The following is a 64112-nucleotide window of genomic DNA, read 5'->3' on the forward strand; positions in this document are numbered from 1 at the left end:
CCCGACGCGGCCTTTCCAGCAGGCCCCGCGATCGACGACGTCGCGCCCGCGGTCGATCCGTTCGCGGCCGTCATGGGCTCGGCCCTGCAGTCGCTCATCCTGGAGGGCGCCCGCGTCTGAAAGAATAGCGCCGGCACTGGTCATCAATGGAGTTCGGCAACCGGCCCGGGCGCATGCGCGACGCGCTCTGCCGCGAAATGGTGTTCGGGCCTCCCGCAGCCGCGAATGCGGCCGAGCGCGCGCTGACTGCGTTCCCACCGAAACGCGCGTCCGTTTCCGACGTCAGGCTGCTGCCGGCGTACCTCGCTGCTCGTGCCGCCGGCCTTGACCCGCCCGACGATCGGCGCGTCAGATGCCGGTTCGACCGTATGTCGGAAGCGGCGGCGTGGACCAAGGGGCCGCTGGCGCCCCTGCACGCGCTGCTTAAGGCGCGCTACCGCTTCGTGCCGTACGCCGAGTTCCTGGACAAGGTGCACGCGACGGCCGACGCGTTGGGCCGGGCGCTGGCAAAGGCGCGTCCTGGCCGCGTCGGGCTTTACGTCGTGGACCGGAGCGACGGGACGCCGGGCCACACGAAGAGCAACGTGTGGGTGCTGTTCCTCATGATGCGGAGACTGGAGCAGTCCGACGCGCGCGCGTTCGATCGCCTGAAGACCGCCGTCGCGTGCTCGCCGGGCAGGACCGCTGGCCTGTCCGCCCTGCTGTTCGTCGACGACGCGCTGTACTCGGGCGAGCAGATGGTCGAGAGCGCGATGGCCGACGACCCGTGCGCGAAGAAAGGGCACGCGACCCTGATCGCCGTGCCGTTCGCGACCACGTACGCGCTGGCGTCGCTGAGGCGCCTGGCGTCCAAGGCGGGCTACGGGATCGTGGGGTCGCCGGAGCCCATCCCGTCGGCGTTCGACGGCCCCAACATGACGGTCGCCGGGTACCTGAAGCGCGTGCCGGCGCGCTTCAAGGGCGTGTACGACTTCAGCTGCACGACGGTCTTCGAGCACAAGGTCGCGGATTCGCTGTCGCTGCCGCCGGCGTTCGACAAGGGCGTCGAGGCCGGCGCTGTACAGTGGCGGCGGCCAGAGTCGTCGGCCGTCGGCCGCAGGAGGTTCGTGCCCGGGGCCGACCTGCCCACGAAGCCGGTCGGCGCCGAAACGCGCCTCAAGGCGCTGCCGCCGCTGTTCAGGTTCGGCGGCTGCCGCGAGGGGCACTACCGCGAGCTGCTGAGGGAGGCGTGGCGGATTACGTGAATGCCCCGGATACAGACGCCGTCACCCCCTCCCGCGAATTTCCCTGGTGCCGTGGTCAAGCTTCGGTAAGCTTGATGGAGGACTACGTCGACGTCCTGATCGCCGACCTCAAGGTCGTCGCGTCCGTGCCCAACGGCGGCCGCCTGTCTGTCCGCCGCGGCCGTCTCTCAACAGATGTTACCGTGCACGGCCAGTGCATCGCGCGCTTCTGGTACGGCGACTCCAGGGACAGCACGCTCCAGCACGTCAAGAACACGGTCGCGGGCGCCGTACGCACGGCGGACGGGATCATGGCGTCCCCCGGCGAGCCCGATTGGAAGGCCGTCTGGACGCTGGAGCGGCTGGCCTGCGAGATGGAGCGCGCCGAAGCCGGGCTGCGCAACCTGCGGAGCACGTACGCCACGGACTCGGGCATGACGGCGGCGCTGCAGGTCGTGTCGGAGCGCCTCCAGGCGCACTTCGGCGTGATCCAGCGTTTCATACGGGGCGACGCCGCGAATGACGGCGGCGCGACGAATGTCGGCGACACCGTGTAAACGACCGTCATGGGAGCATCGCTGTCGACAACCAACTCGCCCAGCCCCTTCAAGAGCTCCGCCGCCAACTTCACCGGCGCACAGAACACGGTCGCCATGAACCAGCAGTACAAGGCCGCCATGCTCCGCGGCGGCGCAAAGAAGACCGCCAAGAAGGCCAAGGGCAAGAAGCCCGCCAAGAAGGCGCCCAAGAAAAACTAGCGTCGATCGTGTAAGGAACCGGTCCTCCCGGTATGAGCGCGACGGTCATTCTGGCGATGACGATGATTTCGGCGGCGGCGACGATCGCGATCGGCGGTTTCGACGTCCTGAACATCGACCCGGTGCCGGCCGCACAAGCGCCCGGTGCACCTGTCGACAAGAGGAGCGTGATCGAGGTCCTGCAGGACACCGAGGCCACGGTGCGGGAGGCAGTCCAAGCGATGGATTTGGGACCCCGAGTGCCGCTGGAGTCGATCATTTCGCCCGTCCACGGGCCCACGGTGGCGACGAACAAACCTCCGGAGGCCAACGAAATATTCCTCAGGTGGATCAAGGATGTCATCGCGCGCCCTCTTCCCAAGCTCGAGGCGACCAAAACGGGCGACGGGGTAAAAGCGGCTCCGTGGTGCACGTCTCTGGTTAACTTCGTCACGCACAGATGGACGATGGAATCTACCGAAGGAAACGTGCAAGAGAAGTTGCTGGCGTCCCTGGTTCTCATGGCGCGCAAAGGCGTCGACATCATGGTGACGGGCATCGAAATGGCGAAGGGCGGCCAGGCTGGCGCCAGCCCGACGACGACGTCCAGGAGCTCGTGGAACTATCTGTTGTGGGGCAACAGACCGGTGGTCCTGCTTCTGCGCATAGACGGGACGAACGCGGAGGCATGCGTCCTGCACACGCGCGAGAGGGTGGCGTACTGGGTCAGTACCGACTTAAACTCGTCGGCGGTCGCCGCCAGGGCTACACGTGAAAGTCTTTTGAAGCAATTCATGACCGACAAGGAAGTCCTGAAAAAGGCGGACCGCTTGAAAGTAGTCGAAACTGCACTTGACAATTATCTGAATTGTTTCCCCGTAGGAGATAAGGAGGCGGCCAAAGAATCTGTGCCTACGATATTCAAGGTCGACGGCTTGACCGGAGGGGGGTGGCGACGGTTTTACGGAGGTGCTGGGTCAGGGCCTGGCGGACCAGGAGGCAGAGGTCGAGGCAGAGTACCCGGCACCATTACTACAACTCATCTGACCCCGGATCAGATGGCGCGAGCCCAAGCACAGTTGCAAAGAGATCAGGAAAAACTGGATAAAGAAAAGTACCCTCCACTCGAACCTAAAATCCCCCGCCGTGAAGAAGTTGACACCCCCGAAAAGGAAAAATAATTCCGCAAACAGGACTACATAAGGCTGGTCACGAAGTACGCCGAGTACGTCAACACGCTTCAAACCGACCACCGCAGGATTCTCAACTACAAGGACACGAACTACGGCCCGTTGTTGGTGGAAGACGCCGCGGCCAAGGGCGACAAGCAACAGAAGCTCTCACTGCCGCAGTACCTGGACACCTGCATCATGACGGAGCTTAGTCCTGTTGCGGACATCAAGTCGCTGTTCGCGATCGTGGCCGCGCTCGTGTCCGATAGGGACGTCGTCAAGGACCATCTCGATCGTCTGGCCGTTTTCCCTTCAGACGGTAAGGACGCTTGGGACAGCGCGATGGCGGGACTGATCGAGCACGGAAACAACGTGGGCATGTACGACAAAGCGGTTCGCCCCGGGATCAACGACCTTCCTTCGGCGTTAAAGACCGGTTGCCCCAACCGCAACGACAAAAAATTCAAGAAAAACGGTAAGGTGGACGAACAAAAGTATAAAGACGCCGTCGGCCTGTACAACTCCATCAATCCCGATGCCAATTGCAGTTAGTAGTTCGCTAACACAACAGCGACTCTCTGCTCGCTTTCCGCGGGGCGGCCCTAATGGCCTTTTTTAAGTAGTCTTTTCCTTGACTCCTTTTACGGCGTCGATGGACAGCTGGCCGCGACGCACTGCCTGGCGGCCGCCGTTCGGCACGGCCGCGACGACCTTCAGGCTGGCGATCAGCGCGTCCACGTAGTCCTCCATGAAGCTTGCCGAAGCTTGCCGAAGCTTGACCACGGTCCCGGGGATTTCTCGGGCTCATCAGTCGTTCATCCTGAACATGAAGTCAATCGTCCCCCAAGTCGAGGTCGGGAACTTCACGACGTCGTCGCTGTCGATGGAATCGTCGCTGCAGCAATCGTCGCATGCGTATGCGACCCGAATCTGGCCATCGTGCATGACCAACTGCATGGCGTTGTATCGATTCGCACAGGTAGCCTTGGTGGTGCACCACTGGAGGCAGAAGACGCATTCGTGATCTGTGCAACAACCGCAGTCAAGCGACTTGCCGCTTGTGGGCTCGATCGCGGCAACGTGTTCCTTCCCCATGCCTGACGGAGAGTGCGATAAGAAATGATCGGATGTTCACGCGTCTCCCGGGTCGCACGTCTGGATGGGCTCCAGCCTCAGCAGCTCGGAGTCGTACCGGTCGCGCACGTCCTTCAGCCAGGCCGGTTTGACGTCGATGAGCTTGAACGCCTTGCGGTCGCTCTTGGCGTGCTGGCGGCACACGTCCAGCCGAAAGGCCTGCCCCATGACCTTGCGGAACGCGATGTAGTCCGACGCGTCCGACTTGAGGTCGAAGAGCTTGAACATCTGCGCTAGCTCGTAGCCCTGCATGGCCGCCTTGAGCTCGCGGTACGTGCGGTCCATGACCTCGGCGTGCACGGTGACCGTGTCGAGGGCGCGCAGGTCGTCGCGCTGGGCGTCCGTCAGACACAGCTGCAGCCACTGAGCCCCGACGATGAGCGCGCCGTATTCCGCCTTACACGCATCAAGGACGTGGTCCGCATGCCGAAATTGTGCGATCGTCTTCAAATGAGCTGCCATGTCTGCGCGGATCTCCACGATGCTCGATGTCATCATGGTGGCAAAGCGTCGCGTCTTGTAAAAATCATCGCTCCCGCCTGCGACGAACGCCTTGTAGAACGCGTCGTCAATCTTCTTGGGGTCGCACATCATCCGCTGGACGACCATCTCGTACATCTTCGCAGCAACGACGTCGTGATCTGACACGCGCTCTCCCGCTCGCATGCAGTCCCGGAGCAGCTCGTACTCTTGTGCGCCATCGTCTTCGAGCGCCAGGTTTCTGACGTCCTCATATGGAACCTTCAGTGCCAACTTGGAAGCCGCGTCGTACAAAGCGTCCCTGTCGATATCTATGACGGGGGTCTGGGTATCCATGTCACATGCGACCTCGTAATCTCCCTCGAGAGCCCCGCACAGCAGTTCCATGAAGCTCTTGAGGGACTTGTGACGCATGACGAGTATCCCCTTGATCAGCAGGTAGCTGAGGCGAGTTTTGTCGAATCGGACCTCGTCGTCCTCGATGACTTGGTGCGCCATGAGCGACAGCTGCTTGCTGAGGTAGTACTTATTGACAAGATACATCGATCCAGTGAGCATGGCATCCACGTCGGCGTCCGTCGTGGGCAGAGTAGCAGTGTTCATGACGGCGTCGTGGACGTACAGGTGCATGTCGCCGTCCCGGAGCCACCTGACCCTGTACAGCTGTTGCAGCGCGATGTCGACGCTCGGCGTGAAGTGCGAGTTGACCAGGTATCCGACCAGGCTGTCGAAGTGCTCCTCCTCGAACGACACGCCTGCCGACACAGACGGACTGTAGACCAGGAGGTCCCGCTTCCATGCGAGGTTGACGTTGTGAAGGTCGTTGACGCGATCGCCGTTGCACACAACCATGCTTGTCGCCGGCTTCTTCTCTCTGACGTACTCCTCCAGCGTCGTCGTGAAGCGCTTGGTGGAGCTGCAAACCACGACGCGCTTGCCGGCGTCGAGGAGCTGGACGACCTTGGCGATTGCCTCCGCCATGAGCGACGTCTCCGAGATGGCAGCGACCTTTCCTCCACGCTGCACCTTGATGCCGCACGTTCGGCCGCTACGATTGACGTGGCGGTTCCTGATCCAGTAAACTGGTGCGCACATGACGCGAGAAAAGTAATGCACCACCTGCGTCGTGATCGTCTGATCGATGCACGCGTCCACGAAGAACGAGCAGCGCGACTGGCGCACCAGGAGCTCCAGGTAGGAGCAGTTCTGGGAGCTGCGCTCCATCAGCGGCGAGTTGAAGTGCAGGAAGACGCTGAGCGCCTCGTCGATGATGACGTAGTCGAAGTTCCGAGTCTCGATGCGATACACTGAGTCCAGGCAGACCACGACACGGCGCGTCCTGATCTCGCCCTTCACGTTCGCGTAGTCCGTCCACGTGCCGTCGTCGAAGTCCGCGAAGAGCTTGGCGGCGAGCGTGCGGCTGAAGGTTACCACCAGGACCTTGGTATCCTTCTCCATATTGCGGTAGACAAACTCCCTGAGCGCCTTCGTCTTCCCGACGCCCATGTTGGCGCGCACGCAGACCAGGCGCCGCTCCGGGTACGCTCGCATCGACGGCTCGTCGTAGTCTTCGTCCCACTGGACGAGCTCCTCCTGAGGGTGCATGGTATCCTTCAATGCACTGTCCTGATTCGCCACTTCTACAGAGGACGTGTCATCTTTCCTGGGGGACGATACTGCGGGGAGACTGCGGCGAGATGTCATGCGCGTCTTGCGCTGAGCGAAGCATGGGGACGCGTCGAGGGTGGTATATGCGGCGGGGGCACCTTGAGAGAACGCCCTCGCTGCTTTCCGGATGTGCCTCAGGTCGAAGCGGACTTCCGAGCTCTTCTCCCCTAGCCTCCGCACCTCGATGCTGAACATCTGCGAGAAAATGCTCTGTAGGACGGCAATCTCTTTGTGCTGCTTCCCGAGGCCGAACAGGTCCAGATACAGCGACAGCTGTGACTCCGTCATCGTGCCCTCCATGTCCCGTACTGCCGAGATGGCGACCTCGTAGTCGACGACAACGTCTTCATCAGCCGAATTCGCTGACAGCACTTTATCGCGGAGCATCTCCGCAACCAAACGCCGGGCCGCGCCGCGCTCCCTCGGCAGCCAAGATCTCATGCGGTGCTCCTCGGTCGTCTTGTCGTTGTGACAATCCTTGCACAGAGCTTGCATGTTTTCCTCGACGTCATCGCCTCCATCCGCCAGTGGAACGATGTGATCTATCTCCCAGTTCTCGGTGAACAGTGACTTGCACGAGTTGCACAAGTAATGTTGCCGTGCCGATACGGCGAACTTGATCGAGCTCGTGAGGGCGCGTCTAGCAGACATGGTGGATCGAGGTATGTCTGAACGTACGCGCACGTTCTTTATGCCCGAGCGAAACTGACATGCAACGAGACTCCGTGATCAAGCTTTTCAAGGTCAAGATCAGCCCGCGGCGAGGCCTGCTCTCCAGGTCTCTTTACCAACGGTCGGTCGCTCGAGAGGTGTTCTCTCCAGGGCTGTCGCGGGATCAATCTCGCTACCTTCTATGATCAGACGGCAGATTGATCCCACGATCCCCACCGGGGGGGCACGGCAGCCGTCCACTGGAGGCGCCAAAAAACGTCCCAACCACAGTAAACGCTGCCGGTCTGGAGGCTGGTTCATTGGGACGACTTCACGCGCGCGTTACTGGAAAATCGGGGCGCCTTCAGCGGAATATGCTCTGCTGGATCGCATTCTTCCTCAGCGTCCAGCATCGAAGGCGAATACAACGCCCTGAGATCGCGGAGCCAGTCTTGCTTGATATCGAGGAAGTGCCACGCCTTTGTCAACTTACCCGTGTTGTGGCGTTCCAATCCGAATCCGAACGCCATCGCCAACACTTTTCGGAAGAAGACGAACGTCGTAGCCTTGTCCTTGAGGTCCAAAACCTTGTACAGTTGCTTCAACTCCGAGGCATCCATGCCCTCCTTCAGCTTTATAACCTGTTCGCACATTGTGGCATCGGTGATAGTGACGTTCTGGAGCGCGCTAAACTTGGCCGCATCCGCACTCTGTGGCAAGCAGCCACGAATGAGCTCCTGCGCTTTGATGAGAAGTGTGTAGTGATTCTTGAGCTTGGTGCGGTAAACCTTGATGTTGGGGTCGGAAGTCGCCATCACGCCATCCATGACCCTGGACATGATCAGGCGAATCTCTTCCGGCGTCTTGTTTGTGGCAAGAGCGAAGCGCTTTGCTCTGTAAAAGTTGCTGGACGCATCAGGCGAGCGGACGTAGCTGTTGTAGAAGGGCTCGTCGATTTTTTCGGGATCGATCTGGTACTTCCGCGCCGCATAGTCGTGCAGGACCTTGCCCGCCTTGTCCGTGTCGCTCGCACGTTCCATGTTGGCCGCGACCGCCGCGTACATGGCCTCGCCCCGTTCCATTGTGGCGAACACTGGAACGTCCTCGAAGGGGGTATCTCTCCAAGCGTATTTTCGCGGTACCACAGGCTGCCGATCATGCCTCACAGACACCGTGACGTCAGGCTCTCGGTGTTCGGAGCTCAAAGCGGTCCAGGTGATCGATGGACTTCTGAAGCCGTACTCCATCGCGAGAGACTCGCTGATCGCCTTCCATGATCCAGTGAGCTTCTTGGACGAGCCTTGCATCGCTGCCTGGTACTCCAGACCGTAGTGACCCAGGTATTTCCCAGGAAACACGAGCTTGGCGGTCTCCACCATATGGACGAACAGCTTGCGGCCCACCGCCACGTAGTTCTCGTATGAACTGGCCACGTACCTGTGCCCCAGCCTGGCCGCGACACCGGCGACGTCCAAGTACTCAAACGAATTCCGAACGGCAACTTCCTCGAACTGGGATCGGACGACTCTCTCAACGGCGCTTGCCTCGGCGCGTGTACGACAGGTGAAGCTGAATGCCATGTAGCCGTTGTCTCGGTTATGATGAACGTAACTGCAGTCTCTGTGGTCGACTTCGTATGCGATGCCAAACTTGAGAATTTTCGTAGTCAACTGCGTTGTACTGTCCGTCTCGTACACGATATCATTTGGGCCGCGTAAGCGGACGTAGAAGCTCGCCGGACGAGAGATGGGACGACTACGATCTATGGTGTGGGTAGATGTTCCTTCGCAAGCGTCCATGGAGTCAGAGGCCGTCTTGTAGCAGGATAAGACATTTTTCTTTATGCATCGGTCGCGGCGCCGCGACATCGAATTCACCTGGCGGGACGCAACTCGCCGGGATTTATTTTCTCATCTTAGGTCAGAGCCATGAGGACCTCCCGGTCAGTAACGTCCCGGCGGAGCAACGCATTTCACGTCGCGCCCTATGGATCCGAGGATGTGGCGTTCAGCACATGGTCGTACTCATTGGCGGCACTCCCGAACGTGACCCCTTATCAGCTCGCGCACGACACCCAGGCCGGCGGCAACAAGGTTTACATCGAGTTCGAGACGTTCGAGGAGTACGCCGGGGTCCTTCGCGCGAACCCCGGCCACAACCTTTACGAGATCATCCGTGGGCACCACGACACCATGACGTTCATAGACGTCGACCGAAAGGACAACACGTACGATCCGGCGACCGTACTCGACGCGCTCGTTCGCGCGTTCCAGGACTTCTGTGAGGAGTACCACGGCCGCCAGTTCGTGGTCGTCCTCGGTGATAACGCGAACGCCGCGGACTCCACGATCAAACAAAACCAAACAAGACGTCTCGTCGCGCACATCGGCATGCGCGGTCACTTGGCGCACAAGCACTTCACACTGTCGTTCTATAGATGGATCGAGCGGCGGGCGGACGCGTTTCCCGAGCTCATGATGGGTCCGGTGTGCGTGGTCGACGACAGCCTTCACGGCACCTTGCGATGCCTCCGGGCTCTGTACCAGGAGAAGTTCGAGAAGAACAACCCGCTCCTCCCCATCGCTGGGTCGACCACGGACCCTGTGGCCATGCTGGCGAGAGTGCACGTCCAACAGCCGGTGTTCTGGTCGAACCCACCCTGCGTCTCCGCGCCGTCCGCCGTTCCGCCGCAGCAAAAAGTGAAGGAGCGTGTGCATAAGCCGTCCGTAGCGTCCGTCATGCAGGTTACGCCCTCCGAAGTCCTGACCAGATACACGAACCTTTTCAACTCCAAAGCGTGCCTGGTCGAGCTGATGAAGGGACCCGTCAAGGTCAGCGCCGTCATGGACCTGTACGACGACACCACCATCTACCGACTCAAGGATGCGCGCTGCCCGTACGCCGGACGCCAGCATAAAAGCAACCACGTGTACCTGACCAGCAGAGGCGCGAACCCCGACCTGACGGTGCGCTGCAACGACGATGACTGTCGCAAAAAGTACGAGGGGACCTCCGGGTACATGATCAAGCACTACGACGACGTCGACATCGCGGTACGCGACAGCATGCACCTTGACAGCATGCATCCGCAACAAGACAGCATCATTTGGGCTCAAGATTATGACGAACCGACGATGCGGCCGCTTCCCGTCGCCCCCGTCGTCTGCGTCCGCGGAGGCATGGGCGTCGGTAAGACGAAGGCCATGATCGAGCTGGTGCACCGCGAGTTCGAGAAGAACACCAAGGCGTTGGTCGTCACCTTCAGCAAGTCGCTCGCGCGCAAGCTCCACGGCGACTTTGCGTCCCACGGTTTCGTCGACTACCAGGCGGAGTCGGGCCCCATCAGCGCGGCGCGGGTTGTGGTGTGCCTCGATTCCTTGTGGCGAGTGAGCACTAGGAACTTCGACTACGTCTTTGTGGACGAGGCGGTGTCGGTTCTCCTGCACTTCAACTCCCCCCTAATGGCCAAGAGCTCGGAGAATGCAACGCTTTTCGAGCTGCTGCTCCAGCAAACGCGGCACGCATACTTTGTTGACGCGTGCATCGACATGACGTTCTCCAAGCAGATTGTCGACTACATCGCGCGGTTCAAAGCGGTCGCGCCGCTTTGGGTGAGGAACCGTTACGTTCGCCCGTCCAACCGATCCGCGACCGTCAGGGTGTCCAGGGGGGCCTGCGGCGGTGTCATCGACGAGCACTCTCTCGCGACGAGCGCACTGGCGAAAGTCATGGAGAAACTCGCGGAGGGGAAGCGCGTGGTCGTCTGCTCGTCGACAAAGGCGTTTGTCACCATGCTCGATGCGTATGTCAGTGCTGTCAGGCCTCAAACCAGGATCCTGGCATACTACAGCGGCGTGTCGGAGTCTCTGAGCAACGTCAACGAGCTGTGGAAGTCGTGCGATCTCCTGGTGTACAGCCCGTCTGTGTCGGCGGGTGTGTCGTTCGAGGCGGTCCATTTCGACTGCTTGGTGGCGTTCCTGGTCAACTCGACGGCAACGCCCAGCGTCGACATCAGCCTCCAACAGCTGTTCCGCGTCCGCAACCTGACGGACGGCGACATGAACCTGTTTGTCCAGGACACCTCCTACGACCGCACGCTCCCATGTAGCGATCAGGAGATCGATCGGATGCTGCGCCAGGACGTGTCGGTTCTGAACAAGTACTACCTCGCGTCATCACAGCTGTCGTTCTCCGCGCCGCACGTCATCGTGGACGGGTGCATCAAGTACGATCCCGACCGCCTGAGCTACATCGTGGTGAAGGGCATCGTCATGATGCGTCACAGGAGCCTCCTGTACTATTCGGCGACGCTGGAAAACACCCTTCGCGATGACTATGGCATCCAATGCCTCACGGGATCCGAGGAGGTCGACGAGTCTCAGTACGACGTGGACACGGGTGTCTTGATGGCTTCCATCAAGACGACCGATAAAGTCGACTTCGATCAGGTTCCCATGCTGGCCGCTCTCCCCGACGGCGCGCACCGATACAGGATTATCTGCGACGCGATGGATCGATCGTCCGACATCGAGAAGGCCGCTAAGCGCATGTACGACTACGCGGAACGCCTCTGGATGGTGCCCGTAGAGAGGGTGGACACGAATTTCTTCAAAGAGTACGTCATGCACGACAACGCTCAGGAGCGATACATGCAGGCCAAGCGGTACATGATGATGAAGACGTCGACGATCCAGCAGAATCGCGACTCCATGTCGAGGAAGATGGACCGCATATCGTTCACATCGGGCGACGGTACGCTCGATCTGTACAAGTCGAAGCTGCGCGCGCACTACTCGATGCTCATCACCGGGCAGACGCTTCTCAGCTCCAGCGTGACGGCCGATCAGGCGGCCGCGATGTACAGGTATGAGGATGTCACCGTGAACACGGAAATGATTGAGAAGGCGTGCACCGCTTTCAGGAACGGCATGGCGCCCAAGGAGCTTGCCGCGTTCAACAAGCTCTTTGAGGTCAAGACGAGCACGACATCGTTCCTTCTGTACCGAAAGGTTCTGTTGCTGGCGTTCGGTCTGAGCGCCGAGCGCAAGTCCAAGAAGGCCGATCGCAGTGGATTCCACTTGGTGCTAATCTCTTCGACTTCAAGAGCAGCCCTCAACGATGCCTACTCTCCAGGTCTCTTCACCGATCGGTCGCTCGTGAGGTGTTCGCATTCATTGTTCTCTCCAGGGGTGTCGCGGGATCAATCTCGCTACCTTCTATGATCAGACGGCAGATTGATCCCACGATCCCCACCGGGGGGGCACGGCAGCCGTCAACTGGAGGCGCCAAAAAACGTCCCAACCACAGTAAAAAAAACCTTAAGGCCGATGTCTCCCACCTTGTGCATGGTTGTCAGTCTGGTCTCAAAGCGCCGTCCATCCCACGGGGAACCCCATCAGCCATTCCAGGAACGCGAGGTTGATGGTCATGCCGACCTTGACCCGTCGCATCTTTCATCCTTTTGCGTCAAGGAGAGCAGAGGATAGCGTTAAGCCAGGAGACGCCGCAGCCGTGGTCGTGACTACAGGGGGCATCGGGCAGGTTTTTCTTTTTTGGGATCGTGCGACGACGCTCTGCTCGGCGTCTTCTTTCAAGGACGTGGGTGCCGTGGTCAAGCTTCGGCAAGTTCGGGCGACGATCTCTTGCCTGCCGGCCTCCAGCTTCTGGGCGCGCTTGCGCTCGCGGTACGCAGCGTCCCTGATGCGCTTGCGCGCTCGGCGCGCCTCCTCCTTTTCGGCGTCAAGATGGGCGCGATCAATGCGCTCGCGTCCAGCGCGAGTCCCGCAAGAGGCGCCTGTGAGAAATGCGCCAGCTTTCGAAAACCCGGTGCACGGGAACCCAGCCGTCAACAGGTCAACCTTCCTATTTGCAACAGACTTGACGATAGCGGCGGTATCTTTTACATCGTTGACCACGTCTGCACGCGGCAGAACTCCCTTCCTCATCATCGAGTCCAGGACTAGCAACACATCCGGATCCTTGTCGCAATACAGAAGAGGTTTGTAAACTCCCTTGAAAGCTAGAGCGAATCCTCCTATTCCAGTGAACAGATCCACGCTGTTCAGCATGGGCCACGCACTACATGTACATGTGGGGGAAAATGCCCGGGTTCGTCCTGAGCTGATCCAGAGTCATCACCCTCGAAGCGTCTCCCTTCACAGCGTTGAAGAACAGGACCATCAAGCGGTCCCTCGGAACCATGCCTGCAAAACAAGGCGCCGAGTAAGTCATGCTCGTAACAGTTTGGACGCATCGAGGGATTTCATCGATCGAGCCGGTGAGGCGCGACGTGGCGGCAGCCAAAGAGACGGCAAGGATGAGATCATGCAACACAGGCCATACGAGGGCGTAAGATATTTACCTGCGCAGGGTGTCGTCGCCGACGCCCGGACCACGTCGAGGGCGGAGGGCATCGATGCAGCGGCGCACACGCCTGCTGGAAGCCTGTTGGTCGCGAAGAAGGCTCAAGGCTTCCTCCGCCGCGGTGAGTGCGGCGTCGCGTTCCTGGTTGGCGACGAGAACAGCCCGATTTGCCGCGAAGACGGCCTCCTCCAACTGCTGAATTCTCTCTTCATGATCGGCGGCGACAACAGCCCAATCTGCCGCTAAGACGGCCTCCTCTAAGCGCTGGCGCCTCTCTTCAGGATCGGCGACGGCTTCCTCCGCCACGGCGAGGACGGCGTCGCGTTCCTGGTTGGCGGACTGAATGGCGACGAGAATGGCCTGATTTTCCGCTAAAGCGGCCTCTAACAACTGGCGGATCTTCTCATGATGGGCGACGTCGAACGTCGGCTGCCGACGCCCGCTCCCTTGACGACCTGAATTGAACATGACTACGTTGCCAGGTCAAAGGCCCTGCTATCAACTTGTGCGATGCAGAACGGTGTCTGGCCCAGTCCTTTAGGTCGCAGCTTGTACTCGTTGAGCACAATTGGGTGGCCGACATTGTATGCCGTCGCAAACTGCCGAATTACGCAACCCTCCTTGCCACGACGAAGACGACCTGGCCGCCCGTTAGCGTGCGCAAACTCACGCCGTCACCATCCATGGGAAGGATGTCGTCCCAGCAATAGCTTTTAATGCGCCAGCGTACCGTGCTTCGAGCGCCCGCACGGCTTTTGTAGCACGAGACGTGTAGGACATGGTGCTGCACAGCGTGGACTTGTTCACTGGAATAGGGGGATTTGCCCTGGCGCTCCACGGGATGTTCCGACCGATCGCTTACTGCGACAAGAGCGCCGATGTACGGACGACACTCGAGCACATGATGGCGGACGGAAGGTTGCCCAAAGCACGGGTCATCGATGATGTCAAGAATGTCTCTGGGATCAAAGCTGCGGTCGGCAACAGGCCAGTTCACCTGGTGACGGCGGGGTTCCCATGCACTGGGTTCAGTTTGGCGGGGGGCATGGAAGGTCTGTCCAACACAGCGAGCTCGCTCTTTCACGACACAATGAAGGTCGTGCGCGCGCTCAGGCCAACTGCCGTTATCCTAGAAAACGTGGTGGGTGTCTTGACGGTCAACGGGGGCGCAGATTTCGAAACAATTGTGAACAGCTTGGAGGCAGAAGGGTTTTCGGTACGTTGGACAATATCGCCAGCAAAGGACGTCGGGGCCCCACAACAACGGTCCAGATGGTTCTGTTTGGCGATGCGAGCGACATCACCCTTGATGACTTTGACGCTGCTCGGCACAGAAATCCTTGGAACACTCGACCTCCCAAACTCATGACGCCAAGGGCCGAAGATTATCGGCGGAGGATGACGATGTTAGGGAACTCCCTCGTTCCGACGGCGGCCAGAATGGCATTCGTGAGGATGTTCACCGGATTCGTGATGCGCGACGCAACAATGCTGGCGGATCAGTCCGGACCAATCCATTACGAAAAAACGGTGATTGGCAAGCCAACAAACGGTGCATGCAAACACGGCCAACGGACACAAGGACAAAGGGTTTGCGTCAAAGGGGATTACACTGTTGAGTTCAGGCATCCGCAATTGACAGTAGATCCCGAGCACTACCGCACAAACACGCATGCGGCAAGAAACACGCTAGCAATTCTGACAGCAAAGCACTCCACCCAGTTGTGGCCAACACCTCGCGTGACAGCATTGAGCCACAGTCACGTGCTAACTAAAAGAACGCTACAAGATCTGTCCACCTTCGCCATGTTCGTGGCTAAGATTGGAAACAGGCAGCAAGCACAAACCGACGACAGTCTGACCATCAACCCGTCATTCGTGGAGTGGCTCATAGGGTTCCCTCCTGGACACACCAAATAGAGTCACATCGCCAGGACGAACGCCCTGCCGGCAGGGGTGAGCTGGTACATCGGAGAGTCTTGGTCATGGATCAGAAGCCCCATACGCGCAGCGCGCTGCAGGACACACTGGTTCTGGCCGTACTCTCCTCGGCTTCGGACGAGCTCCTCCAGGACGGGGCTGTGGGCACGCATGTCCGCCAAAGTGAAGGACACCGATGTGTCTCCGCCGACCATATCATATGTCTGCTGCAGCAGAGTCTGGCGAGCGTCCGGCCTCACGGGCCCTGCGCCAAACACGCCAAGTTCAGTCAACATGCAATACAATGTGTGACTAGTGAAGGGCGACACAACATATCATCGAGGCATTCACCACTTAAGGCCATCGTCAGACCACGCGATGTGCATGGCAAATGAAACGCGTGAGACGCACCACGGACAGGTCGAACGGGCTCCTCGACGACGGGCTGAGCGACGTCCTCCACCTCGTCATCGATCTGGTCGGCGACCTCCACCACGGCCACCTCCCGCATGGGATCCGCCGCCGCTTGCAGAACCGCTCGGTACTCCGCCGAGCGCGCCGCCTCCTGCTCGCTGCCGGGGATAACCCGCGACGACCGCGGGTCCAGGCGGATGATAGGGTCGCCGTGCGCCTTCTGACCGGCGCCCCAGTGCCCGCGCTTGGACCCCTTCATCGAAGCGCAGAACGCCGGCAGCTCCTTGCCGGGCTCGCCGCCCTCGAACACGTGCTCCATGGACACGTAGTCGTCCAGCGCGTACTGCAGGATCTCGCGCATGTAGGCGGCGTAGCACTTGGTGACTTTGAAGTCCGCCGACGTCGAGAAGACCTGGCAGCTCGTCAGCCCGTTCTCCAGCAGCTGTGTCGGGACGCCTGAGCCGCAGGCGCGCTTGCCCAGCTGCGTCGCGCAGTCGGTGCTCTTCGCCTTCTTGAGGTGCGAGAATAGGTGCGTCAGGCAGCGGCCGTAGAATCGCGGGCTGAACGAGCGGATGAAGGACTCGTACCCGAAGAGGTGGAGCGGGCGCTCGATGGCGTCCTCGAAGGTCTCGTGGATCCAGTCGACGGCGAGGTCCAGCGGCGACTTGACTCCCAGCTTGCCGAACCCCTTGAAACCCTGCCAGCCGCCCGGCGCGCGCGTACCTGCGAGCTCGCGGCACGTCACGTAGGCTTTGCTTCCCACCACGACGACGGCGAACGCGTCGGGGTCCCATGCCTCGCACTCAGGAACGGCGTGCCGCCCGAAGGTCTTCTCATCGTCGTTGCCATGAACCAGCACCCTCGCCATGTCGTAGTTGGAGAATGACCCAGAGGGGTTGTGCGCGTGGTTGATTGCCCACATGGCGAGCAGGCCGCGCGCCGAGCCGCGGAGGTCGCGCATCTCCTGGACGCCAGCGAGGTGATGCGGCAGGAAGAAGCCCGACAGGGCGTCGTAGTCCTTGTCTGTGACGTCCGAGCAGTGCCGACTGTGGAAGAAATTCTCGCCGATCTCGTAGCCCCGGCGCTTGAGCTTGTCGAGGTCGGAAACGAAGGCTCGGAACTTGAGCCCGTTGAGCTGACCCCATCGCAGGAAGGCGCCAGGCGTCGCGGTGACGCAGGTGACGCCGCGCGCGCAGCCGTACATCTTCTGCAGGAAGCGATCCATGCAACTGAGAGTGTCGGGCCTGGCGCTAAGGAGGAACGCGGTCTTGCTGAGCTTGTCGCCCTCGTCGACAAAGATCTGCGGGCGGATATCGGTCTCCTCCAGGAAGTCGGCGGTCTTCTGGACGGCAGCGAGGTAAGTGCCCGGGACGACGAGCGTCCGGTCGAAGTCCTCGGGATCCAGTGCCTCCCAGTTCTTGGCTTTGCCGTCCATGAACAGCGTCTCGGACAGCGCGGCAACGTCATGACCGGCGGCGCACGCGGCGGCGCGGATGGCGTCGCGCAGACCGTTCATCTTACCTTCGACGCCGCGCGCGTTGTCCAGGGTCTCGCACACGACGATGATACTCGGGACCCCGAGCATGCTGCAGGCGGTGGTCATGAGGTACATGAAGATGGATTTGTCGGACTGCTCGACGGAGAACGCCAGTGTCCAGCCGACGGAGCCGTCCACGGGCGGATGCATGAGCTGGAGGACGCAACGGGGGTGGCCGATGGTCGTCTCGAAACAGCACCAGTCGCGCAGTGGACGCGTGTCCTGCCTGAAGGTGACCTGCAGGTCCATGAGCTCCTCCCAAGCATCGGCAAAGCCGTCGGGGATTTCATCCATCGAGCCGGTGTAGCGCGACGTGGACCCCGACGAGGCGGCGGCCATGACCCTGCGAACGACACGGCAAGGATGAGATCATGCAACACAAACAACACAAGGTGCGTCGTTCAAGCAAGGGCGCATGATAATTACCTGCGCAGGGTGTCGTCGCCGACGCCCGGTCCACGTCGAGCGCGTAGGTCATCGATGCAGTGGCGCATACGAGGCTCTTCGTCGCGTTGAAGGGCAACGGCTTCCTCCGCCACGGCGAGGACGGCGTCGCGTTCCTGGTTGGCGGCGTCGCGCTCCTGAATTGCGACGAGAAGAGCCTCTGCCAACTGGCGGACCCTGTCTTCATGATGGTCCAGCGTCGGCTGCCGACGCCTGCTCCCTTGACGACCTGAACTGTACATGACTACGAGGACGATGGTTGTCAGGTCAAAGGCCTCCGCGAAAAGATGCTATCCAGGTGTGCGATGCGTCAAGAGAACAGGTGTCTGGCCCAGTCCTTTAGGTCGCAGCTTGTACTCGTTGAGCACAATTGGGTGGCCGACATGGTATGCCTTCGTGATTGCCTGCGCCCTTCAGTCCCATCGCATTTTTTCATTCCTTTGCGTCAAAGACAGCGTAAAGCCAGGATCCAACGCAGCCGTGGTTGTGACTACAGGGGGCATCGGGGCAGTTTTTTTTTTTGGGATCGTTCGCCTCGGAATCGTCGTCGTCTCCTTGGACGCCGTCAGAACACGGCGTCTCCTTTCATGGACGTGGTCGTCTCCTTGGGTGCCGTCAAATCACGATCTGCTCGGCGTCTCCTTTCATGGACGTGGTCGTCTCCTGGGATGCCGTCAAATACACGATCTGCTCGCCGTCTCCCTTTCATGGACGTCGTCGTCTCCTTGGATGCCGTCATAACACGATCTGCTCGCCGTCTCCTATCGTGGACGTGGGTGCCGTGCTCGAGCTTCGGCGAGCTCAGGCGACGATCTCTTGCCTGCCGGCCTCCAGCTTCTGGGCGCGCTTGCGCTCGCGGTACGCCGCGTCCCTGATGCGCTTGCGTGCTCGGCGCGCCTCCTCCTTTTCGGCGTCGAGACGGGCGCGGTCCGGCTCGCACCCCCCGCGGGACTCTCTCTCAGCGACGAGGTCGCGGAGGTTCATCTCGGCGACGGCGGACAGCTGGCCGACGGCAGCGATGGCGGTCGCGAGGTCGGCGTCGGTCATGGAGCTCGCGCCGCGGACGCGCTCGTACGCTAGCTTGACGTTGGCCGCGAGGACGGCGTTCGGGAGGCTGGCCATCAGTCCAGGTCGAGGGCGTCGGTGCAGGGGTCGTCGAAGTCCAGCAGCGCTCCGCAGTCAGCGCACTCGCAGTACCAGTCGCCGTGAAAGGTGCACTTCTCCTCGACGACAAGGTCTTCACCGCACTGGGGGCACTTCTTCTGCTGCTGACACGCGGGCATGCTGGACATCGGGGATGCAGGACCTCCTGCCATCGAGGCTTGGTATGCGGTGGCAGCCAATTGGGTGGCCCCCTCGAGACAGCGTCGCCTCGGCGTAAAAGACAGTACGATCTGCACGTCCCTGAATGACGTCCAGAAACGATCTGTTGTGCGTCTAAAAGTCTTGGTCGTCGTCCGACTCGCTGGACGTCGGGGCGCCTGGGCGCGACAGCTCGCTCTTGTGCAGGTTTGCGCGGCTGTACTCGGCGACGCGGCTCTCGAAGAAGTTGACCTTGGAGTCCAGGCCGGCGAGCGTCATGAAGGGGTACGGGTTGGCGGCGCCGAAGACGGCCTTGAAGCCCATCTGCTGCATGAGGCGGTCGCCCACGAACTGCAGGTACTGCACCATGCTGCTGGCGCTCATGCCGAGCAGCGTGCACGGCAGCGCCTCCGTCACGAACTCCTGCTCGAGGAGCAGAGCCTCGCGCAGCATGGCGCCGGCGGTCGCTTCTGCGATCTGGTTGTCGGGCTGCAGGACGCCGTGCAGCGTGGTCGCGAACTCGGTGTGCAGCGCCTCGTCGCGCGAGATGAGCGCGTTGGAGTGGTGCAGGCCCGGCATGACGATGCCCTTGGACTTCAAGTAGAAGATGGCGGCGAACGAGCCCTGGAAGAAGACGCCCTCGAAGATGGCGAACGCGAACAGGCGCTGGCAGAAGGGCGCGTCGCCGTGCGCCCAGCGGCGCGCCCACTCGGCCTTCTTGCCGATGACGGGCACGGTGTGGATGGCGTCGAAAAGCGCCTCGCGCTTGGCCTGGTCCTTGATCAGGGTCTCGATCAGCAGCGAGTAGACCTCGGAGTGCACCGACTCCATGGCGAGCTGGAACGCGTAGAACGCCTTGGCCTCCTGGGGCGCGACCTCGTTCATGAAGTTGGCGCAGATGTTCTCGTTCACCAGCGCGTCGGAGCACGCGAAGAAGGCGAGCGTCGACGACAGCAGCTGGCGTTCGCCGTCGGTCAGCTTGTCCCAGGCGGCGACGTCGCCGGAGAGGTCGATCTCCTCGGCCGTCCAGTACGAGTCGGACGCCAGCTTGTACAGTCGCCAGAGGGGCTCGTACTTGATGGGAAAGAGCGAGTAGCTGGGGTGGGGGTCGTGCAGGACGGGGTCCCCGCCATGGGCTCTGGCGGCGCCCTGGATGTCGGCGTCGGTCTGCGTCATGGCGTCCATCCTTCCGTGTCTGTCAGAACGCCCCGATTTCTTTATGCCGGTGCCCGCGGGTGACCCTTCAGAGCGGCACTCGCGGCGGCCGGCAGGCGCGCATCTCGCGCGCCAGGACGTTCAGCTTGCGCTTGGTGACGTGCGGCATCGCGACGACGTGCGACAGGCCGCCCTGGGACGCCAGCTGCCAGCGCTTGACGATCGCGTCGGGCGCTCGCTTCATGACGACGATGGGCGACCGTTGATTGTGCCAAGCGCCCCATTCAGGGTCCCACGATGGCGACCAGGTGCTGCGCGGCGTCGACGCACGCGATCGCGTCCTCGCGGAAGCCGGCGACGCCCTTGCACGCGATGATGTGGTCCAGGAAGAGCGCGCCGTGGCCGCTGCGGCTGCCCGAGACCGTGCTGTCCAGGGAGCCGGTGACTTCCGTCCTGCCGCCGCCGGGTCGGCCGCGCGACAGGTACGCGCCGCACGGGAACGGCACGCCGAAAAATTTGTGACCCGACACGCTCGCCGAGTCGACTGCTCGGAAGAAGGGGCGGTCGTCCAGGAACGGCAGCATGCCGCCCATGAGCGCGGCGTCGGCGTGGATCCGGAACGGCGCGCCAGACGCCCGCAGGACAGACCGTATCGCGTCGGCGTCGTCGATGGCGCCCTTCATGGTGCTCCCGACGTTGACGACCACCAGCGCGGGCCGCGACGCGTTCAGGACCGCCTCCAGGTCCTCCATGTCCATGTGTCCCCGCGCGTCTGTCGCGACGACGACCAGGCGCACGCGCAGCATCCGCGCGATCTTGGCGATCGAGTAATGCGCCTCCTGCGACGCGTACAGCACGGGGTCGCCCAGCGCGTCGCGAGCGTCGAGGACGCCCTGCAGGTTGCCCTCCGTGCCCGAGTGCGTGACGTAGCCCCACGACTCCGGCGGGCAGCGCCACAGGTCGCGGAAAAAGTCGAGGACGCGCAGCTCCTCGGCCTTGGAGTGCATGGCGGACGTGCCGGGCACGGCGGGGTCGCCGACGTTGTTCAGGTGCCACGCCAGCGTGTGCGCGACGCCGGAGAAGTCGTAGGCCAGGTTGCCGGGGTAGCCCACCGACCTGGAAGCCAGGTCCCTGTATGTGGCGTCGTCCATCGCTCTGGGCGGCGTCTCTGCCGCGGGCCCTTTTATGCCTGGAGGATTCATCCTCCTAAGTGCGCCAGCCTAAAGGCCCTGCGCCCCCCTAACCCAATTTGGATAACACATGTTTGCCAGGAAAATTTGACGCCCGTGTTACTGTGGTCAAGCTTCGGCAAGCTTCGCCATGGAAGACGTGATAGAAGTCGTCAAGGGTCCGCTGACGGCCGCCTTTCCCGACGCCTTGTGGGCGTGCTCCAAGCGGCTGTATCGGATGCGTCCTCTGGCCGTCTTACCATCTGGGCCCAAGGGACTCCTGGACCTGACAGACGTCACGCAAAGCAAGCTCAAGGCGGTCGTGGTCCCTTCGGCGAGTTCGATGTCCGCGCATGCGTCCATCCCTGGAAGCCTGGCAGACGTGACGTTCTTCATGGGCTTCGACGTCCTCTCGGCGATGCACGAACAAGGCCTCCCGTGGCCGCGCGGCATGAACGCCGTGAGAGTCACCGTATGGAACGGCGGCATGCGCCCCGAGGTCGTCCGAGTCGCGAGGGCGATGTTTCGCGACCGTGCCTTCAAGCCGAAGGCGAGCTTCAGGGTCGCGGCGGTCGCCGCACGCTTTGATGACGGCGACCATGGCGAGTCCGACGCGTGGACGCAGCTACGAGACGCCATTCGCACGTACGGGAGCCGCCGCTAACACAATCATCTTCGGGGCTTCGAGAACCGATGGAAGTGCGAGTTCACCAGCACGGCGATGCCCTTCGGCAGAACCTTCCTCTTGATGACGGGCGACCGCTCGCGCGTTGCGACCGCCACACCGGTGCCGCCGTACAGGAGCACGACGGTCACGAGGTCGCCCGAGCCCGCGACGAAGGAGCCCTGCGGACCCAGGACGACAGCGACGTTGTGCGGGCCGCTCAGCGCTCGCGCGACGTCGCCCGTGCCGACCTGAAACTTCTCGCGCGTCAGCAAGCGCGTCGTCAGCCGGCGCACGACGTCGCCCTTCTTGACCTTCGCCCTCTCGAGGTCCGCGACCGCGGTGCGCTCGACCTCGTGGTGCAGGCCCATCTCGGTCACCGGGTTGCCGAGCTCGGCGGCCGTCGCGATGTCGCGGACGGCGTCCTGGACGTATCGGTGCGTGGTCGCCTTGACCCGGACGCCGATCGCGGACGCTATGGCGGCCACGGCGGCGATGGGATCGACGGACCCGGGCGTCTTGAACAGCTCGAGGCCGCGTGCTGGCGACGCCCACGCCTGCGTCAGGGTCACCGGCTCCGAAAAGCTGGACACCGGGTCGCTCGGCGCGTGCGACGCGAGGGCTCGACGGACGACGTCGACGTGATCTTCGGGGAGGCTGAGGGCCGCGATCGCGGCGGCGAGCGTCCCGTCCACGACGTCGTCCTCGTTCGCAACGACGACGTCGGAGACCTGTGACGTCGCGGCCTTGGGCAGCCTCTGGTGCGTCATGAGCATGTTGACGGCCTTGGTGGTCACGGCGTCCGACGCGCGGGAGTGCACCGGGCTGGTGAGCTCCAGGAGGCGCGCGGCGCGAGTCTCGCGAGGGTACGGGCACAGCGCGTGGTTGAGCACCCACATCTCCTCGAGGTGCTCGTTCTGCAGGTGCGCGCGCATGGCGTCCAGCAGCGACAGCAGCGCGTCGTTGTCGGCGATCAGCGAGGCCACCGGATCGGCGGGGTCCGGCCTGGACCGCACGAACTGAACGACGGCGGCCCGGGCGTCCGCGAAAAGCTCGGCGACCTCCGGCGCGTCGCTCAGAGGCACGATCGCGCCGCCCTTCGTGCGCAGCGCCACGGCCCCGCCGCGCGACTTCACCGTTTCAAGGCCCGCCAGGCCTGACAGGCCCGGCAGGGACGACAGGCTCGACAGGAACGCCCTGGCCTCGCGTTCGGATACCCTGACCGGAAACGCGCCGGGCAGCTCGGACAGGTACAGCATGTCGGCAGCGCCGGCGAACGTCGAACCGTCCGGCTCGTCGAGCGGCACGAAAAGGCCGTCGTCCTGCACAACGCCGACGGCGCGGAGTTCGTCGTCGATGACGATGGCCGCGACGTCGCGCTTTTTGACCCGCAGCGCCTCGGACAGCGTGGCGAGCGGCCTGGCCCCGACGATGTCGCGGTACTGCAGGTGAGCGGAGACGACCATGGCGGCTTCGTGGTCGCCGGGGACGAGCGCGGCGCGCCGGATCCGCCTCGACACGAGCGGTTCGTACGCCGCGCCCTGCTTGTGGATGAGGCGCACCGACGTCATGGTCGCCGGTGGCGCGGCGCCCCCGAGCGGCGCGTGCACGAGAGCCGTCGACTCGGATTCCTCGACGACGCCGACCAGGACGTCCGGGAACGCGAGCGGCAGGACCGGCAGCAGGAACGAGTGGCCGCAGTCCGGAGAGCGCACGTACTCCTTGAACGTTTCGATGGCGTCGAACAGCGCGCGCGACCGCTCTCGTACCGCGGTCGACGCGCCCCTGGACGCCGCGCCCGTCGCTTCCAGGTGTGCCCGGCCCGCGGCCGTCCTGGTGAACGCCGCAAACTCGGCTTCCCTTAGCGGCGCGTGGCGCACGTCGGTGAACCGCGAGAGGACGCCGCCGCGTCCGACGCGCATAAGGTTCCTGGTCGTCGACACTCTACAGATGTCCTCGACGACGGCGTCCTGGGAGCGGCCCAGCGAGTAGGCGAGCGCGGCCATGAAGGTCGCGCCCTGGACGCCTCGGCGCAGCATTTCCGGCAGCGCCCTGACGGCGCCGAAGCGTGCCTCGGGGAGCGGGACGTGCGTTTCGCCAAGGACGTAGGACACGTCCTTCGCGACGGGAGCGCCTTCCGTCTGCCGGCGCTTGAAGCAGCACGGCATGCAGAGGCCGTCGGAGTGCTTATGCGCGGGCAGGAAGCCGGGGAAGCGCGCTTTGGCGCCGCGCCAGTACTTGGCGCGCGTCATGTCGATGCCGGGCGTGCCGTCCGGGCACCTGGAGCCCGCGGCCTCGAACTCCTCGACCGTCATGGACGTCTGCAGCGCGGGGCACCACACCTGCGGACACACGTACGCCGTGCCGCGCGTCTCGACGGCCTCGAGCTGCTTGCCGTCGGCTCGGAGGTCGGCGAGCGCCTGTGGCGTGAGCGCGATGGGCTGCCGCCCGTCCACGGCGCCGCACATCTTGGAGTACATCTGGAAGCCGGGCCTGAAGGACGCGAACAGCTCGCGGTCGGTGGCGTACAGGCGGTTCAGGACGTACTTGGCGGACACCTCCGTCGCTTTGACCGGGCCCGTCGCTTGCGCGGCGGCGCGCAGCAGCTCCTGGACGTCTCCGGACGTCGCCGCGGCAGGGGCCTTTTTGGAGAACGTGGCCGCACGGCGCAGGCACCACATCAGGCGCTCCGCGTACCGCAGCTCGCACTCGCAGTGGACCAGCACCGCGAGGCCCTCGGGGCCGCCCTGCGTCACGACGGCGACTACTTTGTTGTTGTAGGGCGGCGTCGTGCCGCGGAACGCGCGGACGGGGCGGGACGCTTCGAAGGCCTGCATCTCGGCGCGCGCGGCCTCCATCGACATCGAGAACGCGGCGGCCAGCTCCCTGACCAGCTGCTGCTTGCGCCCCTGCACCGCCATGTGGTGCCGGCGCATCAGGAACTCGTGCTCCGGCGTCGGCACGGCGTAGTTGGGCGTCCGGGCGAGCGTGACCTCGACGCCCTCCTCCGTGCGCGTGTAAGACAGGAGGGGCGAGGCGCGATCCAGAGCGCTGATGAAGGCGTTCATGGCGGGCGCGCCGCCCCTGGCGTCGGTCAGGACGTGGCGGCTCTGGAACCTGACCAGGTTGGCGTCGAGGGCGTCGTCCGGGACGCTCTCGACACGCGCGTCGACGGCTGACTCGACGGCGCGCCTGAACGACGGCGACTGGAAGACCGCCCGCAGCGCGTCCAGCGGCTCGCCGGCCGTCCTCAACGTGACCGTCGCGGACATGTCGGGCGCGATCCGGACCTTGGCGGCGCCCTCGACGCCCGGGACGGCCGCCATGACGAGCAGCTCCTCTTCGCCGCCCTTGATCAGCGACCGGCAGTCGCGGTCCGTCTTGGGCGCCGTCATCACGCCGGCCCTGGCCGCCGGAGCCCAACCCCTGAAGGCCAGCGTGCCGTTGGCGCGGTGGAGCGCGACGGAGAAGACGCCGTCGGTCGACAGCTCGGCCACGTTGGCGACGGACTCGAGGGCGTCGCGGTTCACGGGCGTTCCGTCGGCGACCATGGCGTGCGCCGCCACGACCAGCACCGAGCCCGTCAGGCGCTCGCCGTACGGCGCGGTGGTCCGCATGGCGTCCAGGACGGCCTCCGTGCCGTCGTCGGGGGTCGATGGCCCCGCCCATTCAGGAGCGCAGACGCACGTGACTACGCGCGCGTGGACGGACGCCCCGAGGAGCTGCTCGAGCACGGCGTCGGACTTGACGAGCGTCACGACGTCCGGCAGCGCGGCTGGATGCCCCCCGACGGCATACGGGCACCAGTGCGGCTCGGTCGCGGCTCCGGCGCGCTTCTTGCCCGGTCCGGCGACGGCGACGTCGGCGTCGCCCGAGACCGCGGACCGCAGGCCCTCGACGTAGCCGTCGGGGTAGACGTCGGACTGGACGCACCAGTACGCTGGCGCGCCCAGGCGCGCGGTCAGCTTGCGCGAGACGTCGCCGATGCTGTCGTCGGCGAGCAGCTCGAGGGCGACGACGTCCGTGGTCTTGCCCGTCTGCGCGTCGTACACACGCACCGTTAACTCGCGCGGCGCGTACGCGGCGTCTGTGAACGTGCGCCTGACCGCGACGGTCGGATCCATTGCTTGTCAGACGGGCCACATATTTTCTGGAAAGCATGGACCTGCCGCAGTCGACCCGGACATGCTGTCGCGGCCCGACGGCATGCAGGCGCTGGTCCAGTCGGTCAGCGCCGGCATCGGCCAGCGCATCGGCAACGGCGAGATCGACCCGGCGGTGCTCATGAAGGACGCGAGCGCGATGCTGGCGAACGTCGACATGTGCGAGATCATGAAGATGATGGGCGGCATGGGGATCGACCCGTCGATGCTGGCGGGCGGGTTGGCCGGGTTTGGGGCACCCCCCTACCCGCAAGAAAGTAAAAAGACCTGCAGCGCAAATACCATTCGGCACTGTGTAGAGAAGCATGACCGTAGCCGACTTTGTGAAGTTTGTGTCGACGATCGCCGTGGTGATAAAGGTCAAAGTCCGTTTCGATGAACACACCATTCTGGGCGCTCTCGCCGCCTCCGACGAAATGGGTACTTTGACGAAGTGTTTGACATTATGGGGCGTCATGAAAGGAGCGCGGTCCTTCTCGTTTCTGTTCGCATCGATCCCAGACGCGCGCGTTCCCGTTATCGTAAAATCCCTGTCCAAGTACGATCTCGATTGCGCATGGAAGCGACAGACGTTGACGGGAACCCCTACGGACGGACTCATCGGCAAGGCATTGGGCTATCCCACACCGACAAACTCGTCAAAGCCATGGAGAGGCTCCGTAGATCATGGCGTGATGACGTGGTCGATCGAAGGCACGAAGCTTGACGGCAGGATTTATACGTTTTCTCTTTTCCCTGGCGCAGACAAAGACATCCGAAAGGCAGAGAAGCTATGGGCTCCCGCGATGCGCAAGATTCATCCTTCGATAGCATGTGCAATTCATGTCGTCAAACAGAAATAAATTAATTTTACCCATATCCGGCCAATCATAAGCCTCGCCAACTGCACGGCCGTTCGCGATATCATCGGAGCTACGGACCCGGAGGACGGAGACGTCCTGTCGGAAGCTATGACCGTCAGGCAGCGACCCTACGAATCCAGGCGGATCAGGCTGGTCCTGGAGAACGGTGGGGACTACGTGCTGTCCGACCGTCGCGCGCCGCCCCCAATGTCAGCCCCGCCAGGCCGCAAAGCGTGGAGCACATGCGTCCGCAACACGGTCGCCGCTGGCCAGGGATGGCAATGCAACATGTGCAACGACATGCTGCCTCCCAGCTAAGACCTGGATCACATGATTCCCCTGTTCAGGGGAGGGTCGGACGCGATCGCGAACCTGCAGGTGCTGTGCGCCCCATTCCATCGGGCTAAGTCCGCCAGTGAGAGGTCCACTGCAATCGCTTGAGGTAAGCACGCACAAGTCGTTTCTGGGGTCATAGGTCCCATTCAGCTGTAGAGTAGTAGCCTGTATTGTACCTCCTCACTGTGTCGATGATATCTTTTGCTCTCTGATCGGCGGCATCTTCGGCATTCTTCGCCAGGGCCACGTTTTCACGTTTGAGTTCTACGTTTTCGCGTTCGAGCTCATCGATGTAGCGTTTGATATCTTCGGCCCTCCTTGCGTCGGCATGTCTGACCTCACTGATTTTGCGTATGAGCTCTTCGGCCCTCTTGTCGGCGGCGTCTTCGAACTCTTCGGCCCTCTTGCCGGCGGCGTCTTCGAACTCGTTGGCCCTCTTGACAGCGGCCCTGTCGATGCACAAGTGCTGCAATATCGTGAAAAACATCACGACGGAGGTCCAATACCTACCACAGGTGGCAACTCTTTTTGCCTGCGCTTGGTGTTCGTTTTTTCGGAACCTCGGTTGAAACGTCTAGAGAAACCCCGTCAAACGAGAAATCTGCCGGCGTCCGCCTTGGTAGTCCGTCTGACCAGAGGCGTCAGCGATCCCCCGTACGCCTTGACGTGCATGTCGGCCGCCACGACCAGTGCTACTATAATGATTCTGCGCTTGCCGTTTGTCTGCAGAGTCGCATGTTTCGCAGCTAGCCACATGTGCCAAATAGATTCCGCCAATCCCTATATCACAACTTGTTAGGTATGAAACACATTTCATGATGTCGAGAAACGGCGCTTATCCGTATTACTACCCGTTGGACGACAACACTCATATGCGCAACTCTCGCACGTTGAGTCCAACGAGGCAAGATGGCGAGTTTCGCAGCGTTAATCCCTCGTCCTTTTCTCGACGTGATGACATGGACATGCCAAGTATGCCGCTTGAGGTGCAACCATTGTTAGCGAGCAGCAGCGCTTACCGGAAAGGTAGGATGCCAGAAAGGCGTTATAAAAAGGAAAGCCGGAAATCCGGATGCCAGCAAAGGGCCTACAGCGCTACTCATCACGATATTTAGAAGTGATCTCGTTTGGTATGTAAAGTGCAGCCATCTGGCAGCAGCACACACTGCCCTGAGCGTTCTCTTCCATTTGGTGGTATTCCATTCCTTCCTTGCCTTGGCTTGCGGCGTCACGACACCTCCTTCTGTTGAGATTTACAGACAACTTACTTGAGGTACACATGTACCGAGTACATATTCATAGGAGACTGATAGGGATCAGTCTGAAAGCCTAGATCAGTATCCAGGATGACGTGACTGGACACTGGATTAGTAATTAGGACTGGATAGCTCCGGTATGCATACACGTGATAAGCATGTTAAATTCCCACTGAGGGAAGAAGTACTCAGTTGTACTTCAACACTCCCCGTTCCGAGGTGGGTCTAGCTCTGGAGACCAAGGCACCCCGGATGGGGATCACTTCAATGTCTCAAGCACCAAGAATGTGACCTCGTACATCTAGACACAGATTTCGGAGGGTGGATGATCATGCGGCCTCTCCTTCCTAAACACGGGAGAAACAAGCACACACAGGGCGCCCTGTACTCGATTCAAGGGACTCATGACACGCACTCCCCGTACTATCCAACTTCAGGGGACTCATTTATTGAGGAAACACAGAATGCTCCCCGTACTCGATTCGGGGGACTCATGACACGCACTCCCCGTACTGGCCAGCTCCAGGGGGTCGAATGATTAACGCAAACACATCAGGAACAAGACACACACAAGGCAATGCAACTAGCACGACACGAGCCGGCTAGACAACAGGAACACACGAGTCTGTCCAGTCCAAACAAGGACTTCAAGGCAGGTTCAGTCGTCGCAGGCCCATGCCCGCAACACATGCATCCGCTTGTTGAGCTCTCAATATGCTTACAGTCGTATGTTATGGGATAACCCTAACACCATCTTAAATACATGGTGAATTGTAATATGTGTATACCGAAGATGTCGAAGTAATAAGCGGAATGAATGTATAATTGCACCACACACCATGCTCGGTTGTCCTTGAATGATCTGTTGTCCTTTGATGTTCCACAACAAAGTCAAGGACATACTTCGGCAAGCATGCCACGCCGCAAGCGCGAATGCAAGCGGGGTATTCAGGTTTCGCGTGGCACTGTTTGTTCTGTGCCTTCTGCATATGGCAGATATTCATATTTTCTTGTTGAGACACAGTCAATGTCCGAACTTAACCACAAAGCTGTTGACATGACTTCAAAAAGCGAAACCCGAGCTCATCCAGGCGACTCTGCCTGTCCAAATGCGCGCGCTCAACACTTGGCATTGGGAAGGGGGGGCTTTGTCACGATGCCATTAACACCTTGACATGCGATGCGCCTGATCTGCAAACAGTGCGTCCCGTCAGCCAAACGAGGCATCCGCCTCTTAGGTTGGCGCGGCCCCTTAATTTTGTTCTTTCTGGTATTCATTCCGTCGACTGGGGGCTTGGACGTCCTTTATGACGCGTGATCAAAGCTCGTAAATGTATGGCATGAGTCCCGATGGATGAATGTCTTATAGTTCACCGATGCAGGCACCAACCGCGCGTAAGGACGACACTCGTTGCATAGCGCACCTTTTGTGGCAACCTGTAATACGGACCATAGCTGTACAGTCGCTCCTGACCACCTGTGACTGCGTACTGTAGGACCTTCTTGGAGAGGTAATACAGCCTCGACGGCAGAGGAGAAGGAGGTGACGAGTCATAGTAGGGAGTGTCGCTCGCGTTCGTGTACATTAGGGCGTAGACCATGTCTATCAACGGATGGGGCACGGGAGGATTGCAGGTCGCTTGATTGCCCAGCGACCTGTCCGTTCTGGTCCAGTCGAAAAGGGTCGTCGGATTGCACTCGCAGATCGACGAGTTGATTGGCGGTTTGACTCGGATGCCCTCGTAGCGTGCAGAGCCATGACAAACGGCTCCCTTGGGGTCGACGTTGTTGTCTGCCAGCTTCAATTCCGTCACTTTGTAAGGGAGCTTTTGCTGGCACTGCTGGATCCTGCAGGGTGTAGACCAGTTACAATTTATCGGCTTCTGCCCGATTGCTAGTCCCCCTTATTATATCTATTAGAAGATATTTACATTCAACTCCTCGTCTCGGGTATTGCTGTAGCCTATATATCATACGTGGTACTAGACACTGTCATCTGGCATATCTACAGATAGATGCATAGTCAACATTCCAACAATATCCATCTCGAGATCTTAGCCGACCGGCTGACATTGACCGGGTTTTTCCATGAACGTAACATTCCTCACTTGGTTGCTTCAGACTCGCATTCGTGGGGGGCGGGGCGCAGTGCACATCCACAGTACGCAACACAACAACTACGATTACGAGCGCCACCTCGCCTTTGGCCAGTCATGCTGCCGAAGCGGCACAAGTAAAGGTGATGTCTATCTGGTGGTCTACTGAAGGGCGTCTCAGAGCATTGATTATGCTGTCGGCTATGTAGCCGAAGCGTGCTGCGATGTAAGTATTCAGCCGACAGCTACTAAGTACTTCTTCTGCTTTCGTTTATTAGACGTTGTGTCGGCGTAAACTACCAATGGTGGCAAATCCCTGAGGATGGTCGACGGGAATACGGCAATCAAACACCTAGGGGCTTGCGAAAACGGCGCGGCAATAAAAAACGCACCCGACAGCGCCGTTGGTCTCACTGATCTGTGGGAGGAAGTCATTGGCGAGCAAGGTAGGATCCGCCGGTACACACGTAACATATTCCGGCTCGCAATTGGGGTCGACATAATAGGGGCCACAGTGGCGTTTGAGGTACGCCTCCCACGTATAAAAAATAGCGGTGAACTCATACGGAGACAGGGCCTTCACCTCAAGCGCCGGCAGCCTGGAGTCGAGCTCGTTCCAGTACAGCGGCGGCGGATGACCGTAAAAAGTTGTAATGTTGTGTCCAGGACGGTCAACGACGCCGAAGATCTTGCACATGTCGGACGGCTTGAGCACAAAGTCCGCCGGCACGCCGCCATCTGCAGCGACGCATCGCACTTGCAATCGACGAAGGAACCGCTCAATGCGCCAAGGACAACAATAACATAGATGTCAGAGGGGACATAAAGGGCATAAAGGGTGTGGCGATTGGCTCGGACTTCAACCAGGGACGCCCTGAAGAAGGCGCAGCGCCGACAGTCGAGAGCCGAGGACGCGTCCTGATGCAATGCCATTGCAGGCGGGGACGCACAACACGGCTATCACGCGCGCGAACATAGTCTGCGCACCGATACGAGCATACACCGCGGCGGAGCTCAGGGCAATCGGGATCGTCCTCATTCCGGCGAACCTGGCTGCAGTGACGTTGTCTAGGTTGCTCATGAAGGCGGGCACCCGTGTCTCAAACACCACTGGGGCGGTACGCGCGTACAGGGACGAAATGGCTGCGCACAAAACAAGCCGTCAAACAGTGTAACGCTGTACGGCGCGGAATCGGTATCTATCACAGCTGCCCTGATAAAACGGAGCTAAATCTGGGCTTGACATCAATGGGGGCTGATTCAGGTTTCATGTGCCTGCATATCGTGTTTGAAATGATTATACATTGAAGAAAAATCGGGGACTATGCCAGGTCATGTCAACACAAACGGCTAGCCAGTTGTGCTTGAGTCGGTGGTGACTCGTGACAAGAGAAAAAGAATTGCGTCGCTATTCGCGGCGTGGGCTTGGCACGGTGTCCGATAAATTTGTATGATTTTAAAAAAATCATCCAGCAAGGCGATAACATCACAATCGTCGCGTACGAATATTGTAGGTATCGGTATTGTTGGTGACGCTGCTGACAAAAGCGTTGTAACGAATCGTGAAGCTTGGGCCCAGAGCATCATGTACCAAGCCATTTACGAGCGGCCGTGCTCCCAGGGGTATAGTCGATGGGATGACCTCGCCTGCACCTAACGCGGCCTTGTCAAAGCTTACGTTCACGACATTCTGGGCGATTGAAGCTGCCAGACAGAGGTACCGCACCATGGCAACCGCTTAGAGCGGCAAGCATACCCAGCAAGAGCAGCATCTGCATACCAAGGCAACTTCAGAAATATGCAGCCCAAACATGAAAGGCGGACAGGAACTCTGCGCGGTGTCGAGCGGTCGGCGAAATATGTGAGACATGGGACGTTCGACCAGTTGCTCAAGCTCGCCGTAGGGCGCGTCCCTACGCCATTTGGCGCACGCAAGGCACCTTGTGGCATACTGCACCCACATATCCCAGTACATGCGCGCCCCATCACAAACTCAGTACAGCTCACACAGCGGAGGCATCAAATGACGACAAGCATACCTCAAGCACAGTGAAAGTGCTGTCCAACGTAATGTCCAATTCTGTGAAGGATGGCGATCGCCCCTGCGCGCACCCTTTCTGAGTTGATGAGCAGCATTAATTTGCATGGTTGGTGACATCACCAGCAGGCAGCAGACAAAAAGCAGCAGGACCAGGTCCTTAATGCCAACAGGAACATCACGAAAGCCGTGTGCATCAGCGTTGTGTCTGTTGCATTTTCAATCTGTCGAACGTCAGGTCTGCCACAACACAGCCTACTCAATGATGGCGATGCTCCTTGCGCGCACCCTTCTTGAGATGCAATGTGGTAAAACGCTTTGGGCGCAATGGCGACAACGCGTGCAGGGCAAGTCTCAATCACAATTGGGACATCGCGACAAGATACCAGCGCAAAGTATGCGCATGTCACATTACTACAGTGATTGGTTCAGCAGTGCTTGAAAACTCTAGGCAGATGCTTTCGATTTCGTATCTTGGATTCCAATGCAATCCAAGATACTGCGTCTTACGATTCCAGATAGCTCGCATAGGCTTCGAGGTCAATTGTTTAACGTTTTTTAAAGGAAAAAATGTTTGGGGACGCAAACACGGCAAACACCAACATTTGATTAATAGGGAAAGAGGGCAGTTGAGTACAGTGTGTTTTTTTTTATGAAGTTTTGCTTTTGGAGGATTTTTTGGGGATGGGACTGTAGGGAAGATTTATTTTTTGGGGGCGGGAGTAGGGGTAGGGGTTGGGAAAAAAATTTTGGGAGGTAGAATTTCGTGGAATCAGATAATGGCGAAAACCTTCAGGTATTACTACATGTATTACAAGCGACAGGGCCGGCAAAACTAGGAAAGGCTACCGAAAGACGAACAAATGAAAAGAAAAAGGAAGACAAAGCACACAGCGACACAAACAAACAACGAAGCAAGTCAGATTACTACATGTACTTCGTTTGCTTGTGATTACTCTCTCGTACCTAATGTGTGGTTTTCGGAGAGTCGAGTACATTCTGGCTGGCATCAATGCCAAAAAGTTCAAACGACGCCGCCTAATATTTGGATGACAGATAATGTCACGCAAATATAATCGACGCCGCCTTATGGGCAGTGCTCAGTTTGTGCCAATGTGCTGCAGGCCATGGTACATGACGGAATCTCAATGATTGACGATGGGGATGTCGGACGCGAGCGGTTGTATTGGTTCCCGTGTCTTTCAGACGCTGTCACGGCTCTCAAAGAGTGCCTTCAGCTCTAAATGGTGTGCAAGGAAGCGCTATGCCAGTACGAGTGGCATAGGCCGGGTCTAGCTCAAGAACTAGCGCTAAGAGGCGGTGGCGATAACCAGTTAACTGATCCAGAGACCAGCTCTGCTGTCTCCTAAGGCTTCGAGACACACTGGGTGCTCCATCCGCCACGCCGCCATGCTGGCCAAACCAGCCTATCATAGCACAATGCAGTTATGTCGCACAGCTCATGTTGTGTTTTCAAGGCAGTTGCTCATTCTTTCTCGATTTGGTCGTGACTTGCGAGGGCGCACATGGAATGACAACACCATGCAAGCGACAGTTAGAGCCCACTCGCTCTCCATTTCAAGGTATTGAAGCCGGGGCTAGGATTGCGTGAGCACAACCAGGCTTGCTGATATTTCTGCATAGACCAATTCATGCCGTCTTTATGCTCATGCAGGCTCCGAGGCTGAGTTGCCACACGAACGAAATCCTTTACATGACTAGTTGCAGCTCTTCCATTTTATTCATCAACAAGCCTTTGTCAAAGTCGGTGGCAGTACCCAACTGATGGTCCCGCCCCCCTCCCACCGGAGGACACCCCATAACTACGCGATTTTTGTCTTTATTGTCTATTATAATATAACGCCAGGCCCGCAATGCACCGTGTTTCTCCCATCTAGTCGCACAGACACACCAATGATCATCATCAAAACACTTGTGCCCTATCACAACCTGCACCAAGGTGCTGGGGCTTGCACCCGGGCTCACGACGATTGGTTGCTTTCCACTGTTCTCAATTGTGCCAACCCAACATCCTATGTGATGCGTGTTATCTTCTGTGACGATGACAGCAACATCGAGTGCTATACCGCTCTTATTTGATATCGACATCACTGTAGCGGAGACGGCGACGGAGAAGGCGACGGAGAAGGCAGAGGAGGCGGCGGCGAATCCTTGGGACAGTCAGTTATGGCCACTGACGCGAAGAGTACAGCACTGATGGATAGCCAGAGCAAGAAGCCAGCGATCGCGATCGGAGGTGGACACACTCTGCGCAAGTTGTCAAGATGCCTGACCCACCCCTCCCCGGTCTCTTTCGCTTCTCCCTCGCGAATCTTGCTCCGTAATTCCCGTTGTGTCAAAGGTGGGCACGCTTCATCGATGCTTTTCTCCGCTATGACTCGTGCGCAAGTCGCGACGCGAATTTCGATTACCCCCTTCAATTGGTTCAGCTCGGTGAGCACAACGAGCTTCCTCCAAATGGCGATCCCGAACGTGATCAGCGCCAAGCAGATGAAGATAAAGACCGCCCAAAACAAATCGCACTCCACTTTGCCCTTCTGGATGATAGGGTTGAACACCAAGCCGACAACCACTAAATGAAGCCCACAGACTTGCCAAAGGCTGGCTTCAGCTGCGCGATATGCATCTTTGATCCTGGCCTCCTCTTTGGAATCGTTGTCATGCAGCTTCACCGCTGTCTCGATGTACCCAGTCTTGATCACCTGCACCGGCCGACAACATCCATCAGGCGAACCAGCATTCAAATCCACGAAAGGACCTTCAGCACACACGGTGAAATAGGATGCGCTGGCAGGAATTCCGTCAAACGCTGCCCAGTACTTCAAGCAAAAGGAAGTCAATAGCGTACTTGGATGAGCTCTGGCTGGCATTCCTTCGGATCCTGTCCATGACATGAAGCAAAATAAACAACCTAGTAAAGCGAAATAAATAGGAACTGACATTCAGTATGGTCAGATGTGACGAATGCGACGCGATATGGATAACCCTAAGCATGAAGAGAGCACTCGAGAAAAGATTGCACGTGGCAGGTGACGCACCAGGTGACTGTACACTTTCACCGCGGGTTTGCGATAGGGCCCCAGCTGTGGCAGCTCCTGGATCGCCGTACACCCACGCAGATCGAGCAGAACCAGCTTTGGCCAGACCTTCTTCTTGACAAGCCCATCCTCGACGCTCCTCGGCAGGCCAGTCAACGCCTTGCAGCCCTGCAAGATGAGCTCGCTCAACGCTGCCAGCTGGGACATCGTCTCCGGTAATGCTCGCAGCTCCCCGCACAAGCTCATGTCCAGCGTCTCCAGCAACTTCAGCTCGCCGATGCTTTCTGGCAGCGTCTCCAGTTGCCCAAAGCCCAACAAGTAAAGGCGCCTCAACATGGACAGCTGGCCGATGCTTGCCGGCAGCTCCTTCAGGCTCAGGTCCAGCGTCGTCTGCACCGCAAGGCGTCCCTGGCGATCTGCGCTTTTACTATGACGGTCCCCATGTCGCGGACCCCAGAGGCTGTCAGGCAGCAGGGCCTTGCAGTCACTCAGGTCCAACGTCTGCAGCGCGTTCAGCTCCCAGACGCTGTCAGGCAACGCCTGCAGGGCCTTGCACCCCTTCAGGTTCAGCGTCTTCAGCGTGGTCAGCTCCTCAATGCTGTCAGGCAGCTCCTGCAGGGCCTTGCACCCCTTCAGGGTCAGCGTCTTCAGCGTGGTCAGCTCCCCAATGCTGTCAGGCAGCTCCTGCAGGGCCTTGCACCCGTCCAGGTTCAGCGTCTTCAGCGTGGTCAGCTCCCCAATGCTGTCAGGCAGCTCCTGCAGGGCCTTGCACCCGTCCAGGTTCAGCGTCTTCAGCGTGGTCAGCTCCCCAATGCTGTCAGGCAGCTCCTGCAGGGCCTTGCACCCGTCCAGGTTGAGCGTTTTCAGCTTGATCAGCCCCCCAATGCTGTCAGGCAATGCCTGCAGGGTCTTGCACCCTTTCAGGTTCAGCGTCTTCAGCGTGGTCAGATCCCCAATGCTGTCAGACAGGTCCTGCAGGGCCTTGCACCCCTCCAGGTCCAGTGTCTGCAGCGAGGTCAGCTTCCCGATGCTTGATGGAACGGCATCGATGCCACCCTGCGACGACAGTCCAAGATTCAGCAGCTGATATGGGCTGTTATGTAATGTCATGCATGTGAGACCTGATCAGTCTCGCAAGACAGGGTGTCAGCGCATTTCCCATACCTTCTGTATAGTGGTTCAGCTCTGTGCATGCAATAGCACTTACGTGTGTTTGGGAGAGCTGCCGTGCCATGACACTAGACCCGCCGGTTAGGTCACCAGATAGTGGCGCAGCGAGATGTCCCCAGCATGGTCAGGTATCATAGAGAGCGCTCGTAAACAAAGCCTTCCGATCATCAGCCCCGCCGCAGCAATAGCTCTTGAGCTTGCCTGCGCCCGGGTCATTCATAGTGACATAGTGTTCTGGCATCTGTAGCGCTGAAGGTCCTCATCAGCGGCCGTAATATGGACATTTGCATCATTGCATGCAGGACTCCGGCTCGCACCATCACTCTTAAACGGCGCACTGTAGATGCATTCCCGAGCTCGGCTACTTCTCTCTCAAAGTCTGCTGGGCGATCACAGTGCCAATCTGGTCCTGCACGTACACCCCCAGACTTTCAGTTACTTGGAGCATGAATTTCTCCGCGACTGGGCATGGTAGATCATTTGTGCATGGTGAAGCTGCCTCACCTGGAAATTCGGGGTCCAGCATGACCTGTAGCGCGGTCAGCTTACTGATGCTGTCAGGCAGCGCCTGCAGGGAGTAGCACCTCTCCAGGTGCAGGTACTTTAGCGCGGTCAGCTGGCCGATCGATTCCGGCAGCGACTCCAGCGCCTCGCACCCGCTCAGGTCCAGGGTCCGCAGATCGGTCAGCTGGCCGATCGACTCCGGCAGCGTCTCCAGCGCCTCGCACCCACTCAGGTCCAGGGCCTGCAGCGCGGTCAGCTGGCCGATCGATTCCGGCAGCGTCTCCAGCGCCTCGCACCCACTCAGGTTCAGGGTCAGCAGCGCGGTCAGCTGGCCGATCCAGTCAGGCAGCGGCTGTAGCGCGTTGCACTCGCTCAGGTCCAGGGTCTGCAGCGCGGTCAGCTGGCCGATCGACTCCGGCAGCGACTGCAGCACCCAGCACCCGCTCATGTCCAGGGTCTGCAGCGCCTTCAGCTGGCCGATCCAGTCAGGCAGCGTCTTCAGCGCCAAGCACTCGCTCAAATTCAGGATCTGCAGCGCCTTCAGCTGGCCGATCGAGTCAGGAAGCGTCTCCAGCGCCTCGCACCCACTCAGGTCCAGGGCCTGCAACGCGGTCAGCCGGCCGATCGATTCCGGCAGCGTTTCCAGCGCCTCGTACCCGCTCAGGTTCAGGGTCCGCAGCGCGGTCAGCTGGCCGATCCGGTCAGGCAGCGGCAGCAGCGCGTTGCACTCGCTGAGGTCCAGGGTCTGCAGCGAGGTCAGCTGGCCGATCGACTGCGGCAGCATCTGCAGCGACTCGCAGTAGCTCAGGTTCAGGGTCTGCAGCGCGGTCAGCTGGCCGATCGACTCCGGCAGCATCTGCAGCGCCTTGCACCAGTGCAAGTCCAGGGCATCCAGCGCCTTTAGCTTGCCGATCGAGTCAGGCAGCATCACCAGTGCATCACACTTGCTCAGGTCCAGGATCCGCAGAGCCTGTAGTTGGTCGATCCTTTCCGGCAAGGCCTCCAAGGATCCCTGCACTGCACCCACTGGACTGGCACGAGCGTATGTAATGAGAGGTCGTGTTGAACGGGTGCACTTCTCAATTGCCGTGACATATGTGCAATGAGCACATAGCAGGTTGCAGTGCGCGGGCATGAATGGCCGTAGTATGCAAATGCCCCAGCATTAAGGGAGGGCCCCCCTTGACCTGGCAACCCTCTCCACCATGCTTCCGATGATCCACGTTGCCATGGCTCCTGCGGCAGACCAGTAGGAAGCGTTCTGCAAAGGCTACCTTCCAGTTGTTCTGGGACGTTGGTATGGCAGCGGGGATCTATGACTTGCCTCCGTCAAGCTTCAACCACTGCCGGCAGGTACCACTTGAGGCTTTCCTCACGGTGGATCAATGCGCGCTAAGGAGACCTTCACATGCAACTCTCTATGGCGAAGTACCCATGGGCTTGTCCCAGAATTAGAGGCAACTTGCTATAGGTTCAGGCTAGGGGGAGGACGAACCCACACAATGAGCTCTTCCAAGCTCACCGGATTAACTTCAGCCATCATGTCATTGAACTCGAACACATTGGCACACCACCATTCAGCTCTGCACAGCATCCCAAGGTCAGGAGAGTCACAGAGCGATGGCACGTACGTCAGCATCTGAGAAGGTAGGTACGCACCTTGTCTGGTGCATTGGAATTATTGTCATAAAGACAGGTGATTGAGCCATGATGCGGTCCCAGCGGTCGTTTCAAGAGATTGTCAGTGGTAACAGCAATGCATGGCTGGCAACAAGGAAAGTCCCTTCTCACTGAGTATGATTAAGTCGGCAAACCCTGGATGCATTCACTGCATGAGACCTTGACAATCGAAGCCTGCTGAAAAAGAAGGAATGCAATGGTTCTTCAGCCAATTCAGACAGCAATGAATGCTACATGATAAAGTCAGGGTTTGATCCGAGTCAGAAGCAATAGCATGCACGATGACGTCATCATGAACTCTGATCATTGCCCTTGCAGCCGACACCTGGACTGATCCAAGCTGGCAATCGTAAATTCTCTTCAATGCAAATGTCCTTAAATCTTCATCCGAGTTTGCTTTCTTTCACAGCAAGTGGCACCTAATTCTGGGACAAGCCCATGCATGGGTGCCTGGGGACCTGCAGGCGTGTGTCCTCGCCCGTTCTGCGACATTTTTGCACGCACTGACGCCATCTATGTACCAGGCGTGGATGTCTTTCGGCCGTTGATTGTAGCTGCTGCGGCGCGGTCAGCTCCCCGACGCTGTCCGGCAGCAGCTTCAGGGCATGGCAACTCCCCAGGTCCAGCATCTGCAGGTTGGTCAGCTTACTGGTGCTTACAAGCAGCCCCATCAGGACCTGTCAGCCCTTCAGCCCTTCATGCCCTTCATGGCAGCACCCCAGGTCCAGCGTCTGCAGCGCGGTCAGTTCCCTGATGTCATCCGGCAGAGCCTGTCTGCAAGCCGCCTGATGCTGCCTGGCAGCGCCTGCAGGGCATTGTACCAACTCTTGCTGTCAGTCGTGTGAGGGCCATGGTGGATGCTGCTGCAGAGGCTGCTGTGGAGCTTGAGGGCGCCACCATGGAAGTGGAGGAGAGCACCCTTCTGGCTCATGGTAAGTGACGACAAGTGATCACGACCCCATGGGAAAACCCGTGGCCGAGCTCCGGCCAGATCTTTTGCACCGCCTCCTAAAAACCCCGTAAACGACAAGCTTGCAGTCCTTTTCACGTCGGATACTATCGCGTGCACGCCAACTCCCGTTTACGGGGTTTTCAAAACCCCGTAAACGGTAACACGGGACTTTCACGAGGCTCGGACGACCGCTTGTCGTAAAGCAATCCCCCCGGCTCCCAAATCGGCCCTCAGGACCCTCCTGACCCAGGGCCCATGCCTGAGGAGCTTAGGGAGGCGATTTTGGGGTCGGGGAGACTGCTTCATGACAAGGAACCGTCCGGAGTCCGTGAAAGTCCCGTGTTACCGTTTACGGGCTTTTCAAAACCCCGTAAACGAGAAATCATGGGAGCTTGGCGTCTTGTCATCGGCAACGGACGCAAAGCTTGTCGTTTACGGGGTTTTTTGGAGGCGGTGCAAAAGGCGCTTCCATGACTGTTCGGCGGCTAGAGCACGGTAACGACGGGAAAGTAGCCAGAAGGTAACACCCGTGGCGTTCTCTGAAGTCCCTGCCGTCCCTGCCGTCCCTGACGTCCCTGACGTCCCTGACGTCCCTGACGTCCCTGACCGCAGCCATCGAATTTTTTGTCGTCGCTTAGGGGCAAACATGTCGTCGTCCAGCAAACGCGGAGGCGGCAGCAAGAGCGGCGACGCCGTGTGCTCGTTCATCTCGTTTCTTACCAGCCTGACGACCACCGTCAAGGTGGCGCACTGGACGACCGAGTCGTACGCGCGCCACGTCGCTCTGGACGAGCTCCACGCGTCTCTGCAGTCGCTGGGCGACCAGTTCGTCGAGGTGCACATCGGGCGGCACGGGCGCCCTTCGGCGCGCTGCATGGGCGCGATCGAGGGCAAGGGCGGTGCGCTGAAGGACGACGCCGCCGTCGTCGGCGAGCTGATCGGCGCCGCGCGGCACCTGGAGTCGCTGAAGGGCCTGGAGACCGAGCTGGCGTCCATCAGGGACGACATGCTGGCGGCGATCGGCAAGGCGCTGTACCTGATGCAGCTCAAATATAGCAAGTAGCACTTAATTCTGGGACAAGCCCATGGGTGCTTCGCCATACGGAGTTGCCTGGGGAGGCCTCCTTAGCACGCATTGTCCCACCATGGTGGTCACCATGTGGACGTCAGTCCGCTTGGTCCCCACCACTGGGGTACGTGCCAGCTGTGCTGGCCTCGGTCCCACACCGCAGGCCAGAATGTTCATGGCACCGTTGAAGTCTCGGTTGGTGAGGCAGCCACACGTTCTGGAATCGCAGAAAACTAGCCCCCTCACCTTCCGTCGTCGACCATCAACCATGCTCGCCACGGGTTGCGTCCTCGAGAGGCACGACCAGCAGCATTGAGTCGTCAGAAACTCGTCCACCATGGTCGTTCCGACATCGGCGAATGCCATCCTCGACCTCTTCAGGCACATGCTCACCGGAGCGGGCTTGCAGCCCGCGATGCATGACCGCATCGAGGCATCGCCATAGAAGTGGCGCCTGACGGCGCCGTCTCGCTTCACCTGTTTGTAGAAGGCGTCGATCGCCGCAGGCTTGCGGACATACGTGTCGAAGCGTCCACGCGCCCAGCGAAGCTTGCTCTTCTCGTCCCACAACGCTTTGTGCACCGCCGCGTAGCGGCGCACGTGCGCTCGCACGTAAGCATGGCAAGAAGTCTTCACGGAGATCTCGTCCAGGGTGGATTGCTCCTTCTGCACGCCTTGAAGCCATAGCGCCGTGCGAGCCATGAGACGGTTCACTCCGTTCTCGCGGTTGTACCGTCCCACGGTGAAACGTCGACGAACCCTCTTCCCGTTCACGATGTGAACCGTGTAGGTGACGTTTGGGCTGACGCCCGGATCCTCGCTCACGTCGCCATCCTGGAACGACGGTCGCTCGGACGCGGCTTGCTGCGCTTGTCTGGCCTGCTTGAACTCCTCTTTCAGACGGGCCCGCTCATTGACGCGTTTGCTTTTCGGCACGTCCTTCAAGAGGTCCGCGAGCTTGGCGCGCTCCTCTTCCTTGGCTTGCTTGGCTGCCGTTTTGTTCTGCGCGCGCTGCGCTTTGCGCAGCTCCTTCTCCGCCTTGAATTCTCGTTGCACGCGTTCCGGACTCCGCTCCCTGGCGGCCTTCTTCTCTGCCGTGGCGAGCTTGCTCTTCTCCCTCTCTTCCTTCACGCGCAGCTCCTTGAGCAGCTCGTCAGTGGTCTTGAAGCGCTTGAAGTGCACGCACAGGGCCACGCCGTCGGTCTCCACCATGCGACTGAACTTCCATCCCTGTTTCTTGGTCACAAGGCCGTCGACGTCGAACACGCTCTCGAACTGGGCGACTGCGTCGCCCTTGAAATCATCTTGCGAGCCTCGGTACAGTCCTTCCGCGTTCATGAGACCGTACAAGGCGTCCGTGTCGAGCTTGATGAAGTGGGCGCGGATGGCGAACTGGGGAACGATGGCAAAGAGCTTCGCGCCCTCGTCTTCAAGGAACGTAAGCCACCTTCTGTACTGGTGGAGCACCACGCCAGCGTTCGCCTTCAGCCAAGATGCCGTCACGGTGCCAGGGTTGCCCATCTCTGTCCGCTCCGCGTCCACGAAGTCGCGAGCCTCCTGGGTCAGCTCCTCCATGGTTCCCCAGTTGGTGATCGCCTTCAGGATCGGCCACGGCTCTCCTCGCGCCTCCGGCGCTTGCTTGCACCAGGCGTTAATGTACCGCCGAAGGCGTGGCTCGAACGCGTACACAAGCGAGTTGTTGAAGGCCGTGTTCAAGGTCCTTGCAGCGTACGAGTACAGCTGGCTGTCGCCTGCGAACCGAGGAATGGACGGAAACGACGTGAACGTCTCCTCCAAGCAATCTCTGATGACTGGGACCGACGGGTCCGCCAGGAGTAGGCGACGGAAGAACGTCTGGTCCGTCTCGGGCAACGGAGCGTTGCGTTCCTGGCAACGCATCACAATGTCCAAGAGCATGAGGCCCGCCCGGTTGGAAGCCTCGGACACAGCTCGCACCCTTAGCCTGATCGCCTCGGCCAGCGACCTCTGCAACAGGTGGCCGCTCAGCCCACACTTGACGACCCGCTCGACCTGGATCTTCCTGAGCTCTTGAGCCTCTGCCTTGTCAGGCCTCGTCCGAACGTTCGCCGGGGCACCGAACGCTTCGGGCCGCGCCTCTCGGAGGTAAGCCGCCGCCACGAAGTCATCCGTCTCTTCCCCAGCCTCCGCCCGCCGGAGGCGGCAGCCGTCCACGACCGCCTGGATGACCTTGCCTCCCGGGATGGCTTTGTTGACGCGAGCGGCGACGTCTCCAAGCCTGACGAACGTCCCAGACCTGGAAGAGTGGACGTACTCCTGAACGTCATCACCGCCGTCCTCGACGGCGTCCTCGGACCCACGTTGGCAATGGCGACATCCGCCGCAGGGCGGCGGCTCGGGATTCGGCTTCCTCATGTTGCTGACCTTGGTGGGCGCAGCCTCTTTAAGCCACGGTTCGAGTTTTTCCCAGCTCGATTTGACGCACGCGTCGCGCGTGCTCGAAGCAGCCAAGGCAGTCGCCGGGGGAAACCGTCGCCAGCGCGCTGACAACGTCAGCCACGAAATCGGTGCGGCCTTGGACCCTCGCCTTCCTGTACGCAGCCTTGGTCTTGGCGAACACGAACTCAGTGGGATTGAACCAAGGACAGTAAGGAGGGATGAATGCGAGCGTCTGTCCGCGACTCTTGGCCGCGGCCTTGGCCGCGCCGGACTTGTGGATGGAGCAGTTGTCCATGATGATGGTTCGCTCGGTTGGAAGTCTTTTCAAGAATGCCGTGTACGTGTCCGCTTTGAAGGACCCCTTCCTGATCTCGTAATTGACGACGCCTCCGGCGTCTATGGCCAGAAGCAAGCTTACTCGGGAACGCCCCTTGGGCGCTCCCTTGCCGACCCGACCGGAGCCTTTCGCCCATCCCCGAGTGGGTCGGTCGATGGAAACGAAGCTTGCTTCGTCGAGTGTTATCGCACCGTCGTAGACGTCGCTCACCATGAAAGGGTGCGACGGATCGACGTCTTGCGAATGCTGTGCACGCTGGACCCGTTTGAACCGTAATCCAAGCGAGCGTCTGCACCTTGATATCGTTGACTCGGAGACGAGCGTTCCAAACGTTTGCGACACGTGATTGATCAGATCGATGGCAGTTGCGTGAGGGTTGGCAGCCATGGCTGCGTCGACAGCCGAGCTCACGTCTCGAACCAATGACTTCCTGGCACGTCTTGCACGCTTCCTATCCAAGCAACCCTGGTCGGCGTTGACCCATCGACACACGGACGACTGCTCACCCCGTAAGCTCGAGCGACTTGCCTCATCGTACCCTCGAAGTGCCTGTAATGCACAATGGCCTGGTAGCGCGTGTGTTTCGAGATCATTGGTCCCCCGCCAATGCTTGTCCCACAATTTCTGCAAGCTGCTATAAGGGGGTGTTCCCGCCCCCTTCGACCCCCTGGGCGGAGGTTCCCGTGGCATCCGCTGTGTTCCTTCACCGACGGCCGCCCACATCATACGGTGCAATCTGTATAGAGGATGCAACTGGTGATCGACTACTTCACCGTGTGGGTCTACGCGCTCCTCGCGGCGCACCGCGTCGTGGCGCCGTACGTCGACCTCGTGTTCCTGTCGTTCGTGATGCTGGCGGTCGGGTCGTACGTCTCGTTCGTCAGCCGTCACGCGTACGTGTTCTCGGCGTACCCCGGCGGACCGTCGCATACCCTGACGGGATGGAGTCGCTTTTGGGCGATTGACGTCGCCCACCTCACGGCCTTTGCCTTCGCCATCGCGTTCTGCGCGCGCCCCTTGTCACCGTGCGCCGTCGCGAACGCGGCCGCCATCATGGTCCTGTACGGGGCATCCCATTCGACCGCGAAAGTGTACGGCACGCCCATGCGGGAGATGGCGGCCGTCTTCATGACGGCAAGCGTCGCGTACCTTGCAGTGCGCACCATGCGGTAAGGGTGGCAACCCCCGTTCAACCACCTGGACGGACATGGAGACGGCGCGCATGGCAAGGAACGCCATGCTTGTCGCTGCAAAACTGTGTGGGATCGTATATAGGATGGGGCGACTGGATAAGGAGGTCTGGGACCGAATCATCAACACGTCGTCCGCCGAGCGCCGGGGGCAGGAGGTCGCGGCGGAGCGGCACGCCGAAGAGATGGCTCGCCTCGACGCGCTGGACCAGGCCGACATCATGCGCAGGAAGCGGCAGGCCGCGAGGCGGGAGCGAGCTCGAGCCATCTACAGGCCCACGCCCGAGGACCTGGCGCGCCTAGAGGACGAGCTGGAGCTCGCTCGCCAGAACGAGATCGAAAATGCAGCGGCGAACGCGCTGCGAGCCGCTCCCGGATGGAAGGCCGCGGGATCGGACACTCCCCTCTTTCCCGACATGCTGCCGGAGGGCTTCAAGTACGAGCCGCCCGCACGGCAGGCGCCCGTCGTCACAAAAAAGTCGTCTTGGTGGGCGCGCGGCGGGTCCGGTTCCATGGTGTGGACGAACGCCGCGCTGGCGACGGTGACGGTCGCGTCCGCCGTCCTGGCGTCCTTGAATGCTTGAGCGAGCGCCCACGACAATTACCGGCTCCGTACGGTAACGGCACGGGTGCCGCCCGTGAGCACGCCGTGGCTGGGCGGCGCGGCTTAAAACGGAAAGGGGGGCCAGGGTCAGGGAGCGATGGACGAGGACGAGGTGGACAAATACGTGCCCCCTCCGGGGGTGCGCACTTTCAGGGACCTGCTGGAGGCGTACCGCGTGGCCGGCGCTCGAGCCGGCGACATCACGACGCACACCAGCCTGTCGGAGCCCAAGGGCGCGTTCCACGTGCCTGGCAACGCGTACGAGCACTTTCTGCGGGAGTACTGCAAGGCGTTCGAGGAAGACCAAGCGCTCTTCCTGACGGAGCGGCCGACGCAGCACTACCCGCTGCTGGTCGACCTGGACCTCAGGTTCCGTAAGGGGGCGTCTAGCCCCCTGCACGGAGTTTCGGTAGATGGCGTGGCGGGCGTGGCGGGCGTGGGGGGCGCACTGGGAAACCTCGGCCTTCGAGAAGATCTCGTCCAAGGGGGCGTGGCGGACCTGGCGGACCTGGCGGACGCAATGGGAAGCCTCGGCCTTCGAGAAGATCTCGTCCAGGGGGGCGTGGGGGGCGCGGCGCCCCCCAGGGTGTGGGGCAAGGAGTTTGTGGACGCCGTCCTCTCCGCCTACAACGGCGCGCTGCGCCAGCTGCTCGCCAACGCCGTCAACAGGCGCTCCGACCGCGCCGGCGACGAGACCGTCGAGACCCTCGTCTGCCACGTCTTTCAACGCGACGGGCCCTACGTGGACGGCGACGTCGTCAAGGACGGCCTGCACCTCGTGTTCAGCAACTGCCGCATGACGTCGACGCTGCAGCGCATGGTGCGCCTGCGCGCCATGCCGGCGCTGACGGACGCCGTCAAGCTGATCCCCGGGATCGTCAACTCGATCGACTCCGTCGTGGACGACTCGACCACGCGCAACAACTGGATGATGTACGGCTCGTGCAAGCCGGGCAAGGGGCCGTACAAGCACGCGCGCATGGTCACCGTCGGCCCCGACGGCACGATCATCGACCTGCCCGTCATAAAAGACGTCCTCGACATGCTGCACAGGACGTCGGTCCGACTGCCCAGGGCGCCGGCCGCCCTGAGCCCGACGGCGTACAAGGAGGTCCGCGCCGCGGGCGAGGCCGAGCGTGCCGCCGAGCGCGCCGCGCTCCTCCGCCGCGAGGGCTTCCAGACGCACCGCAACACGACCACGTGCTCGTCGCTGGACTCCGAGCTGGCGCGCAAGCTGGTCAAGCTGCTGTCGCCGTCGCGCGCGGACGACTACGACTCGTGGATGCGCGTCGGCTGGTGCCTGCGCAACATCGACGACGCGCTGCTGCAGGAGTGGGACGCCTTCTCCAAGGCCAGCCCGAAGTACCAGGCGGGGGTGTGCTCGTACCTGTGGCCGCACTACAAGAACGAGCAGGGCCTCGGCATCGGGACGCTGGCCAAGTGGGCGCGCGAGGACGCGCCGGACGAGTACGCGGCGGTCCGGAGCGAGAGCAACTGCGACCTCATTGACAAGGCGGTCGCGTCCATGGCGCACTTCGACGTCGCCAAGGTGGTGTTCGACGACTTCAAGGACCAGTACGTGTGCGCCGCCGCCGGCGGCAACGGCAGGTGGTACCGCTTCCTGGACCACCGCTGGCGCGCGACCAACAAGGCGTGCGAGCTGCGGCTGTCGCTGAGCATGAGCATCCACGACAAGTTCTACGAGCGCAGCAAGGCCAAGGGCGTCGAGGCCGCCAACTCGGGCGCGGACATGACCAAGTACCACGCGGAGGAGGGCAAGAAGTACGCCGAGATCTGCAACAAGCTGAAGCAGACCGGGTTCAAGGAGTCGGTCATGCGCGAGGTGTCGGACCTGTTCTATCGCGAGAAGTTCGAGGGCGCGCTGGACTCCAACCCGGACCTCATCGGCTTCGAGAACGGCGGTGTACGACCTCGCCAAGGGCGTGTTCCGGGACGGCAAGCCGGAGGACATGATCTCCATGACGACGGGCCACGACTACGTGTACGTCGACGAGGACGCGTCCGAGACGGCGGAGATCGCGGCGTTCTTCGCGTCGGTCTTCCCGTCGCGCGACCTCCGCGAGTACTTCCTGTCGCGCATGGCGGCGTACCTGAGCGGGCGCATCATCAAGGAGGAGTTCCTGATCCTGACGGGCTCCGGCTCCAACGGCAAGTCCAAGACGATCGAGTTCCTGCAGTCCGCGCTCGGCGACTACGCCGTCAACCTGCCGACGGCGCTGCTCACGCAGAAGCGCGGCGCCAGCAACGCCGCGAGCCCCGAGGTCGCGCGCCTCAAGGGCCGCCGGCTCGCCGTCATGCAGGAGCCCAGCGACACGGACCGCCTGAACATCAGCATCCTGAAGGAGGCGACCGGCTCCGACATGATGCAGGCGCGCCCGCTGTACGGCGAGCCGTTCGAGTTCCGGCCGCAGTTCTCCATGATCATGACGTGCAACACGCTGCCGGTCGTGCCGGACAACGACGGCGGCACGTGGCGCCGCATCAAGGTCGTGGAGTTCGGCTCCAAGTTCACCGTCAGCCCGGACCCCGAGGACCCGTCGCACTTCCCGATCGACCTGCACCTGAGCGACAAGTTCCCGCGCTGGCGGCCGGCGTTCGTGTGCATGCTGCTGCGGCGGTTCGCCGCCGAGAAGGGGCGCCCCATCCCGGAGCCGCGGGAGGTCACGCGCGCGTTGCGACGAGTACAAGGCGGAGCAGGACGTGTACTCGCAGTTCGTGCAGGAGTGCTTCCAGCGCGAGGCGGGCGAGCAGCTGACGCTGCAGGAGGTGCACACCGCGGGCCGGGAGTGGGCCAAGCAGCGCGGGCTGGCGCACATGCAGAAGATGGCGCCCAGGGCGATGGCCAAGAAGATCCAGATGCTGGGCAAGCTGCGCTGCGTCGCGGGCCGCGAGTTCTGGGACAACTGGACCATGAAGCGCGACGACGAGGGCGACTACGGGCCGGCCTAAAGGGCGCGAACCAGGCGACGGCCACCAAGGACCCAGGCGACCAAAACAACGTGACCCGCCCCTCAAACAACGCGGACTTTGCCCGTTCCATGACCTCGGTAGAGCGCGTCGAGAAGACGTTGTACGATCTGGTCGTGCGCATGTGGAAGATCGAGCCCTCCAAGGTCGACGAGGGTTTCTACTCGCAGTTCGTCGCCGACAAGGGCGCGTACGACCAGTTCTACCAGGCCAGCCGGCTCGTCATGGCAAACACCCTTCCGATCTCGGCGCACAGGCAGGCGCTGGAGGACAAGCTGTCGGCGATCATGATGTACAACGACGCTAACATCCAGCTGTTCAAGACCCGACTCAGGCAACATTACTTGAAGCTCATCGCCGGCCAGACGTTCATGGAGGCGCTCCTGGACCAGGAGCAAATGCGATTGCTGAGACCCTGCTCGCGCCACTTGCGACGCTTGACCAGGCATGATCGGACGCCCCACCAAACCGGCCTGTTTGCCATGCTCGCGCCGCTGACGACGCTTGATCGGACGCCCCACCAATCCCCCTTTGCTTGTTGCTTACATTCTGTGCTCTATACGATAATGTGCGGATCGATCAATCGCCTCCGGCGGTTCCGAACCCTCCCGCGCACCGAACGAAGGTTGGTGGGCGGACCCGTCCACCGTGAGCTTTACTCGGATGGTACTCTAAACAACCATTACCATTTTTTTCTGGCCACAGAATGTGTGTTCGCGATACTGCGGGTCGTTGGCATACAGGGCGTTCTGCCTTTCCCTGTGAGCGATCTGCTTGGCGAGTCTTTGGCGGCCTTGACTTCCTCGGCGTTGTCGACGCGCTTGACTTCGGTCGTCATTGACACACCCTGCGCGATGGCATGGCCGACGACAGCGAGATCTGATGCGTCTGCTGGGCATAAAGGACAGAATGTGCATGACGGATCCGGAGATCATGGCTGCCTTGAAGGGGATGACTTCACAGACTACTTGGGCGACATTGGATGTGCGTCGACCACTGGACGATGTCCCGCATCCTGACGAGGTGTCCGCCGCGGCGCAACGCCACGTACCGAGCCCTGCCGGTCAGGCATCTCCTTTGCAAACGGTACGAACGGCTTGGTGGTTGGTTTTGCATATCATCATGATGCAGTCCCATCAAGCACATGGATGCAGTCTCATGGAAGCAATGCTGCAGTCCCATCAAGCATATGGATGCAGTCCCATGGAAGCAACGCTGCAGTCCAGCACGTACAACATCTGTAATCAGGCATGTCCCGGCTGAGAAAGGTCTGCTTTTGAGGAGCTTGCATCTGGCCAGGCACAACTTACCATGAAAGAATGCGGATGCCACCTGATATGACTGCTAACTTGCAAGCGTTGAAGGAAGCAAGGACATAGATCGGTTCACAAAAGAGCGAGCCTAGAGTGATTCTCGGTAATGAGCTCGACAAAATCTTTGTACGTCCACATCTGCCGTCGTAGTTGACTCGAGTATATTCCCTCCACCCGTCGTGCCCATACCCGCAGAAGTTGTACGCCCACGTTTCCTCGTTGAACGGCAACGAGTGGTCTTTGTCGAAGAAGAAAAAGATTTCGCCAGTTTCCAGGTCCGTTCCGTAATGCACGTTGGCTTCGACGACTCGCAGACCGCCCGCTTGTTCGCAGTGCACCGGGAACGATTCGATGCCGAGAGATGCGTCTTCCTTGCCGTCGTTGGGCTCAAGGTCCAGTGAGGACCTGGCGGCGAGTTCCTGCTCGACCACGAAGGCGAACGCCATCAGGTCGAACTCCGACAACGGGGGGTCCATGAAAAACCGCGTCGAGGTTGTCAGTATACGGCCAGTGACCTCGCGGAGCACGACACCTGCAAGCTTGCGAAGCTTGACCACGGTTCCATGGGATGCCTGAACAAGGCGCCGTGATGGCGACGACCTGGTGATGCATGACTGCCACGAGACTCCAGGACGTGCGAAGCATATGGCGCCGTTATGGTGACCACCTGGCGATACATGACTGCCACGAGACACGAATCGATTCCAGGACGTGCGAAGCATATGGCCCGGTGATGGCGACCACCTGGCGATACATGACTGCCACGAGACACGAATCGCTTCCAGGACGTGCGAAGCATATATTGAGAATTTGCACTAGTTGAACTTACACTTGCACAGCACAGTATATATAGGCTCAAGTCTATGGTAAAATACTCAATAATCAGCAGCAGCTGATACACGGAAGTAAAGAACATTTCAAGGACCATAGAATAGTCATCAGACCATAGTGTCCACAATGTATGACTCTATGGTCGGGTACAGAGTCTGGCTGTTCAATGTAGGGTTGTGCGCACTTCACACGGACGTGTGCACATGGAACGATAGATACTTGCGGAACATATCTTCTGATACTTAGACAGTATCTTCAACAGCATATGGTGCCGTGATGGCGACGACCTACATGACTGCCACGAGACACGAATCGATTCCAGGACGTGCGAAGCATATGGCCCGGTGATTGCGACGACCTACATGACTGCCACGAGACACGAATCGACCACCTGATGATACATGACTCGCCTTCCAAAACAACTGTACATCACCATGTCATTGAGCTTGGACATCGCCATGAGCATAGAGACGCACGTTGCGAAGCCTTGCTGTTACCTTGAGGCTGGCGACGACTTCCTTCGACAGGACTTCCTGTTCGTCCAGGACGCGCTCCACGAGCTGCAAGAACTGCTTGATGAGTTGAATCATCGTGAAGGCTTCATCCCTGGCCACGAGCGTTGCGGACTCCATGAACTGCTGCTGCACCTGTTCTTTGACGTTGTCGTAGTTTGCACGCTGGGCTGGGTTTGCGCCGAAGAAGAAGCGTTTTTCTATAGCCAAAAACGTGCTCTGCTTCAGTTCCTGGTCTCCGGTGCCTGGTCCTGCGCCGTGCGTGGTTGTGTCAGGGTTCATCTTGTGTGCCACAAAGCATCGAGCCTCACGGTCCTGACGGTCCTGACGGTCCTCAAGGACATCAAGGTCCTCAAGTACAGCAAGGACATCAAGGACATCAGGGACAGCAAGGACATCAAATACATCATCGAGCACTCACGAGCCTCAGTACATCATACATGATACAGCGACGAACCTCAGACTGGCAGCTCAGAACGTACCGCATCTATCTTGAAGTCGATGAAGTCTCCCTCGGTAGCCTTGTCGTGGAAGAAGGTAGCGATTTTCTTGAGCAATACAATGGGAATGACTGGAGCCTTCGCCATGCTTGCATTGCATCAAGGACTAAGAGTGCCATTGACGGCAAGTAGAATAGCCTCGTTATTTGCAGCGTTATTTTGCCACGTTGGTATCGAGGATGAAATCACTGTCTTGCTCGCGACACCATTCCAGCGTGGTGTGTGTCGTTGCGACATGACGTCATCGCAGCCGTCTCCATACAGGGCCTGGGTGGCTGCGAGCCGCCAGCCCAGTTGAACGGCTTGTACGGGCGGATTTCAGATGTTGCGCCTCCATGGTTTCTTTCTCATGATTTCCCGTGGTTTCTTTTTTGCACCGCGCCCAAAAAAACCCCGTAAAACGACAAGCTTGCCGCCCGTTTTCCGTCCGATCCCGTCTGGTGCATGGCAACTCCCGTTTACGGGGTTCCGAAAAGCCCGTAAACGGTAACACGGAACTTTTACGGGACCCGGACGACCTCTTGTCGTGAAGCAATCTCCTCGCTCCCAAAAACGGCCCTCAGGACCCTCCTGACCAGGTCCCAGGCGGAGGAGCTTTTGGAAGCGTTTTTGGGGGTAGGGGGGACTGCTTCACGACAAGCTCTCGTGCAAGTCCCATAAAAGTCCCGTGTTGTCGTTTACGGGCTTTTGAAAACCCCGTAAACGGTAAATCATGGCAGCTTGCCGTGTTGTCATCGACAGGCGACGCAAAGTTTGTCGTTTACGGGGTTTTATGGAAGTGGTGCAAAACAGCAGGGCGACCGGAAATAACCTCGCGACGACTGTTTACAGACGCGACCGATGTTTGACCAGGTGGCCGTCATCAAGATCGCTGTGGTCGCGGCATCGCTGTGCGCGGCCGGCGTCCTGCTGTGGCTCCTGTATCGAATCGCCGCCCCTGCCGTCGTTGCCGTCGCCCTTGCTCAGCCCCCGGCCGTCGCTGCTGTCGTGGATCCGGCTACCGTCGCGGCTCCAGCTGCCGCAGCTGTCGCAGCTCCCGCAGCTGTCGCAGTCGCGTCGCCGACCACCGTCGCCGCCCAGGACACCACGTCCGACAAGTACGTCCAGTCGGTCGTCGACAGGATCATGGCTGCCGCCACGCCGGCCGCCAGGTCCGACGCGCTGGCGTCCTCCATATCCGCCGCGCTGGCCAAGGAAGACATGGCGGCGGTCGTCGCCGGCATCTCTCAGATGAACGGCGGCATGAGCGACCTCGTCAGGCTCCAGGAGCTGGCGCAGATCCTGAAGTCCGGCGACGTACAGGCGGGCTCAGCGATGACTGGCGGAAACCCCGCCGTGCTCGACGCCCTGTACGAGGCCGTCGTCACCAGCCTGTCCGAGTCGTCCGTGATCTCGGACCAGACGCGCACGCTGCTGAGCTTCATCAAGATGCAGCGCTGCGAACGGGACTTCGCCAGCGACCCGGCGAGGCTGATCGCCTGCCTGGGCTCCATCACGACGAACGCCGGGGGCACCGTGCCTTCCGCGACGCCGACGGCGCAAGGAGTGGCACCGATGCTCCAGGCAAGGACGTCGGACGTGAGCGTGCAGCGAGACGGCCTCGTGGCGATGCCCCCTTCGTCGTCCCAGACGGTCTCCGACGCCAACGCCACCGCCGACGCAAGGCCGCTGCTGATGCCAAGGCCGCTGCTGACAAGGCTGCCGCGGACGCCAAGCTGGTTGCTGACAAGGCCACCGCCGACGCCAAGCGGTCGCGGACGCCAAGACCGCCGCGGCGCCAAGGTGGTCGCCGACGAGGCTGCCGCGTACGCCAAGCTGGTTGCCGACAAAGCCGACGCCGATGGCGCCGCGAAGGCGGCTGCCGATGCCAAGGCCGCCGCAGACGCCAAAGCCGCGGCGGGTCCGGCGAGCATGGTGATGAGGGTGCACGACACGTTCTACGACGGCCTGCCGGGCTACGGGCCGGCGTTCTCCTTCTACGCGAACGCCGCTTTCCTCGACGCCCCTGAAGAAGTGCGCGAACTTCACGATAGACGCCGACCCCACCAAGATGACGCTCGTCAAGCACATGCCAGCGGTCTGGTACGGCAAGGACGTCTTGCAGTTCTCGCCGTCCATCCCCAAGACGTCCATCAAGTCGTACTCCGACCACACCTTCAACTTCACCTACGCGTAAGCCTGCCGAAGCTTCACCAGGGTTGTGAACGCTCTGAACGTGGACCGCGGCATAAAGCGCCGCTGCCGCAGGATGCGGCACGCAGACGCCGCCATGCCAGCCACCGTTCTGACTCCCGCACGCACGCTTCGAGCGGGCGCCCTCTCCAGGCGGTCCTGACAATCGACAGGGGGGTCCGCATGCAGCGCGTCATCCCCGTGCCGGTCCTCGTGGCGCTGGACGAGCCCGCGCTCATGATGGACGCCCACCTCTGCTACGGCGTGCGCCACCTCGAGGGCCACGATGCCGTCCTGGAGCGCGAATCCATGCGCGGGTTCGTGGCGCGCGCGAGGGCGTACGCCGCGCTGACGCTCTCGGCCAGCAAGCAGCGCTACCTGTACGACAACGTCGCGTCCCTGGACGACATCGTGCGCGACTCGAAGGCGGTGCCGGTTACCGAGTTCGAGCTGGCGAGGGCGGAGCTGTTCGACGCGCTGCAGGGCGGCAACAGGGGCGCGCTGATCGGCGTAACGGGACGGGGCTCTCAGCGACTCAGGAGCGGCCCGCGACTCAGGAGCGGCCCACGACTCGGGAGCTGCCCGAGACGCCTTCGTCGCGCACATGGACCACGCCTGAAGGCTTTTTGTGACGGACACGGTGCAAAAGATGTGGTCCGCCGTGAGGAAGGCATTCCAGACGGATTTCTCGGGACTGAGCAACCAGGAGCTCCTCGAGAAGCTGCAGCGGGTGGGTGAGGCGGAAGCCGCGAGCATCAAGGTGGAGCTGCGGAAGAGGGCTCCCAGCGCGAGGCGGCGCCAAGGCCAAGAAACCTGCCGCCAAGGCCAAGAAACCGGCCGCCAAAGCCAAGAAGCCCGCCAACACGCGCGCCGCGAAGAAAGCATGATCGGGCCTGGCTCACCCGAGGCGCGAGCTGGTTCTCCTGACGGTGGACCGTCTTCTGTGGCGCCGGGTCGCGCGTTCAGTTGAACGCCCAGGCGTTCTGCGCCCGTATCTCGCGCTCCTCCTCCGGCGTGAAGTCGTTCTGGAGCCCGAACTCCTCGCGGATCTCCTCGGGCGACTTGCCCACGATCAGGTCGGCGACGGCCTGACAGCCCCGGTCCAGGAGGTTCGAGGCGTTCAGAAAGTTGGCGGCCAGGATCACCCCTGTACAGCGTCTGCTTGTCGACGGCGAAAAAGGCTTTGTCGAAGGCGGACACGGCGTCGGGAGCGTGGCCGTCCTGGGCGTGGAAGCGCGAGAACTCCAGCACGAGGTCGAAGGTGTTAGAGTCCACGTTGGGCAGCGGCACGCTCTGTTCGTCTTCGCAGTCGCAGAGCGCGCATTTCAGGGCGCCGAAGCTTTCGGCGACGGCCCGAGGGACGTCGTATGCCTTGGCGTCGGAGGTCACGATCTTGACGGTCTCCATCGTGCGTCTGGCTGGTTTCACAGTCGCTCCTGGAGCGTCGACCCCCTTTATGCGGGAGGCCGGCCATGCGGCGGCATAAAGCTCCGACGCCCTAGTGTACGACCAGGGCGCCATGAAGACGGCTGAGTTTTCGAGGGTCCGCGACATGGCGGAGCAGGCGCTGTCCTGGACGGGGGACGGCGCCATCGAGCTGGAGACGGGGGCTCAAGGTCGACATCTCGCCGCTCGAGTTCGGCCGCGTCGTCATGGCGGTCGCCGCGTTCCCTGGGGCGTCCGCGCCCGTGGAGACGCTGCAGCTGGACTGCGTCGGCAGCTCGCGGCGGTGGGAGTTCGTGGGCGAGGAGCGCATCCGCGCGTTCATGCGTCGCGGCGGCAGCGTCGGCCCCGCGGCGGACCGCGTGCTCGAGAAGAAGCAGGTCGCGCCCAACGTCAAGCTGACGGAGTTCCCGTTCGTGGTGCGCCTCAAGTCGGAGGAGAGCGCTGCCGAGCAAGGGGGCGCTCGTGCCGAACGGCGACCCGCTGCAGATGCGGCTCAAGCGGCGCCCTGAGCGTGACGTTCGCGGACGCGGGGGTGCGCGTGGACATGACGGTCGTCATGAGCACGGAGGGTGCGACCGGCGAGCTGCGCCGCGCCAGGAAGCACGAGATCGAGGTCGAGGCGCTCATCGGCGACGCCAAGGGCTCGGCCGACGACCTCGCCAAAACGATCGTCGGGTACACGCAGGCCGTATACTGCGCGCTGCGCGGCACGAGCGAGCCGGTGTCCGACACGGAGCGGGCGCGCTTCCTGTCCGCCTACGACGGCCTGACGGGCGAGTCGTCCACGACGGCCGCGACCATGGTGGGCCCCAACCCGGTGACGCTGACCACGGACAACCTGCAGCCGCCTGGGCCGGCGTCGTCAGCGTGACGACGGGGTACACCGTCACGGACAAGGCCCGACGGCGAACGGCGCCTCATGCTGCTGACGGACGGATTCGCGGTGCTCATGGACAGCCGCGGCAACCTGACGCGCGCGTTCTCGGGCGTTCCCAAGGGCCTCGACGGCACCCATCCTGGACGGCGAGATGGTGACGCGCGGCAAGCTGGCGGACGCGCCCATGCGGCTGTTCGCCGTCTTCGACGCCTACTGGGTGTCGGGGCGCTCGGTGTCCGCGATTCCGCTCGTGGCCAAGCCCGGCGCAAAGTCGCGGCTCGCGTCGGCCAAGGCGGTCGTGGACGAGCTCGGCAAGTGCCGGGCGGGTCGACGGCCTGGTGGCGCGCTGTGAAGGACTTCGAGCTGGTCGACGGCGACGACTGGGGCGCCAAGGTCGATCGCTTCCTGGAGCGCGCGGGAGCGCGACCTGCCGTACCCCATCGACGGCCTCATCTTCACGCGGCTGCAGGCGCGACGGGCTCGGCGTTCGACGGCGACGCACCCAGCATGCGCGGCCGCTGGAGCCGCGCGCCTCAAGTGGAAGCCGCCCAGCTACAACTCTGTCGACTTCCTGGTGCGCGTCAAGCGCGACAAGCGCACGGGCGCCGAAGTGCTGGCGCAGCGCCAGGAGACGCTGCCAAACGGCGCCAACGTCACGGTGCGCTCCAAGACGCTGGTGCTCCTGGCGGGTTACAAGCCGTACATGCACGACTCGATCGTGCCCGTTGACTACCTGACGCGCGGCTCGGCGGTCATCCCGCGCAAGGGGCTGTTCGTGCCCAAGGTCTTCGTCGTGCCCGGCGACGACACGGTGTCGGAGTGCGAGGTCGACCTGACGCCAGACGGCCGCATGCTGTGCCTGGAGGGCGACGTGCTGGAGGACGACACGGTGGCGGAGTTCACGTACGGGCCAGGGCGCATGGCGTCCCATGCGCATGCGCCACGACAGACGGAGCGCTACGTGCGCGAGGGCAAGATCACGGCGAACGACTGGGTGACGGCGCAGTCGGTGTACGCGAGCATCAAGAAACCCGGTGACGCGCGACATGATCACGGGCAAGGAGCCGCGCCCCCCAGCGCGGACGACTCGTCGGTGTACTTCGAGGCCGATGACGACGACGGCGACAGGAAGCGCAAGGACAAGCCGCTCGCCGCGATGCGCAACTTCCATCGCCACGTCGTGCAGGGCGGCCTGTACGAGAAGTACGGCGTGGAGGGCGGCTCGCTGCTGGAGATGGCGTGCGGCCGCGGCGCGGACATCAGCCGCTGGCTCAAGGCCGGCTTCTCGCTGATCGTGGGCGTCGACAAGGCGAACGACAACATCGTCAACGCGTCCGGAGGCGTCTACTCGCGCTGGGACCGCAGCCACGGCCAAGATGAAGGGGCGTCCGCGCGCAGCGTTCGTGACGCTGGACGCGACGACGCGCATGTTTGCACCGCACGACGAGCTGCGCGCGGCCGCAGCCGCGGCGGGGCAGACGGAGCTGTGTGAACGCGCTGTGGGCGCTTCCGGGGCCCGGCGCGGACATCCCGGCGCTGGAGCCGCTCAAGGGCGTCATGACGCGCGGCTTCGACGTCGTGGCCTGCCAGTTCTCCATCCACTACATGTTCGCCGACTCCGACATGCTGGACCGTTTCATCGCCACGTCGCGCGCATGACGCGGTCGGGAGGCCACTTCATGGGCACCACGTTCGACGGCGACCTGGTGGTCGCCGGCCTGTCGGGCAGCGGCAAGATGAGCGGGCGCGTGGGCGGGCGGGACGTGTGGAGCATCGCGCGCGCGTTCGAGGGCCGCTTCAACGGCGAATGCGGCAAGGCTGTCGACGTGTTCGTGGACACCATCGGCAAGCCGGCCCGGGAGTACCTCGTGTCGTTCCGGACGCTGGAGGCGCGCATGAAGGCGGCCGGGGTTCGCGCTGCACGAGACCGAGCTGTTCAAGGACGCGTACAGGCGCGCAGATGCCGCCAAGACGCTGCCCGCGCAGCTGTCGCCCGAGGAGAAGGCCTTTTCGTTCCTGAACCGCTCGTTCGTGTTCGTCAAAAAGTGAGGAGCGCGTCGGCGTGCCTGGCGACCGTCAGGACGGCCATCGCCGCCAGGCTGGTTGGCCCGGAAGTCGTCGATGGAACGGCGCTCGGCGCGGCAGTACAGCGGCCCAGGAAGATGGTGCTGCCCCGGACGTGCGCCATGCGCAGGAGCCCGGGCGTCGCGATGGCGCACGCGGCCAGGCGCTTCTCGATGGCCGCCAGGGGTCGTCCCCTCGCGCCACGAAAGCGCTGGGCAACCGGCCGTTGTGGCGCAGCGACCATGCGGCCCTCGGGGCGGTCCTCGACCAGGACGGCCACGACGCGGTCGTAGATCATGCCCATCGCGCGCTACAAGACGGATCCAGCCTTTTTCTGGCCGCTCCATGCCGCGGACGTGTAAAGTCGTGCGTTCCCTCACGGCCCTGAGTTCTTCGCCTTGAAGGCCTCAGGGCTTGCCTGAAAGTGCACGCTGAGCGTGTTCTCCACGACGAACACGCCGTCCGTGACGTCGAAGACGCAGACGTCGCACACGTACGAGCCTATCGCGACACCCACGGCCGACACGTCGCAGTGGTAAACGAAGGACACGTCGAGATCGGGAGGCGGTCTGGCGACTTCGTACGCCAGCTTGCCGCCGACCTCGCAGACCAGCTTCCTGCGCATGCGGACGGCTTCCAGGGCCCTCTGCGCGTCCTCGGCGTCCCGGAAAGCCGGGATGCGCGGCCTGCCGTGGTTGGTGACGACGGGCATGAGGTGGCAGCCGGCCAGGGGGTTGGCGCTCTGCTTTGCCGGCAGGCGTCCTCGAGGCGCTGGACGTGAAAACGGGAAAGTACAGCTGCTGCGCCATCTTTGCTGAGTGCATGAACTGAAAATGATGGAATGACTTTTTCACTGGCGCGACAGGCGGGAAGTGAGCCTGGAAACCAATCGGGTGGCCTCCATACAGTGCTCCAGGTCCGCCTCGTAGCCGGCCAGCTCGGGACCGGATACGTCGGGGGGGACGACGGCCGGGCCCAGGCCCGAGGCGGCCCTCGAGCGCACGGATCCTCGAGAGGACAGGACGCCTCTCTGCCTCGTCGGCCGAAGCGGCGGCGTCCCCGTTCCCACGTGTTCTCCAACGACAGGGGCGCCTCTCGCGTCGGTCGCCGCGTTCTGCAGCGACGCCAGCGTGCCCACGCGGACCCAGGTGGCGAGCCTGTCCACGGCGTCCTTGCGGCGAGCGCAATCCACGCCTCGAACCCGTCAGGCACCAGCTGGGCCGCGACAGCGCGCTCCAGGCGGGCGAGCTCGATGGACACGTCGGCCAGCGCCGCTTTGGAGGCGATTCTCGCTTGCGTGAGGCGCCGCGGGACGTCGGGATCGCGGGGAACGGACCGCCGACTGAGCGGCAATCGTGGCGAGGTCGCGGAGGGCGTCGACGGCGCGCGGTCCACGTCCCGCGATGGCTGGCGATCAGTGCCCTCAGGACGGCCTTGGACTCCGCGTCGCCAACGACGAACGCTCCGACAGGGGGCGACAGCGAGTCGGCGTATGCCTGAACGGCGGTTTTGGGCATGACGTCGAACCGCTGAACGGCCGCCACACGCGCCCTGACGCTGGGGCACTCGCTGCCCAGGAGCGCGCGCTCCATGGCGCGCAGCTCGGTTGTCCTGTACAACGTCGGGACGTCGGGCCGGCCGAGGGCCTCGCGCAGAGCGCGCGTCTCGTACTCGTTCACCGCTTTACGGCCACCGTCTCCATTGCCCGAGGGCACCACTTTTTCGGGCGCCATTATAGCAGGTTGCAGAAATTGTGGGACAAGGATTCTCAGCTCGAGTGCGTGGGCATAAAGGGCCTGCGGCCTTTGACCTGGCAACACTCTCCGCCATGCTTCCGATGATCCACCTTGCCATGGCTCCTGCGGCAGTCCGCTAGGAAGCGAGTGGGCGGCTCCCTCCTGTTCCTGGACGTATGGTGTCGCAGCGAGGATCCATGGGTCGCCCTCCATCAAGCTTCCAACACTGCCGGCACGTACCCCCCGAGGCTTGCCTCCGGGTGGATCAATGCGTGCTACGGAGACCTTCCTAGGCAACTCCGTATGGCGAAGCACCCATGGGCTTGTCCCAAAATTATGTGCTACTTGCTATAGCTCAAGCCATGACGGGGGCGTTCGAGAACCGTTGTCACTTCGGCGACGGCTTCGTCCTTTCCCGCAGGAACGACGTTCGGGAATGTCCTGCGTTTTCGGCGCCGGCTGCTCGTTCGCCGCGAGCTGCGCGTTCAAAGCGTCCTGCACGTTCGGCGCGCAGTCGAGGTTCGGCCCGGAGTGCACGTTCGCCGAGGGCTGCGAGTTCGGCGACGGCTGCGTGTGGGCTTTCCGAGGTACGCGATGTCCGAGTGAGCGCCCCGCATCAGGTAGCGCACGAACTCGGGGTTCAGCCGGTCCCTGGCGGACGTCCGCCGCTGGGCGACGCCGTCCACGGACGCGGCGAATCGCGCCGCCGTCGCGAGGTCCCAGGACGTCCGGGAGGTCAGCGCGTGCGAGTGGCTGCATGGGCCGTGCCTGGGCGTCGGCCAGAAGGCGCGCGTCGTGACGCCGAGCGCGGCCGTGGAGCTCCTGCTCGTTGGGTTGCCGCCGTAGTGGCCCGGGTCCAGCACGATGCGGCGTCTCCGCGGGCGTGAGAAGTCGGGGGCCGCTATGGCGAGGAAAGCGCCTTCGACGAACGTGCCGTGGCGCGGCACGCACGACCCTTCAGCCGCATCCGATAGAGGGTGCGCGTCCCGCAGTTGCAACATCGCCGCCCTGGCGGCCTGCGGGACCAGCGAGTTGCCGAGGAGCGCGAGGTACGCGTCCTCCGCGTCGCTGTAGCCGCCCGCTCTCACGATCGTCGGGCACGCGCCCTTCCAGTCCGACAGCGCCGTCAGGCCGCGCAGGTCCACCGGGGCGGCTCCCGGTCTGGACGCCAGGCAGAACCAGCGACGACGGACGTGCGGCGCGCCCACGTCTGCGGCGGAAACGACCGTCCAACGGACCCTGGCGAACCCCTTGGCGACGAGCGCCTCGCACATGACGCGGAAATCGGGCGTCCGAAGGACGTCGGGCACGTTTTCGAGCGCGACGTGATCCGCGCGCATGCACGCGGCCGCCTGCACGGCGGCGTGAAAAAGGCCCGACCTCGGGTCCGCCAGCCCCCCTTTTCGTCCAGCCGACGAGAAGCCGACGCACGGGAAGCCGGCGGTGACGACGTCCACCGGTCCGTATCGCTCCAAGGCGCGCAAGTCGCGCACGTCGGCCACGATCGGGGCAACCGGGAGCCGGCCAGCGGCCATCTCGGCGCGCAGGTGACGCTGGGCCGCTGCGTCGTTGTCGCAGTACAGCACCGGCGTCGCGGCGCCGTGGAGCGCCAGCGTCCATCCGCCCATCCCCGCGAAGAGGTCCGCCGAGCGCGCCATCCCCCTGTCGCAGCCGCGCCACAAAAAGGGGGCGCTATGCGTCGCACTCGACGGTCCACTGGATCGACGCCGCCGAGTCGTCCGCGCAGAAGCCGGCCCTCCAGCGCCCCCAGTACCAGTCGTCCAGCCCCCACGGCCGCACGGTGTCCGTCGACGACGGCGTCATCACGAAGCCCGCCTGGCAGGGCAGCCCAAACTCGGCGCAGAAGCCGCCGTAGTACCGGGTCGTCACCGTGTACTGCGCCGGCTGTCCGGACGTGACCGGCACGGGGCCTGGGGCCGGCATCGGGGCAGGAGTCCCCCCGGGCGTGTCGCAGTCTCCCTCCCAGACCAGGAAGTACCGAAACTTGATGAACTGGTCGCGGTTCGGCGCGAAGCGTTCGACGTCGACCCGCCGGCGTACGTCGTCAGGTACGCTCGAGTCACGGCGTACTTGTCGTCGGCGCTGTAGCGGAAAACGGCGTCCGACTTTTCGTGGACGAGCTTGCCGTCGAGCCACGCGCGCGATACGCCGTCCGCGACGCCCGGCGTGTTTCATCTTGACGTACAGGCGGACTGTCATCCAGCGGCCGGACCGCACCGAGCTTGCTCCACCACCAGTCCTCGCGCAGCTTTTTTTGGATCGCCGGCGGCTTGTCGGGGTATACCATTCCCCAGATTAAAAATGGGACACCTGCGGAAGCCCCCCTTGATTTATTCTGGCGACTTGGATCAGGGGTCATGATCGCGACGACGCGATGCGTCGCTCCACCGAAGGTGCTTGGGCATAAAGAGCCTGCGGCGGTCAGCAGGCCAAGCGGCGGCCGAAGCATGGCGGCAGAGCCTTCCCGTCCTGGCTTAAAGGGCTTCGAGCCCTTCCGATGTCATCATGGAGGGAAACGATCTCCCGTACGCCTGGCAAGCTTGCTCGCAGCCTGTTGGCGCAACGTTCGCTCCGGCGGCGAGTACGTTCCGGCGTCGGCTTTGAGCGAGGAAGCGTTGGCAGCGGTGGTCGAAGCCTACGGCGACACGTTCGGTTTCAAGATTCGTGCGACGGAGACCAAGGGCAAGTACGTCAAGAGGGCGCCATCGTACGAGGGGGTGACCGTTGACTTGATCAAGGCCGACTACGTCGCCCTCGTCCACTTTCCCCGTCGTTCCACTTTTTGGCCGCACTACAAGCCTTCCGACCCAACGCCGTTCTTTCCTCTCGACGTGATCTCCAAGCTTGTCGGTCGTGACGCCTTCGAGGCGCTCCCCCAAGGAGACAAGGTCCTCGCCACGGTGGACGGCGTTGCAGGCGACGCCTTCGTCGTCCGTCCCAGGGCTTCCGACTTCCGTCACGGCTTCAAGTTCGTCACGGCGGCCGCGTGCATGCGAGAGTTCCCATCCCTGCGCGACTGCGTCCTCTCCAAGGTCTCGCCTCACCACGCCCAGCCGACGCTCCCGAGCTACTCGGTCCACAAGCTCCAAGGATCGTGGGTTACGATCGCCGATCTTCGAAGGGTGGCAACCCTGCGAGGTTTGGACATCGACGTCTCGGACGACTCCAAGGCCGTCGCCAATCGGGTATCCTTCGTCGAGCAGTGTGGCGACGGCAGCCTCAAGGCGGTCATGATGAGCAGAGCCGGCAGCTCCATGGTCATCGCCGTCGACTGGCTCTCCAAGCTCTGTCCCGAGATCGTGAGCGACATTGCTCCCGCGGACATGAGCGCGCCGGTCGCCTTCGGCGCCCACCCGCGTTCACAAGGGAGCAGGGGCAGGACGAGCGCCAAAGCGGCTCAGTCCTCGGACGAAGGCGTCAAGGATCCCAAGATGTGCAGCGTCAAGATGACGCTCGCCTCCCGCCTCGAGCATGCGGCCGCTCGCCCGTTCCTCGAGCGAGTCGTGGACACCGTTTCCAAGGCGTCCAGGTTCGGCTCGTACCTCATCAACCTGCATGCCATCCGCCTCCTGGACGAGTCTCAAGGCGCTCTGACGGAGGCAGAGTGCGATGACTACTTCGACCTAGAGGAGCTTGTGCGCCCTGCCATGGCCGGCGTTCGCCTCAAGGCGCTCAAGCACGTTTCCCTGGCCAGGACGTTCGAAGCGCATCGTGATGCCCTAGGTCCGTTCGTGGACGTCAAGCTTCCCGAGCTCGGCAACTGCTTGACCCACGACAGGAATGGCTACGTCACCAACACGCACACGACCATGCAGCTGAGCGGGCCCGGGAGGGTCCGAAGCCTGTTCGCGTCGGCCACTGTCCTGCACGGAGGAGCGAAGGGGACCGTGGAGCGCATGTGGAAC

The 64112-nt window shown here is 61.6% G+C and overlaps 3 protein-coding genes and 1 pseudogene across 3 annotated transcripts; all 4 read right to left on the reverse strand.

Moving 5' to 3' along the window:
- Positions 1–19180: 19180 nt before the first annotated feature.
- On the reverse strand, positions 19181–20230 carry LOC149810374 (ribonucleoside-diphosphate reductase small chain-like). The gene has a single exon (XM_089994281.1). The coding sequence runs from the start codon at positions 20228–20230 to the stop codon at positions 19181–19183; it is 1050 nt and encodes a 349-aa protein (XP_089850407.1).
- Positions 20231–20484: 254 nt separating this feature from the next.
- LOC149810375 (serine decarboxylase 1 pseudogene) lies at positions 20485–21402 on the reverse strand (annotated as a pseudogene).
- Positions 21403–28663: 7261 nt separating this feature from the next.
- Positions 28664–33139, reverse strand: LOC149810376 (uncharacterized). Its single transcript, XM_089994280.1, has 8 exons — positions 33053–33139; positions 32766–32828; positions 32453–32498; positions 32230–32373; positions 31714–31869; positions 31119–31464; positions 30055–30478; positions 28664–29821 (listed from the first exon to the last, which is right to left on the reverse strand). The coding sequence occupies exons 3-8, from the start codon at positions 32496–32498 to the stop codon at positions 29750–29752; spliced, it is 1188 nt and encodes a 395-aa protein (XP_089850406.1). The 5' UTR covers positions 32766–32828; positions 33053–33139; the 3' UTR covers positions 28664–29749.
- Positions 33140–55025: 21886 nt separating this feature from the next.
- On the reverse strand, positions 55026–55470 carry LOC149810377 (SKP1-like protein 5). The gene is made up of 2 exons (XM_089994283.1): positions 55234–55470; positions 55026–55151 (listed from the first exon to the last, which is right to left on the reverse strand). Exons 1-2 carry the CDS (start codon positions 55468–55470, stop codon positions 55026–55028), a joined length of 363 nt encoding a protein of 120 aa, XP_089850409.1.
- Between the last annotated feature and the right edge of the window lie 8642 nt (positions 55471–64112).

The sequence above is a fragment of the Nuphar pumila genome, unplaced genomic scaffold (genome assembly GCF_984573655.1).
Source record: "Nuphar pumila unplaced genomic scaffold, dmNupPumi1.hap1.1 HAP1_SCAFFOLD_375, whole genome shotgun sequence".
Lineage (NCBI taxonomy): Eukaryota > Viridiplantae > Streptophyta > Magnoliopsida > Nymphaeales > Nymphaeaceae > Nuphar > Nuphar pumila.

Excerpts from the sequence above, each read along its gene's own strand:
- LOC149810376 (XM_089994280.1), bottom strand. The coding sequence starts at position 32,498 with ATGCTGCTCTTGCTGGGTATGCTTGCCGCTCTAAGCGGTTGCCATG. Across the intron at positions 31,465-31,713 it reads CGCGGTGTATGCTCGTATCG|ATGGCGGCGTGCCGGCGGAC; the intron begins GTGCGCAGACTA and ends GCGTCGCTGCAG. Across the intron at positions 29,822-30,054 it reads ATTACAGGTTGCCACAAAAG|ATCAGGCGCATCGCATGTCA; the intron begins GTGCGCTATGCA and ends CACTGTTTGCAG.
- LOC149810377 (XM_089994283.1), bottom strand. The coding sequence starts at position 55,470 with ATGGAGACCGTCAAGATCGTGACCTCCGACGCCAAGGCATACGACGTC. Across the intron at positions 55,152-55,233 it reads TCGACAAAGCCTTTTTCGCC|GCCGTCGCCGACCTGATCGT; the intron begins GTCGACAAGCAG and ends CGGGGCTGTCAG.
- LOC149810374 (XM_089994281.1), bottom strand. The coding sequence starts at position 20,230 with ATGGACGCCATGACGCAGACCGACGCCGACATCCAGGGCGCCGCCAGA.